This window comes from Silene latifolia, chromosome 7 (genome assembly GCF_048544455.1).
Source record: "Silene latifolia isolate original U9 population chromosome 7, ASM4854445v1, whole genome shotgun sequence".
In the NCBI taxonomy this organism is placed as follows: Eukaryota; Viridiplantae; Streptophyta; class Magnoliopsida; order Caryophyllales; family Caryophyllaceae; genus Silene; species Silene latifolia.
Genome location: NC_133532.1, coordinates 111404101 through 111476189, shown reverse-complemented (window position 1 = coordinate 111476189; position 72089 = coordinate 111404101). Strand labels below are relative to the sequence as shown.

The 72089-nt window shown below is 36.8% G+C and overlaps 4 protein-coding genes and 1 long non-coding RNA gene across 6 annotated transcripts; 2 read left to right on the top strand and 3 right to left on the bottom strand.

Moving 5' to 3' along the window:
- The first annotated feature begins 10172 nt into the window (after nucleotides 1–10172).
- LOC141591242 (GDSL esterase/lipase At5g03980-like) lies at nucleotides 10173–14678 on the top strand. The gene is made up of 6 exons (XM_074411597.1): nucleotides 10173–10463; nucleotides 11636–11802; nucleotides 12274–12486; nucleotides 13690–13838; nucleotides 13932–14205; nucleotides 14355–14678. The coding sequence occupies exons 1-6, from the start codon at nucleotides 10306–10308 to the stop codon at nucleotides 14624–14626; spliced, it is 1233 nt and encodes a 410-aa protein (XP_074267698.1). The 5' UTR covers nucleotides 10173–10305; the 3' UTR covers nucleotides 14627–14678.
- Nucleotides 14679–33020: 18342 nt separating this feature from the next.
- On the top strand, nucleotides 33021–35377 carry LOC141591240 (uncharacterized). The gene is made up of 3 exons (XR_012520753.1): nucleotides 33021–33185; nucleotides 33284–33392; nucleotides 35078–35377. It is a non-coding gene; the product is annotated as an uncharacterized LOC141591240 (long non-coding RNA).
- A 2653-nt stretch (nucleotides 35378–38030) lies between these two features.
- LOC141592545 (PHD finger protein ALFIN-LIKE 4-like) lies at nucleotides 38031–44784 on the bottom strand. Its single transcript, XM_074413271.1, has 5 exons — nucleotides 44486–44784; nucleotides 44289–44321; nucleotides 42094–42322; nucleotides 39253–39394; nucleotides 38031–38478 (listed from the first exon to the last, which is right to left on the bottom strand). The coding sequence occupies exons 1-5, from the start codon at nucleotides 44580–44582 to the stop codon at nucleotides 38224–38226; spliced, it is 756 nt and encodes a 251-aa protein (XP_074269372.1). The 5' UTR covers nucleotides 44583–44784; the 3' UTR covers nucleotides 38031–38223.
- A 13139-nt stretch (nucleotides 44785–57923) lies between these two features.
- On the bottom strand, nucleotides 57924–58764 carry LOC141590524 (uncharacterized). The gene is made up of 2 exons (XM_074411112.1): nucleotides 58581–58764; nucleotides 57924–58426 (listed from the first exon to the last, which is right to left on the bottom strand). Exons 1-2 carry the CDS (start codon nucleotides 58762–58764, stop codon nucleotides 57924–57926), a joined length of 687 nt encoding a protein of 228 aa, XP_074267213.1.
- A 699-nt stretch (nucleotides 58765–59463) lies between these two features.
- On the bottom strand, nucleotides 59464–69288 carry LOC141592544 (alpha/beta hydrolase domain-containing protein WAV2). 2 transcript variants are annotated; one of them, XR_012521175.1, is made up of 9 exons: nucleotides 68760–69288; nucleotides 66815–66850; nucleotides 66599–66677; nucleotides 66428–66482; nucleotides 66220–66336; nucleotides 63343–63507; nucleotides 62650–62893; nucleotides 61497–61569; nucleotides 59464–59761 (listed from the first exon to the last, which is right to left on the bottom strand). XR_012521175.1 is itself a non-coding variant. In XM_074413269.1 (8 exons), exons 1-8 carry the CDS (start codon nucleotides 68995–68997, stop codon nucleotides 59745–59747), a joined length of 951 nt encoding a protein of 316 aa, XP_074269370.1. In that variant the 5' UTR covers nucleotides 68998–69211; the 3' UTR covers nucleotides 59464–59744. The 2 variants fall into 2 exon arrangements, 1 of the variants encoding a protein (XP_074269370.1); XM_074413269.1 differs by lacking the exon at nucleotides 61497–61569 and having other exon boundaries at nucleotides 68760–69211.
- Nucleotides 69289–72089: the final 2801 nt, after the last annotated feature.

Genomic DNA, 72089 nt, shown 5'->3' with positions numbered 1-72089 from the left:
CTCACAAAACATGCTCTATGTCTCAATAAACCATACCAATCTTCCTTTTATTTTTCCACTATCTATCACAACACATATAACTTATGTCCTCCCACCGAACTCCTACTCACCATAGGTGCCACTCATTCACCATAAGATTGGGTAACGTACGTATCAAGACCAACATACATGTAAAACAATGCATAAAAAAGTAAAATAACATCTTTGAATTAAACATAATATGCAACAAAGTCAAAAGATAAGCATATGACCCAAAACAGGGGTCACTAGATCGAGTACAGGCCACTCGATCGAGTAAGTGACTTACTCGATCGAGTAGGTGAAGATCAGAAGCACGCAAAACAAATAACCAGGGCTACTCGATCGAGTAACTAACATACTCGATCGAGTTCCCCCTTACTCGATCGAGTACCAAGGCTACTCGATCGAGTACCCCAATTCTCAGCACTGTCCAGTTTTCGTAAAACAGTCATAACTCACTCATTTCTTGGTCGTTTGGGGCGTGTGACCTATCGTTAGAATCGTAAAAGAACAAGCTATCACCTCCAATTGGAATCGCATTAAAATCATTTATGCATCTCAAGTTATAACAGTTTAAAGACAACTTTGTTGTAATCAGACGACATCACTATTTGATTTTACTTCCAAACAACTTAAGCGACAACAAGATAAACAAAAACAACCCAAAACTCATAACACCAGTATTCCTAATCATATGTTACTATTTTCAAAAGCCAAGCAACAACATTCATCATACACATAGATTATTTAACTCGTCAATCACGATTTACCCACATGCTTTTATTTTATAACTTTACGTACACAATAACATAATATACGACATAAAATCCCCTATTCACATGTTACTAACATTGCAACATTATAAAATCCATTACCCAAATAAACATGCTCCACACATGAATTTCATATTCTTATGCAATTACTTACTTAATCTCTTCTAACCAATTCATCCATTAATACTACACACTTCTTACAACATATACACATGAACAATCGTGGACAAGTACATAAACCTATCATACAACTCTATGCAAACAAAATATACGTATACAACACAACATTCTATTCACATGTTATTATTATGTCACATTATGACTCATCCATCCTGCAACATCATTACTCGTCACATATCATCACATATGAACTACTTCCTTTTTCTACCACATCATTCGTCATTCTCATATACTTTTGCTACGATTCAAAACAATATTGTAAACCAACTATCATGCTTTCAATCAATAACTTACGAAAGCACATTATCACCATCTTTTCTACACATTCCCCATTCTCCACATACATACATCCACTGATTCATGCCACACATCACTATATAGATACACAATTCACAAGATAAACACATAGCGATCCCAACTCATATCCCATGGTGACCGGTTCAAAATTGTAGGGAGAGTTCGCGACTTTAAGACGTCTCCCAAGTCTTTGCATTAGCTCCTACAACTTTTACCCGGGTTCATTTTAATTGACTCCCTATGTTCATTAGGTTCATTGGTTACAGGTTTCAGGATCGTCGCTCTGATACCATTTGTAACACCCCCATACTCCAAGTGCCTTACCAGGACCACTCAGGTATGAAGATATTACCATCTCGGTTACCCGAGGCATGATAATCATAAGACAATAACGAAATAACTTTAAATAACAAAACAGTTTAAAGTGATTACATGATCAAAACCAAAACCAAAACTGAAATACAAGATTCTCAGACGGTCTACTGCTAACACTATCAAAACTATAAAACATCGTCTGACACAGTGGAAGACTTCTAACTGCCACGTGATGACTCATCCCAGCTATCCCATACGCGTCATATCATACCTGCTCAATAACTGCTCACCACCCCCGAATGGATCACCACAGTTTTTAAAACATTAAACGGGGTCAGTACTAATCACACAATTCAATATATCAACAATAAGATAAACAGACAGCTTAACCGTCACACACACACACCATCACACCAATCCCAACAATCTCAATCACCGATCGTCCCTTTGGACCAGCCCCGCCCGATGGGGGACCGCAGCCGTTCCCACCTAAGCCCCGCTCATCATACGAGCGATAACCCTGTCCATTAATGTGCACATCTCCTACCGTGGCGGGTTCCACGAAGGGCGAAACTAGGGCGTGAAGCCACTCCCGCAAGTGACTCCACTCAGCCGAGAATGCATCTCGAGAACCATAGACAAACAATCACAATCACAATCACAGCCGTCACAATACAATTACTATATCAAACAATCAATCTCAACACATCAACCATCATCCCATTATGGGACTAATACTGAGTAGGAAATCCTACCTGGAAAGCACAACTATCAGACGGTCTCTACAGCTGTATCAAAAAGCTTCTTCTACGAACCCTCCTCCTATCATACAACATACAAATGCTACCAAATCACAAACTACTCAAAAACTCCCAAATCCCTAGATTAGGGTTTAAACAACTTAAAGGAAAGACAACAAAAAGGGTACATAGATCTTACCCTTGACGCAAGGATCTCAACGGTATTACAAACGATGAAAACCGACCTTCCAAACTTTGGGATTTGCTAACAATGCGATTAAGATGATGAACGTACTTGCTTTCTCTCTTTGACAGTAAATTAGGTTTTGAAAAAGTGTTTAGAATGATGACGGAAAAAGGTTATATATCTTAATCGCATAATTAACAAAACCCGAGAAAAACTCCCCGAAAACCGGCTACTCGATCGAGTATCTAAGGTACTCGATCGAGTACCCCCTTACTCGATCGAGTATCCTAGTTACTCGATCGAGTACCCAACAGGTCAGAAACTATTTTAAAACGCAACTTACCCTTACTCAACAGAGTAAGGCCTACTCGATAGAGTACCCAGAGACTTATAAATACGGAGTATTACATGATCACCAATACCCCATGGCGGATGATACCCGTCGTTGTGAGTACCAAAAATAATATTTATAATTCCTATTAAAACTAAACTAGGCTAGTGGTAACAGGGTCGAACCACAAGGAGGCGAATGTAATTAAAAGTTGTCTAAATTTAGTCTAAGGTAACAAGTGTGGGGATTGATTTGATTTGGTCTATAGCTAATAACAATAAAAATTAAACTAAAGAAATATATTAAATCAAATATAAAGAAGGGTACTAGGATGGTCGGTTCACTATAGCTTCGGCGGCAGCAAACTAAGTCGGTCTAAATCAAACACATGAGGCGGGAAAACTAGAGGTCCTCTCGGTCCACTCTTTACAGATAGCATCTTTCGATCTCGCTATAAGTCCCTAATATCACTAATACTGACTCTCGTCCTGAAAAGTGACTGATAATCTAAACTTTACCTATCTTTCGATCTCAGCATAGTTTAGTCATTTAACTGGTGATCTAACAACTGTCCCTGTCTCTCGATCTAATGGGTCAGTCAAATACTAAACATTCAACTAGTCGTGTGCACTCGATTCGTCGAATAAAGAATTAAAACAATTAAAACGAAGGTCAAACCTCACGTGGTCAGTCGATCGACCAGGTATGGCAGTCGATCGACTGACACGCGATTTCAGTCCATATTAATTCTACGCCGCCTAATCTATAGTTCCCCTACATCCTAGCACGATTAAATTAGCTACTCATACTAGGGATGATAACAACAACGAAATTAACGAAATAAACAGAAGAATTCATGCTTGAAATAATAGAACAAACGATTAACATGAAACGATAATTACGGTTTCGGGAAACTAACTAGCAATTTCTATACTATCAACGCAATAAAGATGAACTGAAATAAGAAAAAGGGAATACCGAAATTGCAGAGGAATTGTAACTGAAAGAATAAAAGCACGAACGAAAATCCAATGCGAAACAGTATTCCGAACCCTAATTATTGAATGTTGAAAGCTACCTAAAGAACTGTATAAAAACTTGATAATTTTCTGAATGAATGTCTCTGTAAACTAGGTTACGTTATATAGCAAATATATGTAACACTTATTATCAAAACCTAAACACAATGGGCTTGCTTTTCCTCGATCTCTTAATTCTCGTCGGAGGTAGCGGCTTGGTCGATCGACTAAGGGTAGTGGTCGATCGACTGCTCTTCAGAGTACAGTAGCTTCTGTAGTCGTGGGTTGGTCGATCGACTAAGGGGGCCAGTCGATCGACTGCTTTAACTGGTAATCCGCTTTTAACTTCTCGTGGATTTGTCTTTTGGGCCTTGGAATGCGCACCGAGCTCGTTCCTTGAGTAGGTACTTCACGTCAAATGCTATGCAAGATACTCGGGGACGGATTTAGCTCAATTTACGCTGGAGTCTTCACATTTCTGCAATAATGTACAAAAACACGAAAGTAGACGGAAATAGGGAGAATAGTAGCATAAACTACTACAATGAGCTCTGAAATGCGTGTAAAATGAGGTGTAAAACATCATATAAATGACATGCATCAGCGGACCTTATTGAGAGGGTGAACCACTCTTAATCCTAAGGGACATGCATGAGTTCACCTATGACCAAGGTATAAGACCCATCCAATGCCCTAACTTTTGGTCCGGGGATGGTAACACCTCGGGAGTCTTCAAAGCTTATGATATCCAACCCTCAGATTGAAATACTAGGATCCCTCACGTTGAAAGACACTTGCTTGGTCCTTGGGCGGGACCTCACTACGCCACTGGGAGCTTCTTTAGCGATACTTATCAAAGAGATGTGTGTAGTGGCTACCAAGAGAATGTGGGTGGTGGCTACCAAGAAAATGTGGGTGGTGGCTACCAAGAGAACGTGGGTAATGCCTACCAAGAGGAGGTAGGTGATGTCTCCCAACAGGGTGGGGGTTGTGTTTTCTATGGGAGTGGGAGTGGAGGAGGAGTGTCGAGTTGGGCACCGTGACTTATTGAATATCATGGCCAATATATTAACGCAATAGTGGAAGATGCGACGATGGACACCTCGTGCGAGACAAGGAGTGAGGAGATTAGCACCCGGAGAGAGGAGTCGCCGGTAAACATTGAAGGAGCGATACTCCGGTGGGTGAAGAGGCTTGGTAAGAGGAGGAAGTCCTCTTCTTAGTCTTGATTGCTTTGAATAAACTTGTTTGACATTTGTGTCGGTTTGACACTTTACTATTTAACTTGCATGTTGTAATTTTGGCCATAAGGCCTGGAACTTGCTTGTTTTAGGATGATGGATGGTGTGGTAATCACCATCGGATCATATTTTTTACACTTATGTAGGAAATGGACAAGTTAGGAAGCAAGGGTTAATCGAAAATTGCTGCCCAGCCTTCACTCGACCGAGTGCTTGCTCCACTCGATCGAGTGCCTGTTTACTCGACTGAGTGGTATCGAGTAGACTGGTTTCGTACGTTTTTGCTCGTTTTCGACCAATTATTTTATAGGTACCCCTATTTGGAGACCCTAACGCCCTCCTAATGATTGGGTGACCATAAAAACATTGCATAATTGGTTTTCATGAATTGTTTACATTTGACAATGTGCCTAATATGTTGATTCTGGCTTAGTGTATCATTGTTCAAGATGGAATGATTATTTTATTACGTATATACTATTATTTTGAACATGATACTGAGCAATATGTAGGGATAGAACCACGAGTCAGGATTACCTATGAAATTAGAATGTAAGCCTTGAGCTTGACCCGTCCTTTGACCATGTGGGGAACCGTAGTCTGTAAACCATATAGACGATATTATGATATAATGATATAATAAGAAAGTACAATAAAACTCGGAGAAGTGTCATGGTTAATTAGCGGTGAACTTCGGGACGAATTACACTTTTAGGGAGAGTCAATGTAATAATTAATAAGTTAAAGAGTGAAACCAAGGGAATGAGAGCGACAATGCCAAGAGAACCTTGAGTCGGGAAACGATAGTATGTAAAAGACTGAACACGTTAAGGCTTGGAAAGGAAAGGAGACTTGAGAGTTGATAACAAAATAGAGAAAGAGACTTGAGAGGATGGTGGGAAAGAGAGGGTGAGGTGAACTTCGGGGACGAAGTTCATTTTAAGGGTGGGAAGATAGTAATACCCGTACCTTTTGAGACCCGCAAATGTAGCTTGAAATGCGTGAGAGGACCACCGGATGAGATGAGATGAGATGCAATCGAGAGTGAGAGTATGACCGTACATGAGACCAAGTATGACCTAGAATAGACCTAGTGGTGCTGCAATGGACCGAGTGAGTGTTTAACTTGATCGAGTGGTTGACACTCGGTCGAGTGGATGAGCACTCGACCAAATGCGTGGCACGCGACCGAGTGGACTTGGCACTCGACCGAGTGCCACTGTACAGTACCCGATAAACACCAAATTCGGGATTACACTTTATCTTATCTAAATCATTTCCTCCTTCTTCCTTCTTACTCTAAACTCTCTCCGTTCTCTCTAAAACCCCATAAATACCTTCCTCCATGGATTCAAGCTTGCTGTAGGGGATTGTTAAGCTTATTTCTCATCCTTTCCACCATTGTAAGTCAAGATCTAACCTTTCTTATTTTGTAGTAAACCCTAACTTTTGGGGGTTTTGTGTTGGGTAATTAATTAGTAATTAGTATATGTAACATGGGTAATTAATAGGTAATAATAAGGGGTTTCGTATTATATAATAGTATAAGATGTATTTATGATAGTATTACATGATTCGTATAGGATTAAAACGTTCTTGCGAGACGGAATCGTGTGGGATTCGAGTTGCTTGTGAAGAATGCTAAAAGGTAGGTTAATCCTACTCTGTTTCAATAATGTGTGTGCAAATTACATGTCTTTTGCATCATTTTCATATTATGAGTTGGATTTGTATCATGTGGTAATGTTGAGGATTTTGGTGAGTCTTTTATGTTGTTGGGATTCTATTGTATCATATGGTTAATTAGTATTCATGATGTATGAGAAAAGGGTAAATTGGTAAGAGTTATGCATAATCATTATGAGACGAGCATATGGGTATATTTTGATGCATCTAACAATATTTGTGATGGTTGATAATCGTTGGTGGTGATTCTTGTTGTTGAGGAGACGAAAGACGGTTGGGAGACCGCCGTCTTACGCTTAAGTCACCTCTTGGAGCTTCCCACTCCAAGAGGGATGTGCACATAAATGACTTGAGTTTGGAGGGACCCGTGTGGGTGAGACACGACGTCTGGTAGGGGAACCGATTGGCTTTCGGACCCGGTACGTATGGGCGTGTCCCGGTATCTTATGGTGAGATGTGGTGTCGTGGGCCTGTCCCTGGCACTGGTGGTTATGGGTATGTCTGAGCGTGTCCCGGTACCGATATGGTAATGGTATCTCATTTACATTTTGGCATGTTGCATATTTAGTTATTATGTCGCGTCTTATATTTAACGGAAAATTCACGTGGTACCCTCGAACTTTGTCACTTTGCACGTGGTATCCAACTTTTTAAGTTTGTGTACATGATACTCTCCGAGTTTGATTTTCATGCACAACATGCCCTTTTTGTCGCTATAAAAAAACTCAGTTGCGCATAATTCATAGACCGAAATTCAGAATCGGCCAATTTTTTTTCTTAAAATGATTTTCTCGTCATAATCCACGATTTGAGAAAAACAATTGTCGACTGGCATTTTATAGGTTTTTTTTAACGAAAATCTCAAATCAACCATATCTTCGATCTTAAATTTCCGAATGACCATTTTTGTTTTATCAATTAATAGATCTCGAAAAAGCAATCAATTTGAAAAAAAAAAAAATTAGTCTATTCCGATTTCTGGTCTATGATTTATGCTCAATTGAAAATTTTAAGAACGATAGAAAGGGCACGTTGTACTTGAAAATCAAATACCAAGGATATTTTGTGCACAAAATTAAAAAGTTGCATACCACGTGCAAAATGACAAAGTTCGAGGGTACCACGTGAATTTTCCTTATATTTAATTATTAAAACTTACGTGTTGTGTATCTGTGTAATTGTCACCTATTTCCGGGGTGGCTTGCTTCGATCCATATGATATTTCCGATCATATGGGGAGCAGGTTGAGTACAGGTTATCTTGGTGCCGCGTGGGAGACGCGACGAGCCTTGGACTTGGAGCCGAGTGTCATTTAATTAGGAGAGTATAGTAGCCATGAGTTGTATCATTTAATTCATTTATGGTTATGTAACCCACTAAATACTTAATTTATATTAATTGTTTCTTAATTGTAACTCCGATTTCACCGCCTCAGGAAACCGAGATGGTAACATCTCTCAATTACCTCGGCCGGGTAAAAAGGGGTGTTACAGTTAGCTATCGTAATATGTGAGGCCAAAAAAAATATGAACTTGAAGAAAGCCGTGAATTTTACGGGTAATAAAATTAGTTTGCACTAAAATAAGGTGTTATAATGCTTGAAAATGGGAAGATTTTGAATCGGTGTAATAATGTTTAAATGTCTTTTTCATAGTTTTTTAAATAGTGCATTTTTGTGACTAACCTGTTATAGATTAGGGTATATACTAATATACGACTTTACCACCCTTGTTTATTTATGTACTTTCTATAAGCCGGCATAATTAAAATGGTTTGAAAATGTGGGGAATTGACAATTTACATTAAAATATGTTTGTTATAAGCTGGACGATAAGACGTAAACATCATGATTGGGGCGGGGGAAGAAGGTTTCTTAAATTAAGCTTGTATCGTTTAGATTAATGTCGTTTTATCATGTGAGGTAATAGTGGTTGGCTAAAAACTCATTCTTTATTATTGATAAATAAATGATTCATTACGTTATTATATACTCCAACCAATAATTTGTATAAACAATTTAAAATAAATTTTCATATACACAAATAAAAATATTTTAGACTCGTCTAAATATTATGTCATTATATACACCAATCAATAAAAAAAATTGAAATTTGTGATAATTCGTATAAATAACTAAACAAAATTTAAAAGATTATTATTCTATAATATAATATCCGACAAAATCGTACCAAAAATGAGACATAAACCTACAAATACATAGAACATCACATAAATTCTAGAATCACACGGTACGAATTTACGATGTACAAGTAGGGATGGCAATGAGTAGGGTCTGGGTAGGGTCCGCCTAGACCCAGACCCGACCCGAGATTTTCCCTTTGGACCCCGTCGACCAGGACATGAGGTCTAAAATTTGAGGACCCATACCCGGACCCTATGGGTAAGGGTAGGTCTGCGGTCTACCCATGGTCGAGTTTGTACACTTTAGTAACAAGATTAACGGTATGGGGTCTATAATATTAAAAAAAAAAATTCATACTACTTTAACATTATGAGTTTATTAATCTATAGTTAATGGTGGTTGTCGATCACCACTATTAGAGAGGTGGTTGCTTGGGTCGCGTATCGATCTTTGTAGTGGTGGTTTTCTTATGTCAGTGGTGGTATTGTGAGAAGAGTTTGGTTGAGTTTTATCACTTTATGGGATGAGGGAAGAGAAAGAGACTTTAGTTGGGTTTCTATAGTCTGCCAGTATGAATTCAGAAAAGTTGTAATTTTGATTTTTTTTTTCTTTAATAAAGGGTCTAAGGGTCGGGTATGGGTCTCATAACTTAGACCCGGACCCGAAATATTTTCTTAAGACCCATACCCGATCCATACCCATTGGGTCTGAAAAAATGAGACTCATACCCGACCCATTAGGGTCCGACCCTCAGGGTCTGGGTCGGGTCCCCAACCCACTACCATCCCTATGTACAAGGACTAGTGAAATACTTTTCTTCTTCTTTCTTCTTCTTTTTGAATAAAAACGATCAATTAAATATTAAACATCTTATTCAACGACGGTACACGATATTGAAGAAGACAAAAACACATATAGTAACAAGTTAAAGAAATTGTACGACCAAGTGTATCACCCCATTTTTATATAATTTACGTGCATAGGGTGGTATTGTACTCCGTATTAGGCAAATTCTTATTTCAGACGATTATTTTTCGTCTGAAATTTCAGACGGGTAAATGTGACCATTTTATGGTTAAATGTAACCACAATGATACAACTAGTATTATAACGTATGATAACTTAGTTTTTAATAGTTGTCACATTTGGCTATAAAATGGGTACAAAATCCCGTCTTATTATTGCTTCAAACCATTGACCAACTGATTGTATTAACTACTATTTTCATAATATTTTAACATAAGAAAATGTTTGATTAGATCTAAAAATTGATAATTTGGATGGGCTGACAGCTGATAGCCAGTGGTGTATAAACATGGAGTTTGATATGCGCAAACAATTAACATCTTTTAGTTAAGGTGACAATAATAATATGTCTACACCATTTTTATTTAGTTCATCCTTTATACTAGCAGTCTTGTTCTCCTCCTTTGCAAGTCAATGCTTATCATCTACCTTTGCTGATGATAATCTCATCAGATCAGTATCGTCCGACGGTGGTCGTCTACATGATCACCACCATTTTCCCAGGTGTTTTTCTTCTCTTTTCGATTGCACATTGACTTAGTAATTAACTCGTAATAGATAGCTTTTACACCTCATCGAATGATCAAGGTACATAAGTTATTTTGGGACGCTCTATTTCTTCATTTAATCCAAAAATGATCTAGCTAGAGAGTAGAGAGCCTTGAGCATTGACCTATATTTTGTGTTTATTGAACTCATGATACATTTTTATCAATGAATATATGTTTGACTTTTATAAGTGAATCGGAAAAAGTCAAATGAAAATGAGCCTTTCCAGTTACTCCGTATTAGACTATTAATGAATCATCTATATATAGAGATTGTAGCTTGCAAGCACTAGCGGAGCCAGGAATTTAAGTCAGCGGAGGCGAAACGGTAATATTATAAGGGGGTCTAAAAAAAATTTGAAAATTTTACATAAAAATTTCAAAAATTTCAAACGTCAGCGGAGGCGACCGCCCTTGCTAGCCCCTCCCTGGCTCCACCACTGCTTTTATATATCATTTGTTTAATTTTGATTATATGTCTCTTAATAAAATTTTAAAAAGGTAAAAAAATAATTGAAACAGACGAAAAGATGCAAATTATGAGAGTGGAAGAGATAGAATGTATTAGGGTTCGAGACAAAAGGATTGACAATCGGTCATGTTTCAATCCACCTCATCGCCTTTTGTTGTAAAGTAATAAGCTTTGTCTGTTCTCTTAGTTTGCTCCGCTGCTTGCGCTCTTTGTTTTTCGCATTCTAACAAATGCGGAAATTAACAATAGTAATTTTAAATAAAATCATAATTAAAAAAGGATCTAAGAATGAGTTAAAGTCGCAAAAAAACGATCTAAGATCAATTAATTGACATATCGGAAATTTGTATTATTTGTTCAAATCTTATTTCATCAGTGAGAATCCTCTGTCTCATATGGTGTCCCATCTCCTGTCCCATGCTACTCTTTGCTTGACACATCAACATAGGAAATAATAAATATACCATATATGTGGTTTTTATGTCTATGTGTCAAAAGGAGAGAGCATGAGACAGGAGATGGGACACAAAAATGGGACATAGGATCATCATTAGTATTTCATGTGACTATGTGAGTTGCTTTGTATCATCAATGTTCGTAATGAGATTGATTTTTCTTGTTGAATCTTTGACACATTTATGAATTTGTTGATAAAGACTTCCGGTGGAGGCCATTTATCAATTTGGAGATTCACTTGCGGACACCGGAAATCTAATGCGGATTAACCCATCCCTCAATTGTGCTAACTGGCCATATGGAGAGAGTTACTTCGACAAGCCCACTGGCCGTTGTTCTGACGGTCTCCTTATGATCGATTATTTTGGTGAGATATAACTCTTTAGTTTCTTTTCCTTGTCACAAATATTTGTGAGAAACCACTTTAATTTACCCTTTTGTACAATGGAAAAATTTAAAAATCTGCTACTCTTGCGAGTTTACTATTATAAGTTTCGTCCTGTAACTTTAAATCTTGTTTTCGCTACTGTTTCACTAGGCGCATTTAACAACAACAAAAAAAAAAAAAAAACTAAGTAATTTAAGCTACATTCAGAAATCGGGCCCTAGAAAGATCAAAGATCCCTTACTATCTACTAACTAATGGTAGATTAGGAGGTTAATTAGTACTTACTAGCGGCGCTGGAAAAAGAAAAGTTCAAATTGCTAATTAAAATTTTAAATCTTTTCTAGTTCAACATACCACATTACTCACTCGTGCACGCTGTAATTTTTCACTCCTTACTGTAAATCATGGCTCCACCACTGTTACTAACTATAGTGACCTTTATTAATGCAGCAAAGTTCTTAAACCTGCCGTTTATTGATGAATACCTTAACGAAGATGGTAAATTTGAGCATGGAGTCAACTTTGCTGTTGGGGGAGCTACGGCTCTAAATGTTTCTGTTTTAAAAGACAAGTACGATGTATCAGCAGACAACAATTATACTCTGTCTGTTCAACTTTCTTGGTTCAAATCGCACATTCATTCATTTTACCCCGACGCATCAGGTAAATTCTTAAATTTATCAATTTTCGCGGTACAATTGTTTTTGCAGTTATATTATTTTCCATTAGCATAGCAGGATATACCTCTACACACTTTGACCGACCCGCGAAATTAGACCCAAACTGCCAATAAAAAACGAAAATTGGATGAACCAAAGTTGACTGCAGGTAACCGTGATAACCTATAGTAACCTTATTTGTCCCAACCCCAACTTGACCTAACCCGACACAAATGCTCGTGACTTGATATCAACTCAAGCCGATGTATAACACAGTAAAAAAAAATAGCTTAATTATTATGGTGAAAATGAGTAGAACTGTCAAACAGGTCAAGTGATTCAGGTGCGAGTCTGGTCAGTTCATAATTTGGTTGACCTTGCTTTCTGCTATGTCGGTCATGTCATTTCAGGTTTGCTAGAGTTTTGGTCACCAGTCGAATTGCTCCAAGTTGGCTCATTTTTGAGTGTGTTGTTATAAGTTATTTAGGAATGAAGGTTAGTATGCAACAATAAAAATCCAGACCCTATCGTATAGGGTGGCGCACTCGCGCCAATTGGGGTTGCGGGTCAAAATTTGATCATGTGTTGGGTTACGAATCGGGTAGGTTAGGTTATTCGAGTTGGTCAGTTTTTTCAGGTTTACAAATAAGACCATATTGTTCATCATTGTAGTTGTTTTGAGTTATAGATGTTCTAATATAAAATTGTCAATTCAAAATTGACATAGGATAGAAGTATTAACTAACCCGACCTCGACCTGAGTTGTCATCTAACGATGACCTGGTTCAATGATGATCCGACTTGAATTCTAACCGACCTAACTCGGTCAATATTTGAAATGCATTATTTCAACGAGTATCCGACGATAATTGAATTAAAGTCATAAGATAAAGTACATGTTGATAACCTGATCCGCTGATGACCTATCCAACTATGACCCGACACAAATTCTAACCGACAGAAACCCATTATTAACACGATGCAATCTAAACCTGATATAACTCGACTCAGCTATAGTTGACTTGTAAGTTGTAACCAATCCGAGTACTCTGATTGCAACCTTCACCTATATTAGTACTCGGTATCACTAGTCGTCATTCTCTCTGCATCATATCATTGTTTATTTCAGAAATATCTTTCTTTTACATATGAAAACGATAAATAACTAAATTAGTTTATTGATGACTATTTATTTGTTTTTATACAGAAAGGAGAAGAAAACTTGACAAATCGCTTTTTCTCATGGGTGAAATTGGTGGCAACGACTATAATTTTGCTCTCTACCAAGGGAAAACATTATCAGATGCACATAAAATGGTGCCAGATGTTATTAAAGCAATAACAAATGCTGTTAAGGTATATTAATTTCATGTCTTTTTTTTTCAAAAAAAAAATGGCAATTTAAAAATAATATTAACATATTTATTTAAATGTACCTTTGATATGCAGAAAATTATTGATCTTGGTGCTACTCAAATAGCGATTCCAGGAAATTTTCCAATTGGTTGCGTCCCAATTTATCTTACTTTGTTCAAAACAAATGATTCAGATAAGTATGATAAACGAGATTGTCTAAAAGAATATAATAAGCTCGCAAAATTTCACAATGATAAACTGAAAGATGCTATTGAAGACCTAGAAGAGAGTTATCCAGATATTTCAATTGAATACATGGACTACTATGGAGCATTCAGAGAAATTATTCGACATCCAACTGAATTTGGTTAGTTAATATTCGATTTATAATACTTTTTCCATTCGAGCCATCTTAATTATAACGATGTTTACATACAATAGGTGATAAAAATATAGTGAAATGGCTTGAACGAATAGAGTAACATTTTTGTTGTAACATATTTTATTGACGTACAGGATTCGACAAGAATACTGTACAAGAGGCGTGCTGTGGGGTGGACGATAATGGATACAACGTTACATTTGGTGTAGATTGCGGAACTGAAGGAGTTCCCGTCTGTGAAAATCCTCAAGAACATGTTAGTTGGGATGGAACACACTTAACACAACAAGCTTATCATGGCATTGCAAAACAGTTGATGAAATCTAATGATGGAGTTAGAAATACAAAAATCTGGGAGAATTTAAGATTTGTTGGGATCTGTCTGTTTTTCATATGGGTTTTTTAAGTTAGTATAATTTGATATTGAATATCGTTTTCTTTCAAAAATTTTACGGACTTTTTAATTCTCATCGATTATGTCGTTTTATAATATACAATGATTGTATGTGATATAACTATAATGATGGTGTGAATAATATCATATATTTTTTTGTGGGTACGATATTTTTTGGTTAATTATATTTCTATATTAGGTTGAAAGTTCGTGCGTTGCAACGAGGTAATTAACTTAGTTATAATTATGATGAAAAAAACGTTATGATGGTTTAAATGTTTATATCCTATATCTAATCATTTGTTTACATATTGCGAAAATATCTCTTTCAAAGAAAATAAAAGATAAATAAATATATGAGATAAATATGTTGGAAAATTCTTAAGAGCTTTCTGACACAATGTTTATGAGACTCAAAAGATTTTGGTATGATAACCTAAATACCAAGGATGATTCTTATTTATAATCATAGGATCACTCAACCTTATGGTAATCTTCCAATGTGTGACAATTCTACTATTTATACGTGGTAAATTCAACACATCTACATTATTTTTCAATGTGAGACAAATAACATATTAAGAAGTATACCATCTTTTTTCGCACCTAGTTCGACATCCAACCCGATTAATAATGAGCAAATACTATACTATGTTCGTACGTTTTTTTTTTCTATTTTTTATCAGAATTAAATTATGTGCAAATGATAAAAAAAAATTATTCTGTAATGATAACATTTTTTCACCACAAATCTAATTATACAATTTAAATTGTTTTTGTTACAATTTTTTTTTTAATGAAATGTAAAAGTTTTTCTATAAAAAATATAAACATCACTTGAATATAATATAGAAAATATATAATATAATAATTTAAACATTCTCCACATTATTTTTTATATCGTATTGTGGAGATAATGATACAAACTATTGCTCTTCTAAAACAAAACTTAAAGAGACTCAAAAAATATTGGGCTAATACTGTACCAAAGTTGTATATCATCTTTAATGATAGTTTTTTTTTAGCATGAATATAATTATATTATTTTAAAAAAAATTACAAACCGTTTATTGATTATGCGATCATATTATTTACTCTTAATATATAAGAGCTCTCATTCACAATATTTCAGAGACTCGAGAGATTTGGGTTTGATTCTTAAGTTCCAAGGATAAATTCTATTTATAATCATAACATCAACTATCCTTATGTTAATCTTCTGATATGAGACAATTCTACTATTTTACGTAGTATATCACCACATTTACATTATTTTCCAATATGGGACAAATAACACACTAATTAATACACCATTTTTTTCGTACCTAGTTCGACATTCAACCCAAATCCTGAAATACGGACAACTTAAAGAAGTTAATTAACTAAAATAGTACCCAATTAAAAAAATTATGTAAAATGAATTCATGTAGGCATGATGTAGCAGAGTTCGACCATATTCTTATAAAATGAAACGTCGTCTTAATACCTAAGTGAATCCTAGTGACCGAATTTTATCGAGGTAATTGTTTCCTTTCTTCGATTCATGTGCATGGTTTAGATGATAACAATTTAAATTAGTTCAAAGTAATTCGTTTAGTACGGAGTAAATACTAATATCATATCATTATCGTTGTATATTATAGTTGTGTATTACTTTAATTACATGACATATTAATAACTAATTTATGTATATTTAGCAGATTTTTATTTTAAATTGTCATTTTGTCTTAAATAAAATTGGTATACAATTGTTTGTCTTAAAATAAACATATTATAATATCGTTTGTTAAAATCAATAATATGTAATCGTCCTTATAAATATTTATTTGGTTAATATTTATATGTTATTATTGTAACTGAGGCGTGTCGTTACGACACACAAATGATTTTGTTTTGATACCCAAGTTCCAAGGATGACTTCTATTTATGATCATAGAATCACCCAACCCTATGGATTTCTTCTGATGTGGGACAATTGTACTATTTATATGTGGTATATTCATCATACCTACATTATTTTTCAATGTGGGACAAATAGTATACTAAGAAGTATACCATCTTTTTCGCACCTAATTTGACATCCAACCCCAATAAAGTTGTGATTACTTTAAAATACTAACCATTATTTTGAACTAAACTTGTTTAATTTAGTATGATTTGTTCACCATACCTACATTATTTTTCAATGTGTGACAAACAGCATACTAAGAAGTATACCATCTTTTTCGCACCTAATTTGACATCCAACCCCAATAAAGTTGTTTTTTGGTCTAAACCATCCGGTAATCCGAACCACATTGGGCCGACTAATCCGGATTTCCGGGCATGTCCAAGGATTACGGTATTTAAACCCCTCCCAATCGCAGTTGTGGGGGATCGATCCGCAGACCTCCCTACCAAGCGCAGCCCCATGCTACCACTGCGCCAACCAACGATTGGTAACCCCAATAAAGTTGTGATTACTTTAAAATACTAACCACAGCGAGGACTTCGACAAGGGGACCCTTTATCACCCTATTTATTCATCCTGTGTGCCGAGGTTTATCTAGTATGATGCGAAGGGCTGTGGAATCCGGGGCTATTCATGGAGTTCGAGTGGCAGCTCAGGCGCCGAGTGTGACACACTTACTTTTTGCTGATGATAGTTTGTTCTTTACGCGGGCTAATGTGGTTGAGGCGACGCATGTTAAGGATATCCTTGCTCGTTATGAAGCGGCGTCAGGCTAGATGGTAAATTTGGGGAAAATGACGGTGTCCTTTAGTCGTGGTACTACTATGGCTAGGAGGGCAGCTGTAGCGGAAGTGCTGGGGTTCGTATTGTGGAAGTTCAGGAAAAATAATATTTGGGCCTTCCAACAATGGTTAGTCATTCAAAGAGGGTTATTTCCACGGTGATTAGGGACAAAATTAGTAAGAAATTGCAAGGTTGGCGGGGTATGTTTCTCTCTAAAGCTGGTAGGGAAGTGTTGATAAAGGGAGTGGCCCAATCTATTCTCACTTATGCTATGAGTGTTTTTAAATTACCGGCTAATTTTTGTGACGAGTTGCGATCTCTTGTCTCGGGTTTCTGGTGGGGGCCGGAAAGAGGAAAGCCAAAAATCCCGTGGATTGCGTGGTCAAGGTTATGTGAACCAAAGTGCAAAGGTGGGCTTGGCTTTCGGGATTATTTGAGCTTCAATAAAGCCTTGCTTGGTAAGCAAAGTTGGCGGTTGTTAACGAATAGTGAGAGCCTAATGTCACGAATTACGAAAGGCAAATATTTTCCTGATAGATCGTTCTTGGAAGCACAGCTGGGAACGAACCCGAGCTATACTTGACGGGGCATATGGGAGGCAAGAGAGGTCCTTCATTTGGGAATTCGGCGGAGAATTGGAGATGGGGTGAGCACAAGGTTTTGGGTTGATCCATGGATTCACGGGACTCAATCTCGATGGGTCATCTCCACGAGAAGGAATGCGAGTGTGGACATGCTCGTGCAGGAGCTCATGAATGAGGAAGGAACGAGATGGAATGAGAATAAGGTCAGGGAGCTTTTTCTTCCTTTTGATCAAGAGAGGGTCCTTCGATTACAGATTAGTGTTGGGAAGCCGAATGATATATGGTGTTGGGATCCGGAACGGGATGGAATTTATACGGTAAAATCTGCTTACCGCCTGTTACGTGCAGCTGAGGAGGACGTTCCTGGACAGTCGAATGGCGTGGCTGTACAAGCTATAGGAATAAGGTATGGAAAATCCATGCTCTCCCTCGCATTAAACTCTTTGTATGACAACTTTGTCTCGATGCTCTAGCCACGCGAGATAACATTGTAGCCCGTATGAGGAATGGAGCGGATAATTTATGCCCGATATGTAATTGTTTGGAGGAGTCTTGCCTTCATCTTGTTCGTGACTATGGGTGGGTGGGATGGGTTTGGGATGGGGTCGGGTTGGAGCTAAAGAAGGGTAATGGGTTTGAGCGGGTGAGGGAGTGGGTGGAGGATGAGTGGAGGGAGTGGAGTGCGAGTGAGTGCTTGACTTTCATGACGGGGTGTTGGGCAATTTGGGAGGCGAGAAACAAGTGGGTGTTTGAGGGAAAGACGATTAAACCTAATGTGGTGGTGAGGAGAGTGCGAGGGCTGCTACGGGAAATGATGGAGGGGCAAGCGAATGATGATGGGAGTAGTGGAGGGCTGGGTGAGGTGCAGAGGGAGGGAGACGAAGGTTGGGTGAGGCCACATGTTGGTGATTATAAAATAAATGTAAATGCCGGAGTCTTAAGTGGTGTTGGGACGGATATTGGAGTGGTTTGCCGAGATGAGGGGGGTAGTATGGTGTGGCATTGACGGTGCAGGAGACTAAGGAGCGGGATCCGACGGAGGCGGAAGCTTTGGCTATTCTTGCTGGGGTTCGTGAAGCTCAACGGAGAGGGATGAGACGGATCGTTGTGGAAGGTGATTGCTTGAATGTCATCTATGATTTGAAGAAACGGAGACAAGGCCGAAGTGATATTTTCTTAGTTTATGAGGATATTTTTGATACCTGTAATTCGTTTGATAGTTACGTTTTTTCTTTTACTCGTAGGAACTTTAATAGTGTTGGTCATAGTTTAGCACATATCGACCCATGGTTCATTCGTTGGTTGTAGAAGATGGGACGATTGTGCGCCTCAAAACATTATCGATTGTACTGCTCGCGATCTTTTAACTATGAAGTAATACCCTTTCGGGTTTTCTCAAAAAAAAAAAAACAATATTATTTGTGCATTCTGATATTTCTCATGTGCCAAAATTCAAAGCCACATTGCTTATAATAGATGTCATGTGGCATCATAATCACTCTCCTACGTTTTTTAAATACAATAGGTCTTGGTATAGACGGGTGGGGCGAATAGACGGGTAAAGACCTCTAATAAAATGGGTAGGGGGGACAAGGTGGGGCACCCCCCCCCCCCCCCCCCCATGTGATTCCCACTTTATGGCAAATGGGTATTTTGTGAGGGGAAGTGGTATCCGTCTATAGGTATAGACGGATAGTGTCCGTCTATAATGAGAATTTGTGTTTTAAATATACTTTTATGACAAACTTTAATCATCAATGGTTACAAAGTTTGTATGGATGTTGTCAATTTTTGGTGCACCATTGTATTGAAATTTATAGTCTAATGATTTTTTTTATCACAAATCTAATTATATTATTTTTATAATTGTTTTAAGATATTGTTTTGTCAATTGAAATTTAAAATTTTTTATATAAAAGTTATAATAATAATAATTAAAAAAATTCCACTTTATTTTTTATATTATAGTGGAGATAATGATATGGTAAAAGAAAATCAACTTCAGTTATGAAAATCAATTCCAGGTTCAAATCCTAACTATAGCAATCTTTCCATTTACATTTCACCCAAAAAAAAAATGATACACAACCTTAAGATCTCTCTTAAACAATACTTAAGAGACTCAAAAAATTTTGGGTTGATACCTAAGTTTCAAATCCCCTTTTTGAACAGTCGTCGCCTCTCCTTCCAGTCACCTCCCCCCTTCTCCCTCTACCTTTCGCCGGAGATGGGGTAATTCCTTGACCCATCTCCGGTGATAAACATGCCTCCTTGGTTTCGCGGTCCTCTATAGCATGACTTCACGCTTTTCTTTCTTCGGATCTCTTCTCCGTCCCGATCGTCCGGTGGCTTGCTTGGTTTTTTCGTGTGGTTGTCCTGAGGTCGTTCCGTTCCACGTTCCCCTGTCCTGTCATCGAAAGCGTCGCATGCGGTCCTGGGGTGTTTCCCCTTTCCCTCGCCCCTTTCCCCACCCCGGGATTGTTCTGGTAAGTTCCGTGTCTTGAACGGCGGTTGTTGTGTCTGGTCGATGAGCATAGATCATCTTGGTGGCTTTTTCTGTTACTGGTGGTGGTTTTTGGACGATCTGGTGTTTATCCTCCCCCTCGCCCTTTTCCCCACCAGATCGGTCCCTTTTCCGAGGTTTAATGTCGGTCTGTCGTGTTTTTTTGGTTGATTGTGTTGCATGTCCGCCGATGGTCCTGGGGGGTTCGATTGGAATTTGGAGTCTCAGTGGTATGGTGTTCGTTGGGTGTGCCGTGTCTTTCGAGGATGGTCTGTCGAGTCCGACTTCCTTTTGGTCGTAGTGAGGTTATGTTTGCTGGGGATCCTTTCCTTTCTGGTTGAGGTGTGTTGGGTAGAGTGGTTTTGGGATTTTGGAGGTGGTGTTGGTTGGGGTTGGAGGCGGTGGTCTTCTCATCTTTTGAATGTTGTTTCCATTTATTTTCCTGTCTTGTTTGTATCTCCTAATAACCTCCTTCAACAGGAGTCTTAGTTGTCTTTTTAATGGTAAGTCAAGTCCCTTAAACGGTGTTGGTGTTGTGGTGCTTGTGTCTCTGGGGGTTCGGGTTATACATTGCGTGTTGGATTTCCCGGTCCGTTTGTCCTATGATCAATGGGTGCAATCTCTTAGGTGTAGGAGATTTATCTCCGCCGAGGGCAGACTTTGTCCTGCCTTTCATCTTTTCTTGCTACGTTCTTTTCGTAAGAGTGTAAGTACACCCTGTTATTGTCACTCCGGCGCTTGTATGTGTCAACGGTATTTGGAGATCTTCCGTGTTAATGATGATGATATCAACGTTCGGAACCAAGCTGCCATCTTTTGCCATTCTACCGTCGCTAATGTTACTTTTCTTAATGTCGCAGATTTTCTTTTAAATAAAAGTTATGTAATATCGTTGTATGGCTTTGTAGTGCTAGATTTAGTTGTCAAGTGTCTGGTGCTACCTAGTCGAGTAGCTTACTTTGTATTGTTAACAATAATGTAAGTTATTCACCTTCTGTCAAAAAAAAAAAAAAAAAAAAAAAAAAAAGGCCTCTTATTTATAATCATAAGATCTTCCCACTTTATGTTAATCTTTATACTCAGTATGCTCACCATACCTACATTATTTTTCAATGTGTTCAACTTATATGTAATTTGCACCCTAATGATAGACATTTTTTGCCAAATGAAATGTAAAAATTCTTATATTCCTGGTTCAAGTGGAATGATATTGACCAGTTTTAATGTTACACGGACACCTCTGTCTTAACCAAGGTCGGTCCTGAACGCTTTATGGCCCTAGGCAAAATAGTAATTTGGGGCTCGTTTAAAATTCACCTAACCTCAGTAGATGCCCCATTTCCTAGTCTAAGTAATTTATGTCATTTTCTATAATATGATATTAAGAAATAGTAAAACGGGGTCTTCCTGAAAATCTTAGTTCAAATAATACACCTGCGTCCTTGACCGACGACACCACAACAGTCCACTTTGAAGGTCGTGAGCGATAACGACGCAAGTCCTTTACTTATTCCAAAACGCTGATTTCTGCCAAATATTTATATTTTTTTATATTTGTTTAATTTGGTTTACAATATTTTCAATCACAAAATCTCACTTTAGACTGACATTATCCCTCTAAAATTGTAGACGGATTAAATATACCACCACTTTTATAATAAGATAAAACAAAAAGTGAAATGGTAGAGGTTGTCTTATTATGAAAGTGGTTACAAATTTAACTCATCTATATCTTTAGACGAATATATCCGCTTACAATTAGACTAATTGATTTTCAATTTTGGATATTAAGTGCTGCTCTAGTGCTCTTTGAAGATATTAAAATATTTTTGAAGAAAAAATAACTTGGGGATTGGAGTAAGAGAAAAGTAGTGTTAGACTTTTTCAATTCCTTTTTTCCCTTTTGCGCGCTACATACTACTCTGTAACTTGTAACTTGTATTTTTTATTTTTTTACAATGAGTCCCCTTTGCACTTGGGCCCTTGTCAATAAACCCACCAAACAACCCATTGGGCCAGCCCTGGTCTTAACTCTTAAGGGAGACTAACTAATTAATTTTTTTTTTTTTATGATTTATGAGTTAAAAAACTAGGTTTGTGACCCGTGAAATTCACGGGTTTATCTGTTTTAGTTTTGATATTTTTAACGTATTGTTAATATTTGTTCGAGCAATTAGTTGTTGATCCATTTAAAAATATACAGTCTTGAAATACATAAAATTAATTAGTTAATACCTTATTTCTTTGACAACTTTGGTTTAGTTTTTTAAATCAAATCCTGCAAGTGACAATGTGGTAGCTACTAATTTTGAGAAACTTAACAACGGAGCAATGACAAAGACGACTCATTATATATACGTGTGTTTTACTCTGCACCATAATAAAGTGAGTTTTTTAAATATTAAAAGTTGAAAACATCTGTATATAATAAATTCCGTATGGAAAAATCTTCAATGACGCCTTATAAGGTTATAAACTCAATACCTCAATATAGTCATCTCCAAATTATTTCAGACCTCTCCATCAACCCTCCCATAGAAATATCTTTGAAGTCTTATCATCATGTGCTTGCTTCAAATATTATTTACATCCAAAAAACATTTATTATATCAATAGAAAAATATTAGATACGATTCAACGGTATGGTCGGCATGGTCGGTATCTACTCCATGTATTACAAATTAAATTTTCATTTCAATTGCTCAATAATATAAAAAACTATATTCCCTAAATTCGAATTCCAAAAGGTTCACAAAATTTTTTAAGTTCCTTATTACTATTTCAAAAATTTGATCCATCTCTTGTTATACTTATGTCCACGTTCCTATATAAAAACAAAAATAGTATTAAAGACTATAAAAGTCTCTATTCCGGTTTTGAAAAAAACACATAAACTTAAAAATATACGGATTAGAATTTAAAAACCATACTATTTAATATTTATCTGAAGGTTCACTTTTTCTTTCTTTTAGTTCGCTTTCTTTTAGTACATGTCTTGATAACAGTTCATATGAAATGAAAAAGAAAAATATATGTTAAAGATGGTTATACTCATGAATACAAAAATAAAAATTGAAATAGGTTGATCGGGAAAGCATAATAGTAAAATTACACAACAATATACGCTTAATAACAAATTTAAAGAAATATTATAAGATCTCCATTTTGAGATCAAAGATCATCTTATAATGGTTAAAAAAGCATAAACCACTTAAAATAATAAAGTAAATTTTATAGAAAAACAATCAAAAGGTGGGGGTCGGAGAAATCTTAAATTGGAAGAGGAAATGACATAATTAAAATGATTAATTATTGTCATGATGATTCAAAAAGTAAATTGTGACAATCATGGACTCTGTATGGTAGAAAATGCCGTACTCCAGTCTGTTGGGATCAAACCCAAAATGTTCCAATGTTAGGACCTGATTTGGTGACCGAGTCCATTGAACAAGTTAAGATCATTCGGGAGCGGATGAAGGCCGCTCAGGACCGTCAAAAATCATATGCTGATGTCCGTCGTCGACCACTTTCCTTTGAGGTTGATGATCAAGTATTCCTTAAAGTGTCACCTATGAAAGGGGTGAAACGGTTTGGCGTTAAAGGGAAGCTGAGCCCTAAATATATTGGACCTTTTCAGGTGATTGAAAAGATTGGTCCAGCTGCTTACCATTTAGAATTGCCCCCAAATCTGAGCAAGGTTCACAATGTCTTCCATGTTTCTCAGTTGAGGAAGTACATTAGTGACCCTAGCCATATCATCCAAGAAGAGATTCTTGAATTGGAGCCTAACTTGGCGGTTGAAGAAAGGCCAATTCGGATTCTTGAAAAAGCCAACAAGCAACTTAGGAGCAAAGTTGTACCTTTAGTCCGTGTTCTTTGGCGTTGTGGAAATGTCGAAGAAGAGACTTGGGAAACTGAAGCTTCTATGTTAGCTAAATATCCTGAATTATTCTCGTAAGGTATTCCTTTTCTTACTCTTTTTCCAAGTTACTAAGCCATATTTAATCATAATTAGTAAAGATATTATTCTTACTATAGAACTTTAAACTAAAAGTTTGAAAATGCTTTTATGATTTGCAATGGTTTTAACATTAGTGAATGTTAAATCTCGTTGTTGGTGACGTCCCAATAATGGGTTTTCTCATTTATTGGTGTAGAAATATTTTTATGTTTTGATATGAATGTGGATGTTCTTGTCTGATCAATAAGAGTATCACCGTTTCATTGAAAAGATACCTATATTTTCTTATAACTATAATTTCTCCTTCTAAGTTTCGAGGGCGAAACTTTTTAAAAGGAGGGTGATTGTAACGCCCGTAATTTGGACCGTTAATATATTTGAAAATAGTTTATTAATCAAATAAAATTTGATATTTAAGTATTTAAAGTAAAAATAATTCAAAGAAATATAATTTTATTATATTTTGAAGAAAAGTATTTATTTTGATAGTTTCGAGATGTTTAAAAATAGTTTAAACCGTGTAAAACTTTTTATTTCGAAATAAGGGCGTATCGGGGGGAAAATGACAATTCTTTTGAACATTGGGTAAACGAATTTGGAAATGGGTCGTATGAATACTCAATTTTCTTGTAATCTCGTGTTTAAGAACTTTGGTCTTGTCGGAATTTGCGTTTGACCAACGGTTTTAATTATTATCAAAACGAGCCAAAACCGACTCGTAAAATCCCGACTCCCTCCTTTCCTTTCTCCCTTTCCCGCGGACCACACCCCCTTCCTTTCTTTTTTTTCTGATTTTCTTTCCTTCCTTCATCTTCTTCATTGTTCTAAAGAAACCAAAACCCCATTTTTATACATTTCAAGCTAAAAATCGTCACAACTTCCTCATTTCTTATCGGATTTTCACGAAATTTACATTTCCGGAATCCTCTCGTCGAGATCTACAACCTAGTATGTTTTAATTTCAGTTTTCTTGAAGTTGTTTTAAGACGAATTTGGGGTAATTTCGGTTTTATATACTTATTTTTGTGTTTTTATTGTTTATTTAGGTGAAGAATTGGAAGACGAGTTTGGGGACTCGTATATTGTCGAGGATAGCGGCTAGTTGTTGTTAGGGTTTGGGTTTTAAGGTGCTAATTGCTCATTTTCTAGCTTAAGGTAACATATTTCGAGTTACTCGACAAATAATCGTCACAATCTTTATTGTTTTTGTATGTTTTGTGATTTTTGTTTGAGTAATAAATTTTCACATGTTTAAATTTGATGCATGCATGCTTAATTTATGTCTTTTGTTAGTTTAAGTTAACATAGTTGTATTGGGAACGATTAATTAGTGTTCAGACGATGTTATAATGAACAAAAATGGAAAAAAAAGGAGGAGTAAGGGTGGCGGGCAGCAGGGCCACGGCTGGCCCACGGCTGGCCCGGGTTGGTCCGTTGCTTGTTTCGCGGTTTTTCATGCCTTGTTCATCACTTCGGGTTTATTAATGTCATAGTTAATATGAGTACACTTTGAATTGAATCATGTTAGTAGTGAAAATTGGGTTAATAAGTAAAAAGTATGTTTATTATGGTAGTTGACACATGTTAGGGTGGATTTTAAAATGAAATTGTAATTAATAGGCTCAAAGTGAATTTTATAGCAATAATTGCCATGTTTTGATGATTGTCGAAAAAATCGAGCCTTAGTCCCTTTGGATGATTCGATGTCGATTAATTGAGTGATTGGTCACCGCAATTTAACCCGCACTGTCGCGGTGGGGTTGTTGGGTAAAAATTCGGTTGGATGAAATTTTATATGAATTAGATAATCGGCCTTTTTCTTGTTTTAGGCCATTTATCAAGCTTTAGTTCACATGTATAGCTGATTGAATTTAATAGTGTCTTGTAATGTAGAAATGGCCCTAGATTCCCCTAAAGTCTCTAATATTGTTAATATTGTTAGAATTGAAAATTAGTATTGAATACTTATTGAGGATACTGTTGGATTGTTTGCTGAATAGACATTTATATAGCCTTTCACATGATAGAATGTTAGCATTTATGTTAGTAAGTTGGACCCTTTGCCCTCTTATGGTTAAATGGGTGTCTTACTTGTCTTGTGTGGTGTGGGCTAAAGTATTCAAGCTGGGACTAGCTGGGACTAGGTCCTAGGTGAGTATTTCGGCTTTCATCATAGATAGGTCTTTATAGTCTTTGACGAGTATATGTTCACTGCTTGATAGCCTTTGTGTTCCTGACTAGTGGATTTATATCCAAGTTGGGGCATGACCTCGTTACTTATTTTGATAGTAAGTGGTCAGCTTAAGTACTAGTCAACCCTTTGGTGGACTCCTTAGGGTACTCACTTTGTTTTAGAAAAATTGTGGGTCTTGGGTGCGGTGGTGTGTATCCGCATGTCTAGGTCTCTTGTGATTTTAGGCTAGGGTTGTGTTGTGTCTTGGCCATGTTTTATTAATATTAACCGGCCGAGCCAAGATACCGGTTCGATTACCTTCCCTACCTCGTGGTATAGACTCGAGATTCTGAGTGAGTGACTATTGACCGTACTAAGAACTTATGCCTGTCTTTGATATATTGCCCTTTCTTGTATGGTGATTTTATGAATTGTAATAGGTGAGATGTAAGCCGGTTACAATTGATAAAGTTTGGATTACAATTTGTTATATGTTTCACATGATAGTTTAGTTTGGTCAGTTAGGACTCATATGTTAGAATAATTGATAATTGAATTATTTATCATGTTATTTACATGTTTCATTACATGTTACATTAAATATGACGATTCGTCGGGTGGGAGGACTCAAGTTACTCCCCACTGAATTGTGGCTTTCGTGTTTGTATAAAATGCGATTGTGGGTTGTTGATGCTTTGTTGGGGTCACGAGGACGAGCTAGTGAGCATAAGGAACCTTGGACCTAGTTTTGGCTATTCTTATAGTAAACCTTTTAACTTTTGGTTTTGTATATAATTTGAAGGGACATATGTCTCCCTTTTCTATTTTGGGTTTGTATCATTACATTTTCTTATCGTTAGCTATGGCATGTAAATTAGTTCGTTAGCATTGCAGGTTTTGGCACCCGCCTCTTGGGAATGTTGGAAATGTTGTGATTGGTTTAGAAATTTTTTTGAAATTACAGGTTTTTATATAGTTGGACCAATTACAAACATATCCTACCAGTTTTTCCGTAGAATTTACGTAATTAGTTAACGCTTAATTTAAGGGTGTCACAGTTGGTATCAGAGCCTATTGCTCCCGACGCACGTTTGTGCACCCCACTTAAAATTACTTGACTTTTAATTAATAAACTTGAGAGAAGGGTAGGATGGGTAGAATTAGGATTTTATGTGGTAGTCTATTTGTGATTGCTAATTGTTAGGTACTAATTAATTTTCTCTTTTGTAAGATGGCTCCGCCAAGAAGGGACATTGATGATGCTATCTTATTAGTTCTTACTCAAATTCTCCAAAATCAACAGAATCAACAGGCTCCTCCTCCTCCGCCTGCTGAGGGTACTCCAGGCACCTATACTTCGGTGGCTAATCAGTTAACCCGAATCAACACTCCCACTTATGGTGGAGAGATTGATCCAGCTTCTCTTACAGGGTGGTTTCGGGAGTTGGAGAAAAGCTTCACGTTGTATGATGTCAAGGAGGAACATAAAGTGAAGCTAGCCTCTCATTTCCTAGTTCGAGAAGCAGATCGATGGTGGTCCATGACTGGGCCTACCGTTTCAGCTGAACCGGGATTTGACTGGGTACGTTTCAAGGAGTTAGTGGAGGCCCGTTTCTATCCGCAAGAACTGAAGCAGCAGAAGTTGAAAGGATTCATGGAGTTGAAGCAAGGAAGCCTTCCTGTTCAGACCTTCACCGATAAATTCAATGAGTTGGCTCATTATGCCACTAGATTGGTGAAGGATGACAATGAAAAAGTCTTCTTTTATCTTGAAAAGCTCTCTCCTAAGATCAAAAGTATGGTCCGTCGGGATTCCACTAGCTTTGTTTCCATTTATAATGATGCTTTATGGGCTGAGAATTCATTGAAAGAAATTGAAAATGAAGCTCGTGCAACTAGTTCTAGTCTTGGCAAGAGGCCTTTATATCCCTCTTCCAGGCCCTTTACTCCTTCACCTAGGTTCATCTCTTCTCCCTCTGACCCAAACAAGAGGAGATTTGTTTCTAATGTGCAAGCTAACCGGGGTGGTCAATCTTCAGCTGTTAATGACAATAAAGGTACTAAAGACCGAGTGTGCTATAACTGCAAGAAACCAGCACACCCTGGTAAGTGCTTTGTTGATCCTATCATATGCTTTTCTTGTAACAAACCGGGCCACAAGGCCAATGTTTGCCCGGAGAGGAAGGTGACGGCTCCTACTACTCCTGTCGTCCCAGTGAGGCCAGTGAGGCCGAAGGGCCGTATCTTTGTTATGAGCCGAGCAGAAGCTGAGGCACATCCTGATATCATTACTGGTACATTTTCTATTTTTGATGTTCCTTGTTTGGTACTATTTGATACGGGTGCCTCTTTATCTTTTATTTCAATAAAACTCTCCAATAAATTATCACTTGAATCCTCACAAGAAGAAAGCACATCTATATCCTTACCCTCTGGTGATGTCTTTTCCTGTTCTAGAATCTATCCGGAAGTCCCTATTTCCATTGCGGGATCTATATTTCCAGCAGATCTTTTCCAATTTCCACTTGAAGAATTTGATGTCATTTTGGGCATGGATTGGTTACATACTTATCATGCTCGATTTGAATGTCGAGACCAGAAAATAATTCTTACAAGCCCTTCAGGTCACCGTGTGTCTTATCAAATGGTTAAAAGACAAACCGGTACTAAATTAATTTCTGCTATGAAGTTTATCAATGCGATGAAAAAGGGTCATCAAGCCTTCTTGTGTATGGTGACTACTTCGGATTCTTCCTCTCTCGCCTCTTAAAGAGAACATTCTGTAGTATGTGAATTTCCCAAGTTTTTCCCGATGAGCTCCGGGAATTCCTCCGAAAGGGAAGTTGAATTTGTTATTTATCTTATTCCCGTGCACGGCCCTATTGCTAAAGCTCCTTATAGGGCTGGCACCGTCGAAATGAAAGAGTGAAGACTCAGCTGGATGATTTGATTGCCAAAGGTTTTATCCAACCTAGCTCTTCACCTTGGGGTGCTCCTGTTCTCTTTGTAAGAAAGAAGGATGGATCTATGCGATTATGCATAGATTATCGTGAACTTAACCGGGTTACTATCAAGAATAAATATCCTCTTCCTAGAATTGATGATCTTTTCGACCAACTCCGAGGTGCTTCTACTTTTTCTAAAATTGATCTTCGTTCGGGCTATCATCAAATTCCAGTCCAGAAGTCGATATTCTTAAAGCGCCTTGAGACGAGATATGGTCATTTCGAGTTTACGGTGATGCCATTCGGTTTGACCAATGCTCCAGTATTCATGGATCGGATGAACCGTACTTTCGAGAGAACACCTTGACAAATGCGTTGTGGTGTTCATTGATGACATCTTGATCTATTCTAAATCTGAAGAAGAACATGTCCAACACCTTCGTGTTATTTTAGAGATTTTGCGCCGTGAAAAATGGTATGATAAATTCTCTAAATGTGAATTCTGGTTACCTAAAGTGACCTTCCTTGGACACGTCATTTCAAAAGAGGGCGTTATGGTAGATCCTGCCAAAATTGAAGCCGTTGTTGATTGGAAAAGTTCAACCAATGTTTCTGAAATCCGTAGTTTCCTTGGCTTGGCGGGTTACTATCGACGATTTGTGAAGAATTTCTCAAAGATTGCTAGGCCGATGACTCAGTTGTTGAAGAAAGAGTCTAAGTTTGTGTGGTCTGAAGAGTGTGAAAATGCTTTCCAGGAATTGAAAAAGAGCTTGACTACCGCTCCGGTGTTGACCTTACCTGAAGAAGGAGTGGACTTTGATGTTTACTGCGATGCTTCTAAGCATGGTATAGGTTGTGTCTTGATGCAAAAAGGTAAAGTCATTGCTTATGCCTCTCGACAGCTTAGAGTTCATGAAGTTAACTACCCGACTCATGATCTTGAATTAGCTGCGGTGGTGCATGCTCTGAAGATTTGGAGACACTACCTCATTGGAGTCCATTGCAACATCTACACCGACCACAAAAGCCTGAAATATCTCTTTACCCAAAAAGATCTGAACATGAGACAAAGAAGATGGTTAGAATTGGTGAATGACTATGATGCCAATCTAATTTATCACGAAGGAAAAGCTAATGTGGTGGCTGATGCTCTTAGCAGAAAATCCTGTCATTCTTTGAATTCTTTTCAGGAATTACCTCCTGAACTTGCTTTAGAACTTCAAAAATTAGGAGTAAGCCTTGTAAAAAAGGGCTCTCATCATCTTGATGCCATGTCAGCTGAACCTGACTTCCACCGTGAGATCCGTACTTGCCTTCCTAATGATCCTACTTTCATATCCATTCGAGCTAAAATTCAACTTGGGCAAGCTAAGGATTTTAAGATTGATGATGATGGGTATCTTCGTTATCATGGTAGAATCTATGTTCCGAGTGCAGCTGATTTGAGAAAAAGAGTTCTTGATGAAGCACACCTTTCTCCTTACTCCATTCATCCGGGTGGTACCAAAATGTACAAAGATTTGAGATTGCAATTCTGGTGGCCTAGGATGAAGATTGAAGTTATGGAGTATGTCAGTAAATGCCTCACCTGCCAGAGAGTGAAGATAGAGCATCAAAAGCCCGGGGGTTTACTTCAACCCTTGGATGTTCCTCTTTGGAAATGGGAGTCTATATCCATGGATTTTGTGATGGCTTTACCCAGGACTTCCACTGGGAAGAATGCTGTTTGGGTGGTTGTTGACCGATTGACTAAATGTGCTCGGTTTATTCCCATCAAAGAGACTTGGAGATTAGAAGTTCTAGCTGGTGCCTATGTGAATGAAGTAGTGCGCTATCATGGGGTTCCTAAAGATATAGTTTCAGATCGGGATCCTCGATTTTGTTCTCGTTTTTGGACTGCATTACAAGCGGCCTTGGGTAGTAAACTATTAATGAGCACTGCTTTTCATGCCGCCACTGATGGTCAAACTGAGAGAACAATTCAAACTTTAGAGGATCTTCTTCGTGCCTGTGCTTTAGATTTCCAAACTTCTTGGGAGAAATGTTTACCTTTGGTTGAATTCTCTTATAACAATAGCTATCAAGCCTCCATTAAAATGGCACCATATGAAGCTCTGTATGGTAGAAAATGCCGTACTCCAGTCTGTTGGGATCAAACCCAAAATGTTCCAATGTTAGGACCTGATTTGGTGACCGAGTCCATTGAACAAGTTAAGATCATTCGGGAGCGGATGAAGGCCGCTCAGGACCGTCAAAAATCATATGTTGATGTCCGTCGTCGACCACTTTCCTTTGAGGTTGATGATCAAGTATTCCTTAAAGTGTCACCTATGAAAGGGGTGAAACGGTTTGGTGTTAAAGGGAAGCTGAACCCTAAATATATTGGACCTTTTCAGGTGATTGAAAAGATTGGTCCAGCTGCTTACCGTTTAGAATTGCCCCCAAATCTGAGCAAGGTTCACAATGTCTTCCATGTTTCTCAGTTGAGGAAGTACATTAGTGACCCTAGCCATATCATCCAAGAAGAGATTCTTGAATTGGAGCCTAACTTGGCGGTTGAAGAAAGGCCAATTCGGATTCTTGAAAAAGCCAACAAGCAACTTAGGAGCAAAGTTGTACCTTTAGTCCGTGTTCTTTGGCGTTGTGGAAATGTCGAAGAAGAGACTTGGGAAACTTAAGCTTCTATGTTAGCTAAATATCCTGAATTATTCTCGTAAGGTATTCCTTTTCTTACTCTTTTTTCAAGTTACTAAGCCATGTTTAATCATAATTAGTAAAGATATTATTCTTACTATAGAACTTTAAACTAAAAGTTTGAAAATGCTTTTATGATTTGCAATGGTTTTAACATTAGTGAATGTTAAATCTCGTTGTTGGTGACGTCCCAATAATGGGTTTTCTCATTTATTGGTGTAGAAATATTTTTATGTTTTGATATGAATGTGGATGTTCTTGTCTGATCAACAAGAGTATCACCGTTTCATTGAAAAGATACCTATATTTTCTTATAACTATAATTTCTCCTTCTAAGTTTCGAGGCGAAACTTTTTAAAAGGAGGGGTGATTGTAACGCCCCGTAATTTCGGACCGTTAATATATTTCGAAAATAGTTTATTAATCAAATAAAATTTGATATTTAAGTATTTAAAGTAAAAATAATTCAAAGAAATATAATTTTATTATATTTTGAAGAAAAGTATTTATTTTGATAGTTTCGAGATGTTTAAAAATAGTTTAAACCGTGTAAAACTTTTTATTTCGAAATAAGGGCGTATCGGGGGGAAAATGACAATTCTTTTGAACATTGGGTAAACGAATTTGGAAATGGGTCGTATGAATACTCAATTTTCTTGTAATCTCGTGTTTAAGAACTTTGGTCTTGTCGGAATTTGCGTTTGACCAACGGTTTTAATTATTATCAAAACGAGCCAAAACCGACTCGTAAAATCCCGACTCCCTCCTTTCCTTTCTCCCTTTCCCGCGGACCACACCCCCTTCCTTTCTTTTTTTTCTGATTTTCTTTCCTTCCTTCATCTTCTTCATTGTTCTAAAGAAACCAAAACCCCATTTTTATACATTTCAAGCTAAAAATCGTCACAACTTCCTCATTTCTTATCGGATTTTCACGAAATTTACATTTCCGGAATCCTCTCGTCGAGATCTACAACCTAGTATGTTTTAATTTCAGTTTTCTTGAAGTTGTTTTAAGACGAATTTGGGGTAATTTCGGTTTTATATACTTATTTTTGTGTTTTTATTGTTTATTTAGGTGAAGAATTGGAAGACGAGTTTGGGGACTCGTATATTGTCGAGGATAGCGGCTAGTTGTTGTTAGGGTTTGGGTTTTAAGGTGCTAATTGCTCATTTTCTAGCTTAAGGTAACATATTTCGAGTTACTCGACAAATAATCGTCACAATCTTTATTGTTTTTGTATGTTTTGTGATTTTTGTTTGAGTAATAAATTTTCACATGTTTAAATTTGATGCATGCATGCTTAATTTATGTCTTTTGTTAGTTTAAGTTAACATAGTTGTATTGGGAACGATTAATTAGTGTTCAGACGATGTTATAATGAACAAAAATGGAAAAAAAAGGAGGAGTAAGGGTGGCGGGCAGCAAGCCCACGGCTGGCCCGGGTTGGTCCGTTGCTTGTTTCGCGGTTTTTCATGCCTTGTTCATCATTTCGGGTTTATTAATGTCATAGTTAATATGAGTACACTTTGAATTGAATCATGTTAGTAGTGAAAATTGGGTTAATAAGTAAAAAGTATGCTTATTATGGTAGTTGACACATGTTAGGGTGGATTTTAAAATGAAATTGTAATTAATAGGCTCAAAGTGAATTTTATAGCAATAATTGCCATGTTTTGATGATTGTGCCGAAAACTGAGCCTTAGTCCCTTTGACTGATTCGATGTCAGTTAATTGAGTGATTGGTCAGCCGCAATTTAACCCGCACTGTCGCAGGTGGGGTTAGGGTAAAAATTCGGTTGGATGAAATTTTATATGAATTAGATAATCGGCCTTTTTCTTGTTTTAGGCCATTTATCAAGCTTTAGTTCACATGTATAGCTGATTGAATTTAATAGTGTCTTGTAATGTAGAAATGGCCCTAGATTCCCCTAAAGCCTCTAATATTGTTAATATTGTTAGAATTGGAAATTAGTATTGAATACTTATTGAGGATACTGTTGGATTGTTTGCTGAATAGACATTTATATAGCCTTTCACATGATAGAATGTTAGCATTTATGTTAGTAAGTTGGACCCTTTGCCCTCTTATGGTTAAATGGGTGTCTTACTTATCTTGTGTGGTGTGGGCTAAAGTATTCAAGCTGGGACGAGCTGGGACTAGGTCCTAGGTGAGTATTTCGGCCTTCATCATAGATAGGTCTTTATAGTCTTTGACGAGTATATGTTCACTGCTTGATAGCCTTTGTGTTCCTGACTAGTGGATTTATATCCAAGTTGGGGCATGACCTCGTTACTTATTTTGATAGTAAGTGGTCAGCTTAAGTACTAGCCAACCCTTTGGTGGACTCCTTAGGGTACTCACTTTGTTTTAGAAAAATTGTGGGTCTTGGGTGCGGTGGTGTGTATCCGCATGTCTAGGTCTCTGTGATTTTAGGCTAGGGTTGTGTTGTGTCTTGGCCATGTTTTATTAATATTAACCGCTGAGCCAAGATACCGGTTCGATTACCTTCCCTACCTCGTGGTATAGACTCGAGTTACAGAGTGACTATTGACCGTACTAAGAACTTATGCCTTTCTTTGATATATTGCCCTTTCTTGTATGGTGATTTTATGAATTGTAATAGGTGAGATGTAAGCCGGTTACAATTGATAAAGTTTGGATTACAATTTGTTATATGTTTCACATGATAGTTTAGTTTGGTCAGTTAGGACTCATATGTTAGAATAATTGATAATTGAATTATTTATCATGTTATTTACATGTTTCATTACATGTTACATTAAATATGACGATTCGTGGCTGGGAGGACTCGAAGTTACTCCCCACTGAATTGTGGCTTTCGTGTTTGTATAAAATGCGATTGACAGGTTGTTGATGCTTTGTTGGGGTCACAGACGAGCTAGTGAGCATAAGGAACCTTGGACCTAGTTTTGGCTATTCTTATAGTAAACCTTTTAACTTTTGGTTTTGTATATAATTTGAAGGGACATATGTCTCCCTTTTCTATTTTGGGTTTGTATCATTACATTTTCTTATCGTTAGCTATGGCATGTAAATTAGTTCGTTAGCATTGCAGGTTTTGGCACCCGCCTCTTGGGAATGTTGGAAATGTTGTGATTGGTTTAGAATTTTTTTTGAAATTACAGGTTTTTATATAGTTGGACCAATTACAAACATATCCTACTAGTTTTTCCGTAGAATTTACGTAATTAGTTAACGCTCAATTTAAGGGTGTCACATGTGTGTTAGAGGTAGGACTTCAAACCTGAGGAAGGAGCTGTACTAGTGTAGTCATAGAAGGCATAGACAACACTGGAAAACAGAATGGTACTGCTGATGTCTCAGTGCTTGCATCTACACTGTTTGGTAAGAACGGAACACTTGAATTTTTGCAGGTCATGAGACTGATATTCCTACCTTACTAAAGCAATTGCAGTTTAATGTAAGAGTTTGGATCCTAAATAGGACTACTAAGGATAGTAAGATGGTCACTACTCATTTAAATTCTATTTATGTTTAGCTTGGCTACTCCTTTGTAAGAAATACCATTCCTATGTTTTTCCCTTTATGGATGAATAAGAATAGGATGTACCTTTTCTTGCAAAAACAACAACAACAACAACAACAACAACAACAACAACAACAACAACAACAACAACAACAACAACAACAACAACAACAATAATACTCGACAATAATACTCAATATACTCAATATACTCAATATAATCAATATAATCAAATAAATAAATTAAACCATAAAATACAATCCACAACTTAGAAACTCATGACAAATGAGCATATTTTAAATAAATAAAGTGAATAAAAACTAATATAGGTATTGTAGGTTTTATAGTCATTACACAACCATAAATTCCCTTATTTTAATTTAATTTTTAATTTATTTTATGGTATTATTAAATTAGATAATTGATTGCCGAGGATCTCAAGAGATGAATTTAATAGGACAAAATGTTAATGAAAATTATGGGTGTTGAATAATATAAGAAGTTTTAATAAAATTATGAGCATATTATATTATAAAAATTAATTACATAGGAAAAACTTTTAATTAATTTGGTGTGTGTTAAGTATTATGAAGAGTTTTAACCAATTTATTACCATGTTTAATTAAAAAAACATTAAATAGGAAAATGTTAATAGGTGTTTAGTAATATGAAGAGGTTTAATTAATTTATTAACGGGTTTTATTACAAATTTTTTAAAAACAATAAATTAAATAGGAAAATATTAATAGTGGTAAGTGTTTAGTAATATGAAGAGGTTTAATTAATTATTTAACATGTTTTATTACAAAAATTTCAATTAAAATTTCAATTTTAATTATAAATTATGAAATTTATTAAAATGCTTTATTACAAAAATTTCAATTAAAATGTCAATATTAATTATAAATTATGAAATTTGATGTAAATTTTTAAGGGTTATATACATTTTGGAAGACAATATATTTAATATACAAAATTAATTTAAGAATAATGATAATATCCTTTCATATTATAGATATAAATGAATTAAATTAATTTATAGATAAATGATTTAAATTAATGTCATGTAATAATAAATTGATAATTCATGTCACATTAATTCGCCATGTCACATTAAAAATATGCAACATCACATTTAAATATGTCACGTCACATTAAATTTTAATCGAAGTGACTTTTTGGATCCTACGTGTGGCATTTATTTGTCATTTTATGGTAGCCTTTTAATTATATTTTATAGATTTGCAACTGAAGATAAGAATAGAAGAAGTATTAATTGCTTGAGAATTGAGATATTAGAAGAATGAGAAAGACACATAAAAAGGACGCAAGTAGGGTTGGTTTTCATGAGCTTTAGCATAATGGGATATATATCCAATCTTTTAGTCAATGTAAAGTTAGGCGGGAAATGAAATGTTTAGAGGTTTTTATTTTATTAGGGTATTGATTTTCGCAGTACACATTTTACTCAATACAATTAGGTTATGTACTGTGCGAAGAAAAAGGGTGTACTGCAATCTCCAATTCTCCACCATACTTCATCCTAACACCCAACTGCCCCCTACGGCAACCATCTGGACGGCCTCCGGCGACCCACCATCCTCACTCGCCTGAGCACCGGCGAACCACCATTCCCTCGTAGCACCGCCGCACCACCCCCTCCCTTCCACATGACAACTATATCTCGTTCCTCTCCCTGACCGAGTATACTACCTTCACAATCCCGACACTTATTGCCGTCCACCACCATATGTCATCGCCGCCTTTCCCTCGTCATCCTCAATCCAGGCTATCACCTCGTCGTTAACAAAAAATCAACTTTCTCATATTAAAAAGCACAAAAAGCATAAATAAAGTAGAAAATACATAATACACAATCTTAATTTGATCGATAATTTCAATTTACATGTTCTAATTGACAATTATCATCCGTAGACAAAATAAATTTGATTAATTTTAGATGTTTTATGGTTAATTATTGAGAAAATTAGGTTTAGGGTGTTTTTTTGGTAGAAGGGTATGATGTGGAAAGAAGTGCGCAAAAAGTACTGAATTGAGTAAAATACGTACTACGAAAATAAATTACGTTTTATTATTATATATAGATAGATATATATATAGATATAGATAGATAATAATACACCCACTATATAGGAAGCAATGACTATAATTACGCATTTTTCTAAAGGAGAACTCGGCACAATTGTGAAGCAAAAAAAAAAAAAATCAACACCCACCATTTTTCTCTAGGAAGGTAGACTAACTGATTAAGAGGATCCAACAGCCAAAAAAAAAACAAGGGAAAAAAAGAAGAGAATTCGTGCACTGTTGAAATAGCCTTAAAAGAGCATGATTTACCTACAAATGGTTAAATTACAAAACATTAACAATCTGCAAACCAGGTAATACAATTATCACTTAGTAGACACAGCTAAACACAAAAGAAACTTCCTAAACACAACATTAACCACTTTTGCGGCGAGATTAGCAGAAACCCGCAAACAGTCAAGGTCGAGCTCGTTTGTTGGTGTTGCAATTAGGGCACTTGTACTGCTTGATATGCTCGGCCTTTGCTGGAGTGATCTTGACGCACTTACCATGGAACCATCTCTCACATAGATCGCAGCAAATCCAGAATTCATCTGAAGCATAGTTCTCTCCGCATGCCCCACATAAGGTATCCCCGTGTTCATCTTCTTCTTCCTCCTCGTCCAACCCTTCGTCTTCTTCCGTTGCTGACACCGGTTTTGCATATTTGGTCTGTAGGTATGATAAACCAAGAGTAATAAATACTTTAAACATCAACAATCGGAATTACATTACATGGGAGTAGGTGTTTGTTTCCATTTTCAATGGAGTCAAAGCTCATTCTTTAGTTGTCCATTATAATGGAAAGTATAACTCGTCGGGCTTCTTTATATTGTAAGGTATCAATCATTTGGTGCCATGCTCAACTCAAATTTTACTAGCCTCTCATTTGTCAATGCAAAGATAAGGCCGGGTAAACCAACCAGTCTTACCTCCGGGCTCCGAGAGCCCTTGAGACATTGAGGCAATCTTGTCGTTTGATGTAGCTCGACTCAAATTTTACTAGTCTCTCACTGGTTAATGCAAAGGTGAGCTGGGTAAAACTGACCCTCTTACCTCCGGGCTCCAGGAGCCCTTGAGACACTTACGCAATGTTCTTATGAGACACTGCGGCAGTGTTCCTATGATAACAAGTTGTTATACCAAATTGAAGGTACATATAAGCACTCTGACTGTAACGATTACAAACCCTGGTATAGATTTGTTCATTTTCTGAGACCTTAATTATAAACAGATCATTCTTGGTTTCATCAGCTGACCAGCTAAACATTACGGAGTATATAGAAAATATCTTAGTTGTCAAATTTTACTTTCTCCGCATCACAAAGTCAGCTGAAAAAGCCTTCAAAAAAAATCTGAAGATACTAAACAACCTACAATTCTTATCATTGATGATTTCATTTCTTAAAGTCGAGTCGAGGATTAACTGAGATTACAGTGACTTACAGATTTGGTGTTTGGGTTTGACTTGGTTTTACTGCTGCCATTGTTCGAAATAGATGACTTCTCTTTTGATTGCTTCTTAACGGTTCCACTTACAACCTCAAATACTGTAGGTAGATCATTCATCATATTGAACAGGCGCTTCCTACATCACATATATCAAAATTAACATAAGAGAAATATAATACTTAAAAGTAAAAATCATGATGGTAGCAATTCAAATAAAAAGCAGTGTCATATTGAAGCAGAGTTCAAACTAGCAAAGCTCGATAGTGAAAATAAATAGAAGGGCCAATATAATTCCCCTGTAAAAATCAAACTCGCTCTTACAACGTCCTGAGGTCCTACTTAAATAAAAAGGTTTCTGCTACCATTCTCCTGGATTCAAAATTCCACCTCAAATGATTTCATGACTCTTTTAGTCTCAGAACGCACAAGTTCGCATATTTGACCGTTAATAGAGGATATCAGTAATACAGCCTATTACACATGATACCTAGCACTCTATCAGAAACGCTAATGTTTAACAAAGATACTTAAAATGGACGAACAATATCCTTAAAATGGATCAACACTATCTTTCATAAATCATCTTTCCATGCCAGCTTTCCTCAAATAATCAATTATTTAAAAAAGAACTCTCGCAATAATGACCATGTCGTAGCTTTCCTCTAATATTTATCTCTCCTGGAAAGTAATCCCAACTACAATCAACGGCATTGGTCTCTAATTCTCTATTTGAATAGGAAAAAAATAAACAAACTTGCATAACTTTACACCCTCCGACTCAACATGATCTTTACATTTGCTTTTGGATCACATTTTTATGCATGTCACAATTACCCAACCCTTCCCCATCCCCATTTTCATCCACCCACCAACCACAGGACCACCACCCACCGTCGAACCACCACCCTCAGCCATCCACCACCGAACCGCCAAAGAACCACCACCTTGAGCCATCATCCTCACCCACTCAACATTCTCACACACCTACCACCGAACTACCGCCCCATTCCCACCTAGTCTTAATCCCCCCAGCCCCGTCAAAACAACCACACTCACAAATACCCTATCCCACTCTAATCATGGCTACCAGCCTGCCACACAGGAGGCAACTTCAATGGCTTTGTACTGGCGGGCGGCGGCTGTGGTAGCTTTGTACCAAGCAGCGAAAGTTCCTTTGCTGATTTCAAGCTTTTGGGGTTGGGATGGGTTGTATGGTGGCAGTGGTGCGGATATATGAGGATGGTGGTAGTTGGCGTAATTTTCCAGCCTGAGTGGTTAAAAATGGTTGGTTGTAGTGTGGTGGTTGGCTTGGTGGCTAGCAAAGTAGTTGTTGGTTGTGGGTAGAAAAGGATGGATGGTGCCTGGTGAGAGTGGAGAGGGGGAAAGGGTAGTTTGGTCATTGAGTTGTCTAAATTTTACCCAAAAAGGAAATGTAAAGAATCTAATGAAAGATCCCTAAAAGGAATACCTAAAGAATCTGTTGAGTCGGAGGGAGTAATATTTTTTGTATAAAATTCAATAGCAAAAAGCATTCAAAAGGGGAAAAAAGAAAAAAAAACATCTTAGTTTGAGAAGGCGTGAAGCGTGCTGAGGCGATGGAGTCCTATAGGAATGAGGCGCGAGGCGAAGCCGCCCGCCTTTTGGACACGAAGCGTACTCATTTTCAAGCGAACATTCATATTTTACAGTCCTTTTTTTGTTTTAAAGAGGGCTAACATTTATTTACAAGTGAAAATTAAGAACAAGGGGGAGAAAAGAAGGGTAAAATAAAAGAATTTGGAAAAAACAATATGGAATTGCATAGTAATGTGCCCCGGGTGCGCGCCTCTTAGGAGCGCTTTTTGAAAGTAAGAATAAAATAAAGAAGAAACACTTTCTCCTCACACTCACACAAAACTCCAGTTTTGGCTCATTTGGATCATTGATATAATCACTTAATCCAATCATGGTCTCCATGATCTAAATTTGAATCACGGATAAGATGATTGAATCATAAGACAAATAACAATGGTCCATGGAGGATTGTGGGTTGAGTTGAGATGATCCACTAGGGAGAGGGAGCTAGCTTAAAAATATACCAACTAAGCTTAAAAATATACAGTGTTCTAAATTTTTTTTCCGTCTACCGTTCGACACCAACGATGATTTGATCATTATTGTAGTGGCAGAATTGGTCAAGATTGATAAGTAGCGCAAAGTTGATGTGGAAAAGAGAGAAATAATGAAAAATGCATGATCACCCAAAAACAGGATCATTGTTAAACATGGTGTTAATACTCCCTTAAATCCAATTTAAACATTCTCAACTTATGTGGTCAAACTACGTTGACTTTGACCAACAATTTTTCATTGTATAACCATTTATAAAACGATAAATGTGAAATGACCGGAGACTATTATTGATGTATGGATCTGTCCAACATGGATTGAAATAGAAGCCAATGATACAGAAAACTTTTGGAAAACACATGTCACCCAAGCAAATAAGGAACGAGATGAATACAAAAGTGAAACAAGCATCCCATACTCAAAAAAGTGCCCCACATGGGTCTTCCATGAGAACAGTTGATTTTAATAAATCAAACATGATAAATTTTTCATTGTATTACTCTGTATTACATATTTCTGGAGAAGTTAATGGTCAAAGTTAATACTAGTCGACCACTAAAGTCAAATTGGGACAATAAATTTGGGATGAAGGTAGCACTACACAATGTCACAGAGATTCAGGATTGACGCATTAATAAGCCAAGATTCGCATGATTTAAAATCAGATAACATATTTTATGCTAAAGCAGCTTAATAGGTAATGCTGAAAGAAAGATAGAAACTTACCTATCAGTTTTTTCAAAGCCAAATCTGGCACCAAAGTAGAACGCGACAGAAAGCAACCACGCATCACTATGAACAGCAACAAGTGCTAGCCAATCCTTGGACTGCATACCATCCCTGGCAAAGTTAATACCCAAAGCAGGCTCAGGGACCTCAGGAGGCACCTCTTCTGCTGGCAAATTTACTTCCCACTGCTCATTCGGAAATCCGTATAGACAAAGGTTTTCTTTCTCTGAAAAATACACCATTTGAGGAAACCAACATTACAATAATTGATACACCAGTTTTTTAGCACCAGATAAAAAGGAAGAGAAAACAAAAAGTTGGCAGTATAAAAGATAGTACTTAAGTAAAAAGCTTACAAGGAAGATCACACATATAGATCTATATAAGTACAGCACCAGTGGTAAGTTGTAAGGGGTGCTGACTAGAATTGACAAACAGGTCATTTGATTGGGTCGTTAGAGGTTGTCATTTTGAATGCGCTCTTATTGGGATATTTTGGGAATGGGTAGAATAGGGTTCCGGATCAGGCCAATCCAGATTATAGTTATCAAGGCTTTTTTCTAGGATTGGTCATTCCGTAACATATCAAAATCGAGGCGATTCAATATCTGGTGTACTTTACAGACCGTGTTTGAGTTGCAGTTTTGTCAGGTTTTAAAATGACAGCGCGCACACAACATTCTACAGATCAGCCAAATTCAATTAACTCGTGTAGAATATACTATCATTGGAGGTTGACCTTAGACTTATCAAGGCTGTTATTCCGAGCTCATAGCAAACACAACATTTTCCAAATCAGCTAGCTTCAACCAACTTCTTGAGAATATACCCTCATTGGAGGTTCACCTTAGACTTAGCAAGGTTTAGAAATTGTATGACCAGCAACATTGTTACCCCAGAATATGGTTTATCAGGAGTTATCACTCTGTACACCGTATGTTTAGATGTAACTGTAACAACTTTCTTAAGTAACTCATTGACTGAAGAGGGGAATGGAAAAATGGAGGAGAAAATAAAACAATTACACAAATACCACTAGTCCAGACAATAGGTCAACGTAACCAAGCGACATGATCAGAGAACAGAGAACTGTTGCACTCATAAGTCGTAACTGCTAGAACAAAGAGTTATTACCATAAAAAAAAAATTGCCCCAGCTCAAAGCATAGCCCACAATAGCATTACAGATTACACAATGTGTCAAGATGCGAGTTCAGGTTGACTCGAAAAGTGCATCCATTGACTACTATTTCACAATATGAAAAGCTTCAAAAGTTTTCTGCATCAATAACCTTTACTCAAATATATATACTCAAAGCTAGAAAATGATGAACCTTGGACTCCATTAGAGATAGAAATGCAAGGGGAAAAAAAAGGTAAAGTACTACGTCAAAAGTACTCAGCTAAAAATGATAACACTAACAACAAAATCTAAGAACCGCTAAGGTGATTAAGTGCAATGAGTCTCTAAAAAGACGGTCTTACATACTTAAGGTGTGAGACATGCTCATACTAACTCATATTGACTAATTACTGAACTATATATGAATGGGCATAAATGTGTTCGAGACATGCTCATTAAAAGAATTTTGTGAATTGGATGTGGCTAACCTATTTCGCAAAAACTACTCTAAGACCTGTTCGCGCTACGACAAAAAAAGTGACCTTTTTTGATAAATAGTGACCATTTCATGTTAATTAGCGACACCATGCTTTTCAAAGTGGTCATTGTTTACAATGAAGAGGTCACTATTTACCACAAAATGGTCATGTTTTGTCAAAAAGCGCAAGAATTGCTGAACCTAATTAGAAGCAAGATTGAAAACAAAAAAAAAAACAAAAACAAAAAAAACATTTCAATTGACCAAGTCAAAGTCGTCAAAAATCTAATGAAAATTTCATTTTTAAAAACAATTGCTTGAAATTAAAATAAACTAGTCAACCAGATATAAAGCAAATATTGTACAATCCAAAAAATACCCATCAACAAAAAATCAATAAAACAGTCAAATTAACCAACAAATTACCACCTTTGTCTAAAAAAAACCAACAAATTACTACGCATCTAAAAATTACCCTTTTAAACCAGTACCCCAAAATCAACAAACTTTGGTACATGAACATAAAAATTCCACAAATTGCAAAAATATTACTCCGTACTAGAGTAGAAAGTGTAGTATACAGAAAACTAACCAGGATCACATTGCTGGTAAAATTCTTCCACATCTGCAAAACCCAAAAAACAAACATTTTAAAAAATCAGAAGTTGGTCAAATAACATAAATAAACAGTTAGTCTTTTGTAAGACGGCATTACACTAATATTGTGTAAAACGGATCTTATACAAAAATACTTATGTAAGACGGTTTTATAGAAAAAGAGTAGTATACCAGTGGTAAGAGCTTTAATGATGCCAGCTCTCCGACCCTTAAAATCTCGGAAAACTTCTTCAACAGTTCTGGGATTATACGGTGCACTTGGGTCCATTTTTATTATTATTTTTTGTTGAGTAAAATTATTATAATTAATAATCAGAATATAAAAAAGGGATTAAAAATTAAGGAGAGATTAAGAGAAAGTGGGGAAAGAAATTGGTTGAAAAATAAATAGAGTTTGGAAAGAGAGATAGAGAATGGGAAGGGGAAATGGAGAAAGGGGGTTTGATTATTTGAGACTTGAGAGGAATGTCAAGTCAGCCCAGCCCAAACTTTTATGCTTACATACACTCAAATTAAGGTGGTACTTATAAAAGTACAAACAAATTATTTTGAGAAATTCATTCGTGTGTACTGTGTTGCCGTATAGCCGTTAATCCGTCCCAAACTTACTAACCTGTATTTTATCACCTCTAATTTCTTACTTTACGCTACTAAAGACTTAAAATATTAGAACGAAGATGTATAGACTAAATTTATCTTAATAGCGAGAGGGTTAAACTTATTTGAATACTCCCTCCATTCAACTCCACTTTACATGTTTGATTTATCACGTTTGTCAACGCGACTTTTACGCGTTAAATATCTTCAGCTACGTATTTGCAAAAATTATAAAAGTTAGATATTTTTAATGTATTCTTAAAGACGAATCAAATAAGATCCCACATGAATCAATTAGTCTCCTGTATAACGGATGTATCCGTTATACCAATAAAACGGATCAAGTAATTACCATATAGGATGAAATTAGACCTGTCAAACGGGTCGGGCGGGTCGGAATACGGGTCGGGTCAGATACGGGTCGGGTCATACGGGTCACGGGTCGGGTTAGGGTCAGAATACGGGTCAAGAAATAATTTTTAACGCCTTTTTTAAACGATTTTTTTAATTTAAAAAATATATTTTTAAAAATTAAAATATGTTTAAAATTATTATTTTAGTCATATTCATCATATACAATAATTATATTGATATAATTATTAAAATAAAGTTTTTTTAATAATTATTTTATTATTAAATATTATAAAAGTTATATAAAATTGACTTTTTAGTTGAATTTTTAATTTTAAGTAATAAAAAAATAATTTTTTAACTATATTTTCAAATATAATATATAAATAATAATATTTTTAATAAAATTCATGATTTTCCCTTGACCCAACGGGTCGACCCGTTCGGGTCGGGTCTCGACCCTAAAATAACGGGTCATTTCGGGTTCGGGTCAAACGGGTCGCGGGTCGAAAAAACCGGGTTTGTAACCCTAAAAAACGGGCCGGGTCGGGTTTTCGGGTCGGGTCGAGTTTTGACAGGTCTAGATGAAATGGTAGGATATAATTTCAAAAGATAAAATTATTTAAAAAAAGGAAAATTAATCAACATAAACTGTCTAAATGGATGCAATTATATTGTTGCCTATATTCATGCCTTTTTTTTCTTCCCAAAAATCTTGTAGAATAATTTCCTTCCATTCCCATATTTGTCTTTCACGCTTCTCCATAATCGTCTTCTACCTTCATTTTTCGTTCAAATTCAAACTACCGTCTTCTTCCCCATTTTTTCAGTTTCAACCTAATTGTAGGTACTTTTTAATTATCATAATTTTGGATCTAAACTTTACCATAGTACCGTTTTTTGCAATCAATTTGTTGTTTGTGTTTTAAGTTTTTGGAAAATGACGAGGAAGCAAGCAGCAAGAAGGGGTTTGGTTGAAACCACTTCAAGTGGATATTAAAGGTATGATTTAGTAATTTAATAGCACCGATTTCACTATTTTTTTACTTAAATAATTTCATTGTAGTAATTTTTTTTGGTTGATTCTTCGTTTTAAGGAGATGAAAATTCAAGACAAGCAGTTACAAATAAGAATAAGAGGAAAGACAGACCTAATGGAGATGATGAAGTAAAACAACGACCTAATGGTGTTGATGTTGATTTGTCGGTTTTATGAGTTTTTACATTTTTTTTATTAATATTTTACCATGATTAAAGATTATGTAGCCGTTTTTGGTAATTTTTGTGTACGTTAAATTAGATCTGTTTTTTTTTTTTAACTTATTAAGATCATAATGTGACAAAGTTTATTCTATATGTTGCTTAAGACCATTTGTTAAGGAGTACTTCTGTTTTCAGTTCTTTGTGATCATTTTGCCAAACTTAGTGGCCATTTGTTGATGTTTAATTACATCTTTTTAGTAACTTATTAAGATCAGAATGTGACCAAGTTTATGCTATTTGTAGCTTAAGACCGGTTGTTAAAGAGTAGTTTTGTTTTCAGTTTTTCTGACCATTTTTTGCTGAACTTAGTGGCCATTTGTTGATGTTTAATTAGATTTTTTTTTGTAACTTGTTAAAATCATAATGTGACCAAGTTTGTGCTATTTGTAGCTTAAGATCATTTGTTAAGGAGTACTTATATTTTCCGTTCTTTGTGACCATTTTGGTGAACTTAGTGGCCATTTGTTGATATTGATTTAGATTTGTTTTTGTAACTTATTAAGATCAAAATGTGACCAACTTTGACCATTTGTTAAGGAGTACTTCTGTGTTCAGTTCTTTGTGACCATTTTGCTGAACATAGTGACCAAATAAATGTTGTAAGTAGCTTAGGGCCATTTGTGACCAATATGCTGATCTTTGTGGCCATTTATTAGCTTAGTACCATTATGATGAACTTAGTAGGTATATATACTATTTTGTTAGTTACCACTGTTGTGATATTTGTCGTTAAAAATATTGTTCGTAATTTTGTTATATTTTGTAAGTACTCATTTAATTTTTGTAACTGAATATGTAGTTCAAATGTTTTGACCATGTATAACTAGTTAGTAGCCATGTTTCATCTCTATTTTTGTTTTTTACGTTTGACAGGACTTCTAAAAAGATTGTTAATGCATACGGGTCCCTGGGTGGCTTATTTAAGCTGATTAAGAAGATGACGAAAGAGCAGAAGAAAAGTGTTGAAGAGATTGGTTTCAGGGGGGTGTTGGAGGTTAGAGCTAGTGGAATGTATCATATAATGATAGATTGGTTGATGACACGTTATGACCCAGACTCCAGGATGTTCTTGATTGATAAGGAGCAGTACTTTTTTGACGAGAGTTGATGTATACAACACATTTATGTTACCTTGTAACCGTGGGAAGAAGGTTTTGCGCACCTCAAGTAGAATGCTATTTTTATTTGGATTTGGTAGTTGATTTAGAACCATTATTGCTTTCTAGTTGCAGTTAATATGTCTTAACATTTTGCTCTTAATATGTGAACGACTAAGCATTGAACGCATTATGTTTTGGTCATTTTCTAATTCGGATTGTGAATTAATTGAACAAGTATTGCTATCAAGATAATATTATTATGCCTTTTTTATTTTCTTAGTCAAATAATTTTGTGGCCAAATATATATACCATTTGGAGCTAGTAACAAGTTTACTAGATATGGTCACAACATCATCAAAGTTGGTCACAAAATAAAGGATATCATGTTTATTTGGTCACAAAGTTATCAGACTTCTACCTTAGATAGATATTGATAGTGACCAACTATTGCTTTCTAGCTAGACAATATTATGCCTTTTTTGTTTTCTTAGTCAAATAATTTTGTGGCCAAATATATACAATTTGGAGCTAGTAACAAGTTTACTAGATTCGGTCACAACATAATCAGATCTAGTCACAAAATAAAGAATATCATGTTTATTTAGTCACAAAATTATCGGACTTCTGCATTAAGTAGATAGTGATCAACTATTGCTTTAAAGACAATATTACGCCTTGTTTATTTTTTTGGTCAAATAATTTTGTAGCCGTATGTCCATAATTTGTAGTTAGTAACAAGTTTACTATATAGCAGCCTATCATGAAACCATTTATGACTAAGAAAATTGACTTTGTAGCCAAATATTTGTAACATGTAATTCAGAAAATTAATTTTGTGATCATAATGACTAGTAACCATTATATGCTGCTAAATAGTAAAGAGCATGTCTTGCTTATAAGTTCAATGACAAATACGCAGTCTTTCAATTAGAAGAGAAAAGAGCATGTTTTGCTTATAAGAGCGTAAGAATGGGAGTGTATGGGAGCTCGATCTCATTTGTTTTTGTTTTAAAGGAACGTTTTGACTTTCGTTTTTGTATCCCACTTTTCTTTCTTTGTCTGCGCCCCTTCGTAATTGGATCAAGAATCGTTGGACCTGTGCTTTGAGCATTATTTGTTGGACATTGTGACGCTCTTCTATTATTGAAATAAGATTGGGCCTCTTCTAGAGATCTTGCATACGCCTGGTCCATTAACGACCTCGCTTCGGGTACACTATGACATTTTGTTATCATATTGTTGAAGTTTGTAAGAGATTGGTTCCGCCAATTGACACTGCCTCATTAATGCCCTTCGTCTATCATTATGAATAATGTTATATGGTAATAAAGTAACCAATAATGGCTACAATGTGTACGATGGTGAATACAAATTATATATGACGACATTAGGGTTAAAGGAAACGTTCATTACCTTCTTTAAGAGTGAATTGATCCATCGTTCAAAACAATGGAACCAACATCATCTTCGACATCGCCTCCGACGTGATTATCATTTTCATTTAAAGATGGACTTACGATATCGTCATTATAGGGTGTAAATATGGCATTATCATCGTCTTCCACGCAAAGGGGATGGTTGGTCATCTTACAAACAGAAACAAAAAATGATGAAAATGATTGATTGGCAGATGTAGGAGATGAAGACGAATTTATGAGTAACAATGGTGAAACCGTTGTGTTTGTATATTTGTTTAACGTGGGAGACTAATTGAAAATATTTTAATTAAGGTAAGTGTATTATTTAGTGGCTGATTTTGTGGAAACTATTTTAATTAAATCACATGACTAATTCTACCCAACCCATATTAGTTGCTAATCAGTTTTAAATAACCAATATCCGAGTCCGTTTCACTATTGTCGTATTTACAACCGTTATAAACAAGAATTTGCGTTCTACTTTTGTCACACTCTTAAAGGTTAAACAATATATATGAAAACTATTATTAATATTTACTCCTTATATTTTCTTTTGATGGATATTTTATCAGCATAAAGCTTTATTTTGTGTATTACGATTTACGAGTTTAGACTTACGCGTTACGAGTTGTCGCGTTTGGGTAATTACCAATGCAACAAAATGTGTTCATTTCTTTTATAGATTGGGTAGCTTTTTTTTTTTCATGTAGGACACGAATCTTTTGTTGGAGTATAATCAGTTGAGTTAGTTATAAGGTTAGTTAGACTACTGTCTAACAACCAAGAGTTAGTTATTCATAGAATAAATCGGTGTACTCTTTAGTATATATAGAAGGATCACATTGATTATATGTACACAACTGAATACAATCATCAATACAATTTTACATATTCAATCACTCATATATTCTCTCTCAATTCTCTCGTTTTCTTTCCTTATTCTCTTTCATCATAATCAATCTTTCATCATGAAGATGATCAAACATCTTCATGGTATCAGAGCAGGATCATATCTTTGATCTTGTCTCGTGATTAATTTTTGCTTCCGCTCATATTTTTTTTTAGTTAGTTTGATCATCTTCACTATTTTTCTTTATCTTTTCTTGTTAACAACAACATCAGACAACTTACAATGCCAGAAACAGAAGTATCAGCGTCCACCATTGGAATTGATGATCCCCATTATATCCATAATACAGATCTTTCGGTGTTAAACTCGTTGCTAAGCCTTTTGAAGGATCTGGGTATGGTAATTGGAAAAGATCCATGTTAATTGCACTCTCTGGGAAGAATAAACTGGGTTTTATTGATGGAACCATTCCAAAGCCGTCTGCTAACTCTGCTACTTCCAAGAATTGGCAGCGTTGCAACGACATCGTCTTCTCTTGGATTCTTCATTACGTTTCAAGCGAGATTGCAGATTCAATTTTGTACAGCACCTCTGCTCAAGCTGCGTGGGAAGAGTTGGAGGACAGATACGGGCAATCAAATGGTGCTCAGCTTTATGGAATCCAGAAGAAATTGAATGATTTTGGTCAAGGTAATGATAGCATTGTCACATATTTCACCAAATTGAAGGCCATTTGGGATGAAATTGAAGGCATGGGTATGAATCCCAGATGCACTTGCGACTGTGATTGTGGAGCCAAAGAAAAGCAAGCTAAGTTTCAAGAACATCAGAAGATTATTCAATTTCTAATGGGTCTGAATGATTCTTACAAAGTGATCAGAGGGACACTCTTGATGCAAAATCCACTACCAAAGCTTGCTGTCATATACAATAGTCTTATTCAGGAAGAAAGACAAAGGGAAATACACAATCAATCAACTTTTCAAGCTGATTCTGCTGCTATGTTCACCAAGAACGTGAATTACCATTACAATTCTTGGGGTAATAACAATGGAAACAAAGGTTTTCAGGGGAACAATCGAAATACTTCTCAAAACAATAGGGTTTTTGGTTCAAATCAGTACCATAATTCTGCTGGACAGTGCATTAACACCTTCAATTCTCAAGGCCGGCACAATAATTTCCAGTCTCAAGGTCAGAATAACAATTTCAGGTCTACAATCAACTTCTGCAATTACTGCAAAAAGGGAGGTCATAATGTACACAATTGTAAACATTTGCAAAATCGAAATAGGCGTTTTGCTGGGAATGTTTTCTTTACTGAGAATAATAATGGTCAAGCTTCTGATTCTTCTATGGTGCCAAACAATTCTGGGAATCAATTATCTTCTGAGCAGCAGGGTTCTTTGAATAATACTAATGCATCTGCTACCACAAGTGCTAATTTTGCAGGTAACAAACCTTCTACTGCTCCTTCTAATGCTTTCTTGAATTCCTGGATTTTAGACTCTGGTGCTAGTAATCATTTCTGTTCTAATAAGGCATTATTCTCTGAATTGCATCATATGTCTAAACCTTATTCTATGACCTTACCAAATGGACAACTTGTTACAATTGATACTGTTGGAACTGTCCATTTTTCTCCTGAATTTTTCTTGACAAATTGCTGTATGTGCCTTCTTTTCAGTTCAACTTATTGTCTGTTAGTAAACTTAACAAGCAATTAAATTCCGTAGTTAGTTTTACACCTAGTACTTGCTATTTGCAGGGTTGTTCCAAGAAGCCCTTGATCCTTGGTAAAAACTTCAATGATTTGTATCTGCTCCAATTACAAACTGCTGGACAATCACAATGTAATAAACTAGCTTACAATAAAGATAATAATCATTCTTTTTCTGCTATAGCTACCAGTGTTGCTGAAACAGTGTGGCACACTAGGCTAGGTCACTTACCTTTGTACAAATTGAAGCAGTTAAAATTGAGTAATTCAAATTCTGCTTGTGTTCCTGAACTAAATGCTTGTTCTATATGTGCCAAGGCAAGACAACACAGACTGTCTTTTTCTATTAGTGAATCCATGTCTATGCATCCTTTTGAACTAATCCATATTGATCTTTGGGGCCCTTACCATACCCCAACCTACAATGGCTACAAGTATTTTCTAACTATTGTAGATGATTTCACTAGGTGTACATGGACTCATTTACTTTCTTGTAAGAGTAATGCTTTTAATTTTAATTAGGGTTATTTGATGAGAATAATCCCAACTATTACCCTACTTCTCAAAATAATCTCAACTACATTTTAACTCACAATAAATCGAACATTGAATACCTTCTTCTCAAAATAGACTCGACCAATTATTGACCTATTGGTAACCTACTGTTTCAGGTTAATGTCATCCACCATCATCTTTTCCACTGCCATCTTTTCGTGCCCCTTTACTGCCACCAGTCCACCACCATTCTTTTTTGCCTTCACTGCCACCACCATCATAATACTCCTAGAGATGTCACCACCACCATTCCATCACCGGTCCACCATCATCTACCTTACAGCTAACATCTTCCCCTTCAATGACAAACCTTTTCATCATCAATCACCACTATGTCAAACTTTTCCCCTTCCATACCAAACATTTTAAATCAATTTCTCAAGCTAATAACACCCTTCAACGATTATGTGAATCAAAATCGATTTCCATCCAAATAAACCCAGAAAAACTAAAATCTTCAAACCCTAAAAATAATTCCCCTGAAATCCCCAATTCTTTTTTGAAAAATTATGTGAATCTAAATAAAAATTGGATTATCATCATCAGAGATAGAGATTGTTACATATTCAATCAAACAAAACTATAACCAAATTCAACTACAATAACAAAAAAGGAGCAAGTTGTCAAGAATCTCCAACTCGTTGTATTCCATCATCTTGTTTACTTTATAATTGAGGTACTTTCTGTCAATGGTGGGTGAAAGGTAAGTGATTAGTTCGATTTCGATATGGCGTCGGTTGTTTTGATGGTTCAATCGGAGTAGTTTGGTGATAGTGTTCATGTAGGGAAGTAGAGGTTTTCGTACGAAATGTGAGGGAGGTCACGGCAGCAAAGTACCGGCCAAAATGGTGACTCGTGAGGTGGTAGTTGCCGATGGTGAGGGTTTGGTGCTCGATCTGGTGGCGAATTGGCCGAGTGGGTTGTTGGGGTGATGAATGGTGAAAGCTTATGGAGAAGAAGAAGAAGAAAAGTTAATTTTATGTTTTGATCATATATTTACTAAGTACAAGACATACAAAAAAGTTGACTGTTAAAAAAGTAGTAAGTCATCTAGACTATTTTGAGTTTATACCATTAAAAGTTGGGATTATTCTAGAATAAATCTTAGGTGGGATTATTTTGAGCAGAAGGGTAATAGGTTGGATTATTATTATCAATTAACCCTAATTTCATTCAGACTTTCATAAGAATGGTTGAAACCCAATTTGATAAAAAGGTTAAAATCATAAGGTCTGATAATGCTTTTGAGCTTGGTTCAAGTGATTTCACATCAAAGTTTCTTCTGGATAATGGGATTATACATCAGACATCTTGTTTCCATACACCCCAACAGAATGGAGTTGTTGAGAGAAAGCACAAACATCTGTTGGAGACTGCTAGGGCTCTCAAATTTCAGTCTAATCTACCTACAAAGTATTGGGGGGAATGTGTTCTTACTGCCACGTATATTGTTAATAGAATTCCTTCAAAAAGATTGCAAAATATGTCACCTTTTCAAATACTCTTTGGCAAACCTCCTGATTTATCTCATTTAAGGTCTTTTGGTTGTTTAGTATATGCATCTACGACTAAACCAGGACAAGATAAGTTCAGTCCTAGGGCTATTCCTTGCATTTTTCTAGGCTATCCTTATGGCAAGAAAGCTTATAAATTACTTAACATTGACAACCATGCAGTCCTCACTTCTAGAGATGTAGTGTTTCATGAAAATATCTTTCCATATTTACAAAAGACTACTTCTAGTTTCTTACCCGTGGCTATGGAGGACATTTCTATGCCTCCCACTATGGGTACCACTGATGCCATACACTTTAGTGCTACAGAATCATCTATCTCTAATGAAATTGTCATTAACAATCATACTAGTACTCCTCATGCTGACAATATAATATCAACAACCAGTATACCAAATTAAATAATGTTCATACACAGGTTTCTACTAATACAACAGCTAGGCAGTCCACTAGAGTGTCTAAACCACCCTCTTATTTACAACATTATGTATGTACTTCAAAGAATAAAAACTGCAATGCTGTGATTTGCTGCAACACTTTAATATCTCTCTGTGAGACATCCCAATCTTCTATATGCTGTTATGTTGTGCCTATATCTCCTGTTCTGGTGGCCACTACTCTGAGCCCACAACAGGAACCACGGAGCTATGATGAGGCTGCTGCATTTCCTGAGTGGCAAGCAGCCATCAAAGTAGAGTTTACAGCTCTGGATGCAAATAAAACATGGTCACTAGTACCTCTACCATCTGGAAAGAAGACTATCTCCTGCAAATGGGTTTTTAAAATTAAACACAAATCAGATGGTTCCATAGAAAGGTATAAGGCTCGACTAGTTGTCAAAGGGTACACACAAAAGGAAGGCATTGATTACACTGAGAGTCTGAGACCTTTTCACCTGTAGTAAAAATGACAACAATAAGGAGTTTGATTACTGTAGCAACAAAGAAAGGTTGGCCTATGACACAATTGGATGTCAATAATGCATTTTTGCATGGTGACCTTGATGAGGAGGTTTATATGAAGGTTCCTCCTGGTTTGGATGTCCCAGATAAGAGATTAGTATGCAAGCTGGAAAAATCGCTTTATGGTTTAAAACAGGCCTCAAGGCAATAGAATGCCAAGCTAACTCATGCCTTGAGATCTAGAGGATACAAGCAATCTTTAAATGATTATTCTCTCTTCATAAAGAAGACAAATGGGAAGGTGGTGTTCTTAGCAGTATACGTTAATGATATCTTAGTGGTAGGAGATCATGAATCTGAAATCTCAAAATTAAAGAACTTCTTGGATGAGACATTCAAAATTAAGGACTTAGGAAATCTCAACTATTTCCTAGGTATGCAGTTTGTTCAGACACCAGCAGGTCTTGCAATGCACCAGGCTAAATTTACTAAGGAGTTATTATCAGAATTTGGATATACAGATTACAGGACAGTCAATAGTCCATTAGACAGCAGTATTAAACTTGATCCAGACAGTAGTAACCTTCTTGACAATCCATCAGCCTACAGAAAGTTGGTTGGCAAGTTGAATTACCTCACTAATTCAAGGCCTGATATTGCATTTGCTACACAGTTATTGAGTCAGTTCATGGCTTTTCCAAGGCAACAACATTGGGAAGCTGCTACACATGTTCTTAAGTACATTGCTAAAGACATCTCTCAAGGAATTTTGTTCAACAATAACCAAGCTTTCTCCTTGGAAGGTTATTGTGATGCAGATTGGGCATCATGCTCACATACAAGGAAATCAGTTAGTGGTTTGTCATATTTATGGGAGGTAGTTTGCTGTCCTGGAAGTCAAAGAAGCAGCAAACAGTCTCCTTATCCACTGCAGAAGCTGAGTACAGATCACTTCGAAGAATTACTGCTGAATTGGCTTGGCTGAGTAGACTATTATCTGAATTAGAAGTTCCACATCTAGCTCCCATACCCGTCAAATGTGATAGTCAAGCTGTTATTCATATTGCGAAGAATCCAGTTTACCATGAAAGAACTAAACATATTGACTTAGATTGTCATTTTGTCCGGGAAAAGCTTGTGGATGGTTTAATCAGTCTGTCATACGTACCCACAAAACAGCAACCAGCAGATCTATTCACCAAAGCTCTAACTGGTCCTCAACATAATCTTTTGCAAAACAAGTTGGGTCTGTTCATCACACCCTCCAACTTGAGGGGGGGGGGGGGGGGTGTTGGAGTATAATCAGTTGAGTTAGTTATAAGGTTAGTTAGACTACTGTCTAACAACCAAGAGTTCGTTATTCATAGAATAAATCGGTGTACTCTTTAGTATATATAGAAGGATCACATTGATCATATGTACACAACTGAATACAATCATCAATACAATTTTACATATTCAATCACTCATATATTCTCTCTCAATTCTCTCGTTTTCTTTCCTTATTCTCTTTCATCATAATCAATCTTTCATCATGAAGATGATCAAACATCTTCATCTTTTGGTAACATCTTTTATCTTTTATTAATATAGTCATGCAAAAAATTTGATTTCGGTAAACATAATATCATGCTTTTGAAATTGTGGTTATTTTATACAGAGTACTAGAGTAGTATCTATCAATTGGCTAAAATACGAAGTCAACAACAAAATTGGCTAAAAAGCTCAAATGTACACAATAAGTTTTAAATCAGTTTTATTTTATTTTTTTGAAAGAAACCCTTACGGGTTATCATATATTACTTAAATCCAAGGCCGCAATGTTAACAAAAAACAGAGGCAAATCATCTGTCCAAAATCGCCTACCTATGGACCACGGAACAGCGTGAGCCACTTCGTGTGCCAATCTATTAGACAATCTACTAGTATAAGTAAAAACAACAGACTCAAAAAACAAACTAATTCTAAAGATATCATCGTATATCAAACAAATATCACTCCGGCCCTTTTTATTCTTCTGCAAATCAGTGACCACAATAAGACAGTCACTTTCAATAATAATATTCCGCAACCCCAGCCGTCTTGCTTCTTTGAGACCAAGATACACAGCTTCTGCTTCCGCCATTGCCACATCCCGACCACCCTCCTCCTGAACAGCTACCGCCCACGCCACTCCCCCTTGCTCATCTCGGCATACCCCCCCCTATTCCCACTCCCAGACCCTCCTTAACGCCCGCATCGACATTAATCTTCCATACACCTGCACCCGACCTCACCCACCCGCCAAAAGACCGACCACACACTCCCCCTCTCCCTCGCTGCCCCCGCTTTATCCTCTTGACAACACTGCATTTCCCAGCTTATATCCATTACTCTCCGGACTATAGCCTCACAACTCCACCCACGTCCATCAAAAACCATCTTATTCCGCTGCTCCCATATTACCCAACAAGTAGTCATAAACATCACCCTCTCCTTCTCCCCCATATCACGAATTAACAGCTCCACCCACTCCCTAACATTCCCGCCACCAACCATTCCTTGCACATCTAAGCCGACACCTTCCCATACATCATCATTCCACCCACAATCCCTCAATACATGGACACAAGACTCAGCTTCAAAATGACACCGAGGACACGAGCCATCCACCCCTCTCAAACGTGTTGCTATATTAGCCTTGACCGGCAACGCATTGTTACACAGCTGCCACATAAAGGCTTTAATACGCGGTAAAACCGGGGCAGCCCATAACGCCTTCCACAACCAACCTCCCATCGAACTATCCGACTGCTCCCCCTCCCCTCCCTCATCGGCTGCTAACAAGCGATACCCCTCCTTCACCAAGTACTCCCCATCCTTCGCCTTATCCCAACACCAGCTATCCTCCCTAGAATGCTCACTCAGACGGATACTCATAATCCTTTCCACTTCAAAAGGCAGAAAAACCGCCTCCACCTTCTCTCGATCCCACCGTGACTCACCCACCACCATGAGCTCCGCTACTCTCATCTCAAGAGCATTATCCCCTCGTGGCGAGACAACACACCTAGAAGAAGTATTGGGTATCCACGGATCCAACCAAACCCGCGTATCAACTCCATTGCCCACCCTTTTCCTTAAGCCCAATCCCATAACACACTTTGCCCCACAAATACTCCTCCAAGTATAGCTCGGATTATTCTCTACTGGCGCATCCATAAACGTGCCATTCAGAAAGTACTTACCCTTCAATATCCGTACCATCAAGCTACCATCATCGCAAATTAACCGCCAAGCCTGCTTCGCTAACAGCGCCAAGTTGAAATTTTCAAAATCACGGAAACCCATGCCCCCTCTCACCTTAGCCCGACACATAAAATCCCAAGACAACCAAGATATCTTACGCACACCTCCAAATTTGAACCCCACCAAAATCTCGATACAATAGATCGAAGCTCATTGCAAAAATTAACTGGTAACTTAAAAACACTCATCGCATAGGTAGGAATAGATTGGGCAATTGCCTTTATCAAAGTTTCCCTACCTGCTCTGCTAAATAACTTACCATGCCAACCTTGCATTTTATTATTAAGTTTATCACGAGCAATTTTGGTGAGAGCATGCTTCGATTGCCCTATAACCGTCGGTAAACCCAAATACCTATCCTGCTCCGCAACAACCTTCACTCCCAAAACTCTCGCCACCTTCTCCCTTCGCCACTCCACCGTGCCCTTACTAAAAGATACCGTCGTTTTCTCCTTACTTACAAGTTGTCCTGACGCCCTTTCATACTTACTCAAAACATCCATGACAACTCGCACCTGGTTCTCATTAGCCTTAACAAAAATAATACTATCATCTGCAAAAAACAAATGAGAAATCACTGGTGCCCCAGGTGCCACCCGAATCCCATTCAAAGCCCCCTCCTCCACTTTCCTCCTAATCATACTAGAAAAGCACCTCCGCGCAGAGAATAAACAAATACGGAGACAAAGGATCACCCTGTCGCATACCTCGCTCAGGAACAAAAGACTCAGACGGAGCCCCATTAACTAACACCTCATAAGACACCGACCTCACACATCTCATGACATTAAAAATCCACTGCCCTGCAAACCCCATAGCCTGTAAAACCCTTTCCAAAAACACCCACTCAACCCTGTCATACGCCTTGGCCATATCAAGCTTCAGAGCCATATGCCCCCACCACTTCGGGCATTCTTCATATAATGAAACATCTCAAACGCAACCAGAATATTATCAGAAATTAGCCTACCGGGGGTAAAAGCACTCTGATTCTCGAAGACTAAGTCGCCCAAAAATATTTTAAGCCGGTTAGCGAGAACCTTCGCCACTAGCTTATATAAAACATTGCACAAACTTATCGGTCGATAGTTACCAAATTTGTCCGGCGCCTTCTTCTTTGGAATTAAGACAATATGAGTTTTATTAATAACAGCAGGGAACTCACCTCCATTAAGAATCAGCAGCACCAACAAATCAGTTTTATTGTTAGAGCTAGCTAACTACTTTAAAAACTCCTGCAATAGCGTAAAGTTTTCTCGATTATTTTAAAAATTTGGAATTTGTATATGAAAAATTCCCGTTCGACCCTTAAAGTGTCATTTTTTTTGTTGGTTGCCCATGTAAAGGAACCGGAACTCACATACGTCGCAAGTGTTGTTCATATAAAAGAAACTCGTATGTGTCATTACTCATGTAGGTCATGTAGCAATAACTAAACAAAATTCTTGGTCGCGATTGCTCATATAATAGGGAATCCACATGCGTCCTAAGTGTTATTCACACGCCTACACATTTTAGTTAGCTTCACTCGAAGTCACTGAGTGAAAATACTCTTGATTACGAAACTCTCCAAATCAAGTACACCCAACAAAAATAAGTTGCATAAACTCTATATAATGAAATATTTGGGAGGTCTTTTACCCAGGGAAATGGATCAATGGCTGAATTTGATGAAAGTGTACTCAAAATCGTGTAGCGCTTTTGCATTAGTGATTTCAGAAATGTCGAAACAAATATCAACACTCAGCAGTAATAAGACACCCCAACACTACGATTGTTTTAGCACTTCCGAGTTAAGCTTTTGCATGTCGCAACCCCAGGTATTAATAGTGAGCGCCAGTCATACTTGCCTGCCCTGCCCTGCCCTGTCTTCAGCTTGAAAACGAATCTGAAACCATAATAAATTACACTCAATAGAGGAAGGAGATATATTCAACGACAAATAAAAGAAAAGGCAGAATCAAGGAACACAAATAGACCGGTAGAACAATACTAAAGCGACCTTTTCTAGATATCAATTATTGATTAACTTGGCCAATAGTCTAATACCATAAGTTAAGGGATAAAATGCAGACTTGGATTAAATACTGCTCCCTTCATGACAAAATAACCAAGCCCTAGAGTTGTCTGTCAGGCCTGAAAAAGAAGCATGTATGGCCAATAAATTTTGGACAATATAGATAGAGACCTAATCGCTACACGTCTCAATCCCGCTAGACTGTTTGTTCATGGGCCACAAAATCCATGTTGATGGCCAAACCCACATTTGGTCGCCTCTAACATGCACAGACCTGTTACTTGATCATTCAAAGGGAGACTTTGCTTCCTCGATTCATTTAGAGAAGTCTCCAAGGGTGGTTATTTACTGAAACGAGCATTAAGAATAGAGAAAGCAGTAACAAGTGATGGTAACTTGCTAACTTATGCTCTTGTAAAAGGTTGACTATGGCCATAGTGATAGATCCATACTGATCTGGAATAGCAAACTTACTTCTAATGTTCACCCATTGTAAGTTATAACGTTTATAATACTCCCTCTGTCCCGGTCATTTGTTATCCTTTTCCATGTTGGGGTGTCTCAATGAGTTGTCCTTTCTATTTTAAGAATGAACTTGATGAACAATTTGATCATTCACACTCAATTTACTCAATTTTTTCCACTTGGCATTTAGTAATTGGCCCATTCCTCTTTGCTTGGTCTTTGTGCCAAAACCAAAGGACAACAATTGACCGGGACGGAGGGAGTAGTAAATAATACTCCCTCCATTTTCCTATTTTCTTTCTACGACCTTTTTTCCTTTCTTCCCACCTCTTCCATTCCCTTCTTGTCAAACTTTTACTTGCTTTACCAAATTGTCTAAATCAATTTACTAGTACTACACCACATGTCATTACTCATCCATTCCTAAATTTTCACATGATAATTTGGTCGATCTTTTTTTTTTAAAAAAAAAAAAGACCCCACCCACCCTAATTTTTTTTTTTTTTAAAAAAAAAAAAGACCCCACTATCTCCCTCCTCAATCTTCACCCTCAACCATTCTACTTGGTCGATCTATGGTTGTGAGTTGTGACGTCTGGCATGGCTTAGGTCATCGGTCGTTGTGGCTTATGCGGTTGTGTGTTGGGTCATTGGTGATAGCTCTAGGGTTGTCATAGTTGGGTAACGGAGGTGATGATGTGAGTCAGTGGCTGCTGCAGTTCGTTGTCAAAAAAGCAGTTTGGGGACTGTTGGAGCAAGGGGCTTATGGTGGGAGTTTGGAGTTGGGGTGGAGTGTGAGTGAAGGGCTGGTGTCAAAGAGGGTAAATGAAGAGTACTGCTGTCTCCTACTCTCCTTGACACATTTCTTAAAAGTCATGAAGAATGGATAGGAAGAATAAAATAAATGCAGGGAGAATTTCCTTCTAATAATAGTAGTAGTAAGATGAGATGCCACATAAAATGACTTTTTTCAGTCAGTCACATGTAGATGTTAAAACTTTGGATTTGTGCACTTCTGCATGCACCTATGCGAGTAATGAGCATCTATATAGCATAAAGACTACAACATATTAATGACTTAAAGGCACCACTTCAAATGATGATTTAAAATATAGTATTAAAATGTAAGTGTGAAAGGGAACCTGATAAAAGTGTCAACCAAGAAGATGGCAAAATGCGATATCTAAAACCAAAAGTTTCATATTTTTGGATGAGCTGCAGCAAGTTAGACGATTGGGACTCAGAAAGATACACTCACATAAGTGAATATCAAAATGCATGATATCAAAAACTTGTAAATGGCAATTGTGTAGTGAAAAGAAAAAATATTGAAACAGGCCAAAAATATACAACAATAATAAACACAATTGCGTGTCGGATACGACACCTTGTCGACTAATCCGAGTAACATAGATATTTAGTCATATGCATCACTATTCAGATAAATAACAGAACGCTAATAGAATGACATACTCTCCCCCTCCCCCTCTTTTCGAGGCTACGTTTTTGAGATTAGACTGGGTTTACACTTTAAGTCTACTGCATTTTGGCAACATTGGTATTTGGTCATATACTCATATCTACATTAGAGCATGAAGCCTAACGTTAAGCATCCATCTTGAAAGTGAAGGGTATGATAAGAGTACTTTTTCCATCAGATATCTAGGTTTTTCTTCAAAGTTCAAACACATCCAAGTTTCCCACAGGATAGCATGTATCATGATTTTCTGAGCAAGGTCAAGACAACTAAATCACAACAACGTTGGTTAGGCCACATTTGCTTAGTTCATTCAGTAGCATGCACTAAGCGAGCATTTATGAAGCATTTACGTTTGCAGTCTATGACTTTTAGCAAATAGCCAAATACTATCAGCCTCCCACCAAGAGTTCACATAAAGTCGTAATATGGCAATAACATAACTATCAACAACAATAGAACTAAATGCAAGGCAAAACAGAGTACAGACAGTAATACCCGAGCACCGAGTAGGAACAGAGAGGCACGTGCATGACATTTGCATTTGCAAGGCACTTGCCTCTCAAGCAAGGTACTAAATCTCAATTTGAGACTTGATCTCGAAATTAATTGCCATGGCTTGATCTCAGTCATTACATTGTTAATGCAGCCGATACCGTCTCGAGATGCAGTTGCAGTAACCTTGATTTACCTTATGTGTCACAATTGAGAATTAATACCATGCCCCCCAATTCTAGTGCACTACTCTACTCAAATATACTTCTTGTTCAAATTTGTTTTAACAAAGAGTTGCTTTAAAAGAAACAGCTCAAGCATACCATTGCTTCTGGAACTAGATTCATCATCTTGCTTCCCAGATGCATGTTCTTGTAAGAATTGTTGAACTGTTTTCCAATAATGGTCTCCACCAGATAGCCATGTATCCATATGCATGCCATTTGGAAATTCCACGAAGAGGCACTGCCTATTGTGTGCAGCTGCTTTGGCATACAACAACTTCATGTGCATAGGAGGAACCATCTCATCTTGCAATCCGGAAATGAAAAGTATGGGCTGTTTGACCTGCAAGAAAGTAAAACAAGTCCTGCTTTACACAGAATACAAGAGAGTATTGACCTTAACAGCAAGCCATGCCTTATAACTACTCACTATTTCATCTGAAAAAGAATCTTTTTAAGTCTTAAGCCAAGGCCAAAATGCCAAATAATTTAGTCCTTGATTTAAAGTTATTCCAATTTCTCTTCCTAAAGGCTAAAACAGGCTAGGGAATGGTAATAACAGTCAGATACGCACTTTGTACCTCTTCACTGTCAGAAATTTGGAATGTATTATTCCACTTCAATCTAAGATTCTAAGAGCACCAGTTTTCATTGGATGATAATAACAAATAATCAAACAAGTTGGTCATAGCAAACAAGACATTCGCTGGTCTGGTAAGAGCCTATACTCAGCAAATATTCCAGATAAGCCAAACACACAAGCGGGCGGTAAAGAAGGTATACTAGCTTTACCTGACCAATAACATCAATTGTACTCCAAGGAGACTTCACTACAAAATTAAGAATCCTAAGACCTTTCCCACTACTTCCCCCAATAAACCACTTCAAAAATGGCAGTAGAACCCCAGCCATGTCCGCAATTGATGTGAATGTATTTTCCAAAATCAAGGCAGCAACCTGAAACAGAAACATGGTGGTGAAGCGTAGTGAAATGGACATAAAAGCACCATTAACAACCCATAAACTCACCAAAACAAAAGACAAGCAGAATATCAGCAGTTAGAACATAAATAGTGGCCGCAAAAGTTGTATATGGAACTCAAAACCAATAGGCAGGTAAATCTGGGCAGATTGGAAGCTAATATCCAACTAGGTATGACCTACAATGACTGGTGTTGATCAGCTGAATCGTAAACAGCTGGCCCTTAACACTTATCGGAGATCCCAAAGAACCAGAATCAGAACCACCGAATATAAGATAGCAATACAACTGAATTCTCCAAGATCTCTGTTACTGTAACAGGAAAAGAGAGGGCAGGTGGGTGAGGAGGAACAGGAATCCTTCACCACCATGATATCGAAGACCAAAGAAAAGGGATTGATGGGAATTCAAAACAGTTATGACTGTGTTAATCTATTAGGACATATCCCTTCATTCCCATGGCTTATTCAATAAAGTAAATTCTTGTCTTACTGCATGATTGACTTTGTTTATTAAGTGGAGAAATCTATGCCTTCATTTGTGTCTTAATAGGCAAGTACATTGTGTCTTTACGGGAATTCTAACGTACAATTTTGCTATATGATTTGCAATTACTTTTTAATTTGTGGAGCATTACCTATCCTTGACTTATGTTCCACTCTTGCTGAGTTTTGAATCATTAATGGAGTATATTTTTCTAATCTTAAAATTTACTGTTAGGACCTTTACTTCCAAACACATTTAAGATGAATATTGATTGACATTGTAAAGCATTAAAATGTGAGATTAAGACGGAAATAGAGAGAAAAACAAGAAAACAAAGTTCATAACTAAAAAAACTGCATCCATTTGAAGATGACGAGAAGTTCTCGGAACGAAGAGCATCTTAGTAAAGCTTTACCCCCTCCCTCGTGTCACATGCGCGGTATCAACAAGAGAGATAAACTTACAAAGAAAGCAAAAATCAGACACAAGGATAGACACATATTCCCTCATATCTTTAAGATGATTCTATACACGCACCAACAAAAACCCTACCAAAAGTTTACGAAGATGATTACGATATCTGAGAAAAAAAACTAGCCACCAGTAATGGCACCTAAGAGCCTATGTGCACTTAACTTCGATGCCATAAGAAGCAAAAACTAGATGCTGAACCTCAAGATACAGCGATTCTTAAGTTTGTAGAGCTCTCTCCACAGCAGTAGATAATTTGCCCTCCTTGGGAATAAAACGAAAAAATGTTTTTCATGGTCTTTCAACTCCTGCTTTTACTCCTCAAACGACTAGGTTCAAACACAATGAGTAAAAAAAAAAGAGAGAGAAAAAGGCAAAGGAGTATAAACCACGAAAAATTGAGAGCCAAAGTGAAAGATCTTGGTGCCCATCAAAAAAAACACGTCATATGGCCATTCCCCAAAAAGCATCCAGATAAAGAGTCAGAAACATATATATATAAATGAGAGAGAGAGAGAGAGAGAGAGAGAGAGAGAGAGAGAGAGAGAGAGAGAGAGAGAGAGAGAGAGAGAGAGAGAGAGAGAGAGAGAGAGAGAGAGAGCTTCTTTGTAGAGGAATTTGCCATTAGAGACTACGTAAGTTGGCAATCAGTATTAGGGGAAAAAAACAAAAAAAGTTGTATGCCACGAATTTTCGGAGGGTGTAGTCACAACACTCACAAGGCAGCCGCAATTTCATTGACAGCTCCCCCATTCACCACTAAATAAAGTTTAAAATAGAGAGATCTTAACGCTTACAAAGACAATGCATCATGTATATCATATTTAACAAGGACCTGGACGCAGTCCCACACTCCTCTGAAGCCCAAGTAACAAAACTATGTCATAGAGGTTGGTATGGGAAGCTAGAGCTTCAAATTCATCAAATGAACCTATATGACCTAAGGGAAACTTGAGGTGAAAAAATATGGTGAGAGCCAATACAACAAGCAAAAAGATCAAACTTAAAGTAGAGACACCTTTAGGCTTACAAAGACAGTTACGATGGCTGTTTCAGAGTGAATGGAATGGAAATGGCTGAGATGATGTTGGCATACAAAATGTAGAAATAACTCATTAACTTCTGCAAAATTTAGAGAGAAATTCTAATTGTAACAAACTAATCGGAAATTGATGTCATTAAAAAAACCTTGCAGCATTAGATTAAGGAGAGGCCAGATAATTTAAGCGACCCAAGATATTCAGAAGACAAAGGCGGCAATACACAGCCCTCAATGCACAACACCCAACAAAATTTCTTCCTGCCTAGTCCCTTATAACCTCCATAAATAGTTTCTAAAATACTTGCAGGAAAGACACAGTATCACCCATTACTACAGAAAGATGCCTCAAATAACTCATATCATCTTAAAGTGTAAGAAAAACGACCAGTAATTTTGCTACCCCTACAAACGAATGGACTACTTTGGTAAACACCTCACAACGTTTGGGCTTATAATAATTTAAAAGTTGCTCCTGTCAAACAAAGGAGCTTTCATTCATGGCCAATTGCTTTTTAAGCTCACAGAACAATAATACATATTTTTATACTGAGATCTAAAAAAGTAAAAGGTAAAGCCAATGGACTTGGGCAGCTCTAGATAGAGGTGATCAAAAACCACCACGCTCACTATCAACTTCCATTTCCAACAGCCTCACGACAAAATAAAGTTGCAAAACTTTAAGAGGTACCTTATCCGGGTTATTTTTGGCAAGGACAGTTCCAACTGCACCGCCTAATGACCTCCCAAACACGACTATCTGAGACGTGTCGATATCAGTCCTTTGCCTCAAGTGATCCAATGCGGCCTAAACATGCAAAACATCTTGGTCAACGAACAATACTTTGTGTTTGTACTACAAATAATATTAAAAAAAAAAAAGCATTCGAGTAATGAACCTGAGCATCCTTGGTGATTCCATGTTGAGAAGGATAGCCATCACTAGCACCATAACTATCGTTTACCAAAAAAAACATCAGATCCATGGACCGATGCACAATTATACAATGACAAGTGACTAACAAACATATAACATAACATAAACGCTATTAAAGAGGCAGAATACATACCCTCTGTATGAGAGCATAAAAACATTGCACTGCAATTTCTGTATCATAATCCGAACCATTTCAAGACGATGAGCAATATCTAAGCAAAAGAAAAGTCAAGGTCTGCAAACCACAAGCAACAACCTTAAAGGAATAACGTAACCAGCACAGATAAAAGTATATATCAAGGGGCGAATTTGAACTTGTGTAAATGGTACTCCTATAACAGAAGGATACTCCCAGCATTTTCTTGAAAAAACAGAATAGTTGGACCTGCAAATCAGCAGCACAAGCCAAATGATTACTTGAAAACTACAACAATTAACAAGGAACACATCTTAAATTGTCACTGCTGATTTTGGCTATTTTCATAGCTTCATTGTACTTCTTCCTATATTTTTATATTTATAACATAAAGCTTAATATATCCTTGTTCCACAATTAGTTCTTTAATCCCCAAGACCCCAACCAGTATACATCGAAAAATTTGCCGAAAATGTATTTTCTCCGCTTCCTCAGCTTTCTGCCCTAATCTTCCTCGTCCTCTTAGCAACCTTACACACAACTTCAATGTGTACAATCGCAAAGCAATGAGAACAAATTTTCTAACAGCCTTAGTCTAGAGAATCTAGGCACTAGGATCTGAAGAAAGCGTGTCAAGTCTGCATTGAGTGAATCTCCTATATCAGAATTGTTTTATATAAGATACCCTGATTTAAGAAATATACTGGTCCCTAGGCTCTTAGATCTCTACGAGCATGCACATCATCAAAGTCCGCGGACATTTGATCCAACAACTTGTCAGATACAAGTTCACCATGTTTGTTAAAGCGCCTACATAATACTCGTGGTGCTTTAGGTACTGTCCACTAACCAAAATATTGGCAACCAAAGCAGTGAGAAGTTAACATTTACTTTGTAGAAAGTGTAATTTATCAAGACATAGTACTTGTGAAAATAGTCGTCATGTTCTCTCGACTTGTTCAGGGAAGATTGTGACAGAACTAATTATAGGGCAGTGGTGAGACAACTCAAAATTTTAAATTAACTGTTGGGAAATTGGACCTCGTTCTCTATAAGTTTCTCCTAGATGTCCCAAATTCTAGATAAAATCTAAAAGGCCTCCCTACTCGTTTTTACCCCATTACGAAAAAGCATCTGTGAAAATCCCATCGCAATTTGAGATTCAAGAAACTACTATGACTGATAAGCCTATCTAAAACCCTAATCCAAAACTCATTCTATCTAAAAGCCTCAATGTGATCAGTGATCTACACGTTTTGTGCTCCTAATCCAGATAGCAATTCCCAATATACAGACACGACAGACTAAAGAAGGAGAACAGACACACACACACACACACACACACACACACACACACACACAGCCCCGCTCTTCCTTCCCCTAATCTAAGGAATGATGTTTCGTCTACTGAAAATCATAGTCCACAGAGACTAAAGAACAATTTTGAGCATGGCAAGCCCGTATTTAAACAAATCTTCACTGCAAAATTAACGAAATCCGAACCCCGCGCCCAAAGATAGAACACAAGATAACCCATTATCATAAGCGCAAAACCTCACCACATACATATTCAGCTCAAAACAACAAGATCTCCACCCTCGGTAATTTCCTATGAATAAAATACTACAGCATAACAAATCAAAAGAACCTAATAGACAACATTTTCATCAATCACAGAAATCACTAAAGTAACAAAATCACAACATTAGCTCACCTCTGCCCGAAATTCAATCAACAAATTTGATACAAAACCCATAAATCCAAATCCATGTTCAGCAATTAACCCATCACAAAATCCAGCATCCTCGACACAAACAATCACCTCAAACTATAAAATTCACACTGATCACTTCAAATTCCCAATTTTTTTCAAAAAATCTCTAAATCAACACAAATTACACAACAATCCAAACCAAATTAACAAAAACCAACACCTACCCACAAAAAATTGATCACTACCCAGAAACAAATCACCTCAAACTACAAAATTCACACTACCCAGCTCAAATTACCACATCATTTTCAAAAAAAAAAAATCTCCAAGATTAACATAAATTACACATCAATACAAACCAAATTAACAAAAATTAAGACGAACCCACAAAAAATTGATGAAACCCCAGAATTGCAAACCTAGTATAAAGGCAAAAGAATCAACCTCTAGAATTGGGGAGAAGCTTGATGAACCAAGCATGAAGACGAACACCATCAGAAGAAGTAAGCCAAACATCTTCATAAAGGAGGCGTAAACGAGAAGGAGTAATAGGGTAAGACTTAGTAAGACCAGGTAAAACAGGAACATAAACAAGACGCTCTTGAAAAGCTATTAATAATGCCATTCCTGCCATTGCGATACCTCCAACACCGTACAGTAACGCGTTCATGTATGACACCATTTTTACACTCTTTTTATGTGTAGATCTCTATATTGTTAGTGTGGGAGTGTGAGTGTTGAAGGTGCTTTAATGGAGGTATTGATTGTTTCTCCGTCGTTGAAGATGTAAAGACGTGCTGCTTCTTCTGTGAACTGTCTGTCTTCTTTTTAAAAAGGCTTTTCTTGGTTGACGGACATTTGATTATTTATTTTTTCTGTTGTGTCTCGTGTAAGTTGTTCTACCGATATACTCTTCAAAGGTCGTAAATTTTTTTTTTATTTTTTTTTTTGAAAGATCCAAAGTGGACATATTCCACTAAATTGGCCTCACCAACGCAACAATACCTTATTTAAGTTCCTATGAACAAAAGAGAAAGAAACAAAATCTAACTGTGAACATAAATGTAAAATGTCAGCGTAAACCAGAAATAACGACCCGTCTTATGCCTTTGCAAATCCTCCATCACCACCGCACAATCTCCCTCAATTTTAAGCCGCCTAATATCAGAATTTATTGCTCCTCTAACCCATACACGACAGCAACCGCCTCCGCCATAATCGGACTCATCATCCCCTTTGTCTAGACCGTCACACCCCAAACTAGTCTTCCCTCCTCGTCTCTACACACCGCACCACACCCCCACCCCCACGACATCCGCTACACCAGCATCAACATTAATCTGATCTTCATCCTCCCCCTCGCCGGTCTTTGCCATCAAACCATATCTACCTCATGCCCACCCAACATTACCTCACCCTCAACCTCCCGCATTTCCCATAGTAACTCCTTCGTTCTCGTCACCACCATATCCGCCCTCCATTCCCCATCTTCAAACAAAGCTTTAATCCTCCTTTCCCACAACGCCCAACAACCCGTCATGAATGTCATCCATTCCTCCCCATTCAACACCTTCATTGCCTCCTCAACCCAATCTCTCACTCGCCCAAACCCAACAAACAACGGCAACTCTAAACCAATTCCCTCCCAAATCTCATCCTGCATGTGGATGTGGGAATTTGATGTATCCACGGGGTTTTTCAAACACAAAGAGTCGCCACCAAATTTAAGGAAATTTGGAAACCGTTTTAGAGAAAATGGATTCGTGTGAAAGTATGTGTTGAGAAGCTCATTCAAACACCCAACCCCGTCCGTTGTAAACAACGGCCTCTACTAAGTCAAACAATGGCCAATTTAATTAAACTAGTATTTGTCAATATGCATCCATTCATGTTAAACCTAGCATGTGACAATCAATTCTAAGTGGTTTAATGCAAAAATTACTTTGTCCAAGTTATTTTAGCATGTGCGTTCATTAGCTATTCTAGCATAAATAAACAAACAAAGAGGATAGAAAGAATCTTCTTACACTAGCGGCGCTGTAACAAACATGAGTTAGATCGCAATAACAATTGCAATAAAAAACAATAAGCAAGCAAGGCATTAACTAACAGACACCTATAGCAACGAAACAAGGCCTTTTGGCCGAACCAAACACACGGCCATATTAGCCTACCATGGGTGCATACATGACCTATTTTAAGTCAAGTCGGGTTGCAAACAAGTGACATGTGAGAACATAACCATATGCAAATGAAAAGAAGCAAACATACATCCAAATCAAACAATCGTTTTAGAAACGATTGGCATATGATGAAACAAACAAAAGGACTAAACTTAGACCTTAAAACAGCCTAGGGAGGCGTGCCATATGAGATATGACTCCGCACACGACACAAATTAACCAAGCGAGCAAGCATAACGATAAGTGAATAAACATGCTAACGGTTTCAATTAAATCATAATTAAAACATTTAAATCTAAACATGCTTATTTAATCATGTGAATCATGCCAATCATACCGAAACTTAGACTAATTCTTAGCCTAGAAAGCCGTGACACGCGACATACACGAGACAATCAAATCGACACAAACAATTCTAATTCATGCGATTTCATGCAATTCTAATTAATTAAACTTAATTAATAAAATCAACATGTGAATAAGCAACCAAATAAATCATACAAACATGCATAATCTAATTTAAACAAGTAAACTTCCTGTTCATGCCAACATCTCATAACTCATGCGAAAATACGAATTAGAATTAAACAATTTTATTATTTAATCTAATTAAACATAAGTTAACAAAACAATATAAAGATGCATACTCTAATTATGAAACATACTAATTAAACATAAAAAGCATGTTATCATTTCAGATTAAAATCATGAATATCAAATAAACATAGATTTAAGCATACGAGAATAAACCTAGCATAATTAATTAACAATAAACATACGAAAACAATTCATATAACAATATAAATCGTCTAATTCCTAACAGAAATTAATCCACACAAGCAATAAGCCATCCATCAGCATTCAACAATAATAATAATCCCGTTCTCCTTCATAATTATCAACAATAACAATATTATCGCATAAATAGCATAATTAATATGCCAAAATGATAAAAGCGATAATTATTGAAATAAATTACATTAAGGGAAGAAAGGAGTGATTTTTGGCACCATCAACTTACATGTATCTCGAATTCAAGCTTCTTGGTACGTCTACGACGATTTTCAAATAATCAAACGAAATCAAACTTCAAATAGCAAACACGTTTCACGTGTAAAACCCAATTTGCGCAGCGATTTTCAAACGACCACCACGACTTCGATACTCAACGATTTTTCAAACTGAAAAATGTTTTGGAATCCTCAAACTCCCCAGTTTTTATCTTTAACAAAAAACCAAACTAAAAACGCATTTAAAATGATTAAAAATGAAGTACAATAGTGCTGGTCAGAAACTTCTGAAAATCGCGCAAGGTAAAGTATCGAGCAATTTAACATTCAAAACATTACCAAGTACGTTTCTTTAAGGCACGAATCAATCAAGAGCACTACCTAAATTGTGTATGTCAAATTTCACGAATTGTGGTGAGGGGCGGATCCAGGATTCAAATCTACGGTGGGCTAACAAATTTACTCGTTGGAAAAATTTTCTTTCTAAAATGCTATATAAGACTTGGAATTGATAATTATACGTGGTTTACCCTAAACTGCTTTATTTTAACGTATTTTTTGTGATATTTGAAGCAACAATA

Bases quoted from the DNA above. Each gene is read 5' to 3' on its own strand.
- LOC141591242 (XM_074411597.1), top strand. From the start codon at position 10,306: ATGTCTACACCATTTTTATTTAGTTCATCCTTTATACTAGCAGTCTTG. The intron at 12,487-13,689 runs GTAAATTCTTAA...GTTTTTATACAG, and splicing joins ATTTTACCCCGACGCATCAG to AAAGGAGAAGAAAACTTGAC. The intron at 14,206-14,354 runs GTTAGTTAATAT...ATTGACGTACAG, and splicing joins TCGACATCCAACTGAATTTG to GATTCGACAAGAATACTGTA.
- LOC141592545 (XM_074413271.1), bottom strand. From the start codon at position 44,582: ATGGACCCAAGTGCACCGTATAATCCCAGAACTGTTGAAGAAGTTTTC. The intron at 42,323-44,288 runs GTTAGTTTTCTG...TGTATTTTTCAG, and splicing joins TTACCAGCAATGTGATCCTG to AGAAAGAAAACCTTTGTCTA. The intron at 39,395-42,093 runs GTAAGTTTCTAT...TATGTGATGTAG, and splicing joins GGCTTTGAAAAAACTGATAG to GAAGCGCCTGTTCAATATGA.
- LOC141590524 (XM_074411112.1), bottom strand. From the start codon at position 58,764: ATGGCTCTGAAGCTTGATATGGCCAAGGCGTATGACAGGGTTGAGTGG. The intron at 58,427-58,580 runs GTATGCGACAGG...TGTTTTTTGCAG, and splicing joins GTCTTTTGTTCCTGAGCGAG to ATGATAGTATTATTTTTGTT.
- LOC141592544 (XM_074413269.1), bottom strand. From the start codon at position 68,997: ATGGTGTCATACATGAACGCGTTACTGTACGGTGTTGGAGGTATCGCA. The intron at 66,851-68,759 runs GTTGATTCTTTT...GCTGATTTGCAG, and splicing joins GCTTCTCCCCAATTCTAGAG to GTCCAACTATTCTGTTTTTT. The intron at 66,337-66,427 runs GTTCATTACTCG...TTGCATGTTTAG, and splicing joins GAATCACCAAGGATGCTCAG to GCCGCATTGGATCACTTGAG.